Source organism: Zosterops lateralis (genome assembly GCF_965231275.1).
Source record: "Zosterops lateralis genome assembly, chromosome: 6".
Lineage (NCBI taxonomy): Eukaryota > Metazoa > Chordata > Aves > Passeriformes > Zosteropidae > Zosterops > Zosterops lateralis.
In genome coordinates this window covers 11,132,198-11,198,745 of record NC_139761.1, presented here as the reverse complement: position 1 = coordinate 11,198,745, position 66,548 = coordinate 11,132,198, and the positions used below count along the sequence as shown (strand labels likewise).

The 66,548-nt window shown below is 42.4% G+C and overlaps 1 long non-coding RNA gene across 1 annotated transcript; it reads left to right on the top strand.

Annotated features, from left to right (window-relative positions):
* Positions 1–16,240: 16,240 nt before the first annotated feature.
* On the top strand, positions 16,241–65,997 carry LOC310910802. The gene is made up of 5 exons (XR_014590401.1): positions 16,241–16,275; positions 25,454–25,539; positions 63,217–63,385; positions 63,886–64,009; positions 64,440–65,997. It is a non-coding gene; the product is annotated as an uncharacterized lncRNA (long non-coding RNA).
* The last annotated feature ends 551 nt before the right edge of the window (positions 65,998–66,548 follow it).

Below are 66,548 nucleotides of genomic sequence, written 5' to 3'. Positions count from 1 at the left end.
TGGACTTTTCCATAATCCCTACTACACATCTGGAGCTGGACAGAAACACAGGACATGTTTGTGAGTGGGCAAGTATGGATTTCTGCAGGTAAAAGGGTCAAGCATGTTCAGTTTCCCATATTTCTTGATCAGCTGATCCTAGAGAGAAGCTCTAAAGCCTGCAATTCTGGCTTCAAAACATTGCCAGTTTGCCCTCGCTGCCTGGCAAGAAACAGCAAAATTGTGTTAACAGTTTCTTTCAAGAATACATGTTAGTAAGTGCCAAATGACAGTTGTAATGACCCTGATGCATTTCTCTCCTTAGGGCTTTTTTGTTTAGAAGCTGGTTGCCGCCCACGAAGAAAAAGATCATTCTTTGTCATGAACTCTCCCATCACCCTGAGCTTTCCCCACTGCCACCAGCACTGTACCTAGTGAGAGTAAAGTAAGAAACCACCTCCTATTTAACAAAGAGCTTCTCCCACCCAGAATTATAAACACCAGAGCATGTATTATAGGCTGCTAAAATCCAAGGAGTCTTTCCATCAATTTTAACAGGCTCTTGGTCAGGTCTTGAGAGTCTATTTTTACGAAATCACTCATTTCTTCCCTTGTTTATGTAAAGAACATTTTTTTTTAATCCATGCAGAAAGACTCTACTTGGACTTGTATCAGGGCAATGTTTTAATCATAAGTTAAATTAAGAAGTGTCACTGTCTGCAGCCAAAAGAAAGAAGCTAAGTCTGACACAGCACCTGTGCACTGCTTCTCTGGCTCAGCATTGACCTTGGTTGACAGGAACATGTGCCTGAAAAATGTACCCAAGGGGAAACTCATCACAACATGAACAATCACAGTAGAATGATAAACACCCACACTGCACAAGAAAGCTGCCAAACCCTCACAGCAGCCAGGACTCCAAGTGCATCTGGAAGGAAGTGTACCAAAAGAACATGTGTGTATGCACAAGTATATACATATGTGTTTGCACAAGCTCTCTTGTCCCACTTTCTGCCTAGAGCACCAGGTTTCAATATGTAATAAAATGCATGTGTAAAAATACCTTTACGCTCCCTTATGACAGAAACAACTAAAATTAGCAGGTTCCCTACATGCAATCACAACAGAAGGTTATGATGTCTTGCAGTGATTTAATCATACTGATCCATTCACATGCATTTTTCTCCTTAACAAGATAGCTGATGTGTTTAGCTTTGAGCAGCTTAGCTTTCAATAATTTATGATTACATGCTCCCACAAGATCATCAAAGCTGTGAGAAGGCCATAAAAACACTTTCAGTAAGAAATTAGTCTGTGTTTCCTCTTAACTAATGGAAGAAACAATGAGTTTTAAATGTTGCATGGCTGATTTTCTTGCACATGTGGTCTTATGCAAGATTCCTGCTGTAAAACTCTAAGATTGGCAGACATCTTCAAGGACAAACTGAAGAGCCAAAACAGTCTTTATGGGCTCAAATCTGTTCACTCACACAGGTACTTGCACAAGCAGAACTCAATGCATCCATGCAAAGATCACTTAAACCATAGAAGATCATGTACATTCAGCATTCACATTGTCAGAATAAGCCTTTCTGAAAGTGAAATGCAGAAATGGCCTGCTGTGCCAATGAAGACTGAAAATAATGCTTGCTTTCTTCTATCATCATTCATCTAAAATATTTGCTGTCTCCTGCCACATCCAGCTATCCACAGACCAAGAGTAATGAAGGCAATAAAAGAAGTTGAAGGTGCCTGGTTCTTCAGTATGAGAAGTATATTTGTAGCAACGCAAGCAAGACTGCAAGAAATCCATTTTTTCTATACCTGTATGTCAATCACAGGAGATCTGTATCACTCTTGTAAGGAGGAGACTTGGAAAAGAGTTGCTTCTCTGGTGAAATGTATGGATATTCAGGGCTTAAGCATAGGTGTAATTGCAATCTGCCTGTAAGAATAAACTTCAATTTGGAACGCCAAATCTGACACCTTTTAGGTAGCTTTCACATTGCAAGTGCCAACTCTGCTTCAGATGTGTGAAATCCTTGATGTGACTAGAAAAAACTGTGGATCAGCTCAAGCAGCAGATCCTGCAGGGTGCTGAGCCACTAAATCCCCTCCACAATCACTGGTGGAGTGCGTTCTTCCTGCTCTTGCCCACATGTGTGCATTGCAGCATTTAGTCATGTAAATATGGGAAGAAATAGTGCATGGTTTTGTTTTTGTTTCAAAGACGGTCTGTGCCTGCAGCCTTGCCAGAGCCAGATGCTGTAACTCTGCACAGTGCTATTCTGCAAGATGGGCCAGAATCTTCCAGTCCCTGGGTGTGGTGGGTGCGAGGTCGCCTCATTAGCATTGTTTGAAGCTGCGTGGGTAGTTTCCATTGTGGTCTAGCAGCCATGCAGGACACACCCAAAGAAGCTGGGTAAACTGCATGCAGGAATTAGCCCACGCTAAATTCCACATTTCCACAGCTGGATTGCTACCCCTACTCCAGCAAATTGAAAGCCAGGTAACTACATCTCCAGAGAGAAGAGATGGGTGAAATATCCTAACAGGAGGCCCTTTCTTTCTGCATCCTACAGCACAGCACACCACCCTGGTGCTGAAGAACAAGGTGTGAAGTGGCTTACTCGAAATAAAGGTGAGTTTAGTAGTAAGTGGCAGATCTGCTCAAGAGAGTATCCCAAAGAGAGAAAGCACCAAGATTTCATGGTATCAGTCACTTAAACTGGAAGTTCTGGAAACTCTGAGCGTAAAAGGAGTAACTTCCTATTAAGGGTACAGAAAACATGGAAATCCCAGTATTTTCCAGACTTTCTGATTGCTGAACAGTAAGAACAGATTGCCAGCTGGGAGCTTGGAAGCCCTGCAACAGACTTCCAGTCAGCCCACAGAGCAGGGCTGCCAGAGCACCATTGATAGCGTGTAGCTCTGCAACTACTCCACAGAGCTGATAGTCAGAGTCACCTGTCAAATGCCATTTTAACTGAGAATCTGCAGGAACCAGAGAGCACATTTATTTCAGAAATAAAATGTTTGTTGTTTCCAGCAGGAAATTTTCCCAAAATTTCTGGTTGGCAGAAAAATTTCATTTCCCAGATCAGTTTTGACCAAAAACCTCTCCCCGCAACGCCCAAAATAAATTAAAGAAAACAAGATTTCCCATGAACCAGAATTTCTCTTCTTCTGCCAATTTAAATCATTAAGAAGTGAAAGGGAGAAAAGGAGGGAGGAGTACTGTTAACCAGTATAAAACTTCTCAAGACCTTTATATTGCCAGACTTGTTTTCCTATAGTCAGAGATGTTGATACCAGAATGAACAACAGCAATTTCTTATCTCCACCTTTACATGAGCTGAATTTACCAAGGCTTAACAAGCTACCACATGTCAGCTGAATCAAGCAGTCTTTGTACATCCTCAGCCCTTAGCTGTAGCACAAGACAATGTGGTTTAACATAACCATTTTTGTTACTGGCTAAACCAAGTTTCATTACCTTAAATATGCCTCAGTCTAAGAGTTGTTTAAACACTTCTATTTTACTTGTATTCTATTTTACCTGTAGAATGTCTCAAGCTGGAAGAGACAGACCTCTCATTAATCTGCAGTAATTTGAATACATATATATATAAAAAAGAAAAGAAGCATAATTGATTTGCAGCATCATTACTTTGCTGTGGTACTGCAGTGCCATTAGGAGCACCTCGTGAGACCAAGTCCCCGAACTCTGTCATTTAGGGTCTCTTCCCAGGCCATTCTGTGATTCTACAATTCCCTTACACAATAAGCAGGAGCAACAGCTGTTACTCTATCAATTACTGACTAACTCAGCTAATTAACTAATAATTAATTAATTACTGGTTCTATTTACCCAGCTGTTTCAGATCAAACTTATATCTGAGTCTTATAAGAAATCCAATTACAAAATGTGCTACAGATCACAATTTGAGCACATCAGTCTTTTTTATAGAAGGATATGCTGCTATGCCCAGTTTATAGATTCAAAGGGAAACCATATTAAGTAATCTAAAAGTCATGCAGGAAATCTGTGGCATAACAAAGCCTCAAATCCAACAGAATTCTACATCCCTTTTACACACTGATATCTTCTCAATGATCTCTCCCTTGAGACTACAGTCTGTCTCATTTCCCAGGTTAGTTGTCAGGAGTGCTGGCTTATGAGCATTAAAAGTAATGAGATTGCTCCTATTGCTATCAACTGGAGATTTGCAGAATTTTAAGAGGAACAGGTTCATTGAATTCAGAAATCTAAAAATACCACAATGCTTCCCTTATATTGCAAATAGAGCAGTAGATTAGTTAACAGTAGAGGGACTATGTATATATGTATGTATGTCATAATAGAAATATGTACATTTAGAATATGTATGCTGTTGTAACAACAACAGACTTAAGTTTTACTTCTGTAGCCAGAAAAAAACCTGCAGAGCCATGAAACATCCTGCATCTGACTTCTGCCTTGTTTACTTACTCAAGGTCTCTTTTAACTTATCTCTCTGTCCATAAGATTCCAAGACTGATAGAGATTTTGAACTGCTGCCATTTAAAGGTAACTGCAATGATTTAAAAGGAAAAAATAGCCTACATCTGTGGAAATTATTCTATTATTTTACCTTAAAATAGAGATGGGGGGAAAGGCATGTTTCAATACTGAGATCAATGTACAAGAACACTAGCTGACCCTCCAACAGGACTGTCAAATGTAAGGATCAAATATCCCATGGTTTGCTGTGATTAAGGACATACTCACTTCCCAGCATTTGCTACAGTTCTGGCAAGTCGTGAGACAGCAGACTTTAAATCTGTAACATGACTGATAGAAGTGTTGTTTTTAAAGGTTGAAAATGTTTTAGCACTAAATATTAAGTCACTCAGAGATTGGAATATGTATGGGATCAATTTTTCACCACATTTCTTCAGACTTTTCAGCTGTGAAAAACAGTGGGGTTACTCTGGCATAAAACCAATGCAATGGAATGGAGACTCATACCTGTGGTCACTAACGTGGCCCAGTTGTATATACAAAAGGATATGGGGGAAAAGTATTAAGAAAGGGTGTCAAAGTCCAAACATGCTCTAAAATGACTTTCCAGTGTGACACTAAGTAAAATCAACATTGTTTTTTGATAAATACTTTGGTAACGTTTGTTGGAGATAGTCTCACTTTTCACTCACCATTGGGACTGCAGAATTTATGTCCAGGTCAATTACAGAAAGTTGCACCATCCTGCCACCAAGATGCAGGTGAGCCTGCAGTAGGACAAACAACTGTGTGACACAGAAGTCACATGCCATGCAAAGTTACAGATGGAAGCAGATGCCAGTAAAAAGCCTGACATCATTCTAGCTATTGGGCTGTGCTGTCTCCATTTCAATTCTCTTTCAGACAGTTTGTTACTGAATCCAAGACTATCTTTTGAGTTTTGCCCTTGGTTTATGTTCTCATAATAATTACACTCATTTAATGTCAGAGAAGATTCATGAAGGCCACGAGAAGATAGGCCAAGCATTATGGAAGGAATTTCTGCGTTAGACAAAGCTATGAGACACAAATCATGGAAGATGGTAGTCTGGAGAAAAATGGCTTGGCAAGTTGAAATGAAGGCCATAAAGTCATAGAATTATAGAATCATTTGGGTTGGAAGGACCTTAAAGCTCACAGCCTTCAGTTAGAAAATTCATTTAAATCAACCAAAACTGAGAAGGTCCACATTGCTCTTTGCTCCCTTGGGTTTGTTTTCTTCAGTTTAGATCAGCTCTCCCTTTGAACTCTTTCTGCCAAACTCTTGACAAGTTTAATTTTGAAAACTGACAACAACAAGGAAGCTTTTAACTGTTTTTATATTAATCTACTTCAACTCATTTTTATCTAGCTAGAGGCAGGGTTTAATCAATTACAGGTTCTTTCTCTAAAGAAGGCCTCAGCTCAACTTAACCACAGTTTACAGTGTGGCCTACATTACTAAATTCCAATGGCATTTAACTTTTCAAGGTCTTTCTTTAGAGTGGTAACACTGAGTTTTACATGATACACAGACAAGGGTTTAGGAAATGCCAGATGGTTGCTCCTGAAAGGATTTACTGATGGACTACACCACCACTAATGGAAAACTGAAGAGCAGACTTAGCCAGAACATTGTCAGACATTAGGATTTCTCACTACTCATCACACACACACACAAACAAAAAAATACCTCTTTCAGGCTTACTGGGAAGCTCCTGGAAGAGCCCAATTCTGCATTCCCTGCAAACCCCCAAATTCCCTTGGATTTCACTAACAATTTTGAGTTGCACAAGCATAATTCCCTCTCCAAGTAGTAACTACTGCCAGAGCCACAAAAGGCATGACTCTCCTACAACTGTTAGCCAGAAGATTTAGCCTTTTTGAGCTCAAATTGTCAAGCTATTCTCTAGCTCTGGTAGTTCCAGGTTCAATTCCTGGTAATGATTAGGACAACAGTTACTTCACAGGGAACACAGAATCCATCTCTAAGTACTTCAAAAATTCTTAATATAGAGGAACACCTTTGGTTTTATTTTAGGAGGCATAAATGTATACCCACATGATCTCTCAATATATGACTGGGGGGAAAAAAGCATTGAAAACTGATTTGTAAGAGGAGATGCAGATTATTAATAAATGGTTATATAACACAAAATGGCACATAATATTAGGAATCATTAACTGCAATAAAAACCAGATGTCGCTGTGTCTGTAACAACCCCACAAAATTCTACTTGTCTGTTACCTCTAGGGTTTTTCTTTTACATATACACTTACATGTTAAAACTTGCAATTTCCACGGCAAAGACGAGTCAAGGAGCTTTTATATCTGAGCTTATAAGGTTTGATAATTTTCTAAATTTGCCTAGCATAAAACACATAACTTCAGGCAGATGACTCAAAAAATCACATAATATTATCTGTGTATGTATTTACAGCTTATGTTTAGGAGGAAAAACACATTCAGCTAGAGAATGACATCTTTTCAAGGATTTAAACACAGCACACTAAAAAAAATCAGAGTGGAATTAAGGCTTACAAGCAGGAAGATATACAGCAATAATTGCATAACAGCCTCCCTGATTTTTTGCACTGGCTCAAGGAAGCTCACTGTATGAGCACACACTCTTTGGTACACTGTAGCTAAACACAGAAACTGCTTAAAATCCCAACTCTGGAAAAGCTTCTGAAAAAACCTAATTTGAAATTCTGCTGCAGTCAGTGGGACATGCTTATCCATATTTATATGCTTGGCAGCTGAGGACCCAAAAGATCTACAGCAGGTTCCTCTTTCCCCTTGCACATTGAGGTCCTTTCAAATCCCACCAACCATTTAGAGAGCTCCAGCTCCCAGCTGAATAAAATGCTTACAATAATCTGGAGAGCACAGTCTAGACAACCCTCATCCTGAGAACATATTTGCTACCACAGGGCACCAAAAGTCTTCAAAAAATTGTAAAGAAGTAGAGAATTTCCTTCCCTTTGGAAAGAGTGAAGTCCGCTGCATGTGTTAACTTGGACTCACCCTAACAATTGCTTTTTCCTCCACAAAATGTATTAAGGGCCTAAATACTTCATTCCATAGTGATCAAATTCTACAGACACATAATTTATCAAATATCAGCATGTAAACTGTTACAATCCTTGTCGGGAGCAGTAAAAGTCTATATGTTTACATGTTTAATCAAGATGAAAATTATAACCTAAAGCAACAGGACAACTTGAGTTCTGTCTTCACAGAAAAGAAAGTGCAAGCTCTTTTTCTTTTTACAGAAAAAAATAACATATACTGATGATATACAAATGTTAAGAAAGAAATGTATGAACAAACAAAAGCTGTTTCATCAAATTCTCTAACAGAGACACAAAAAGGAAATGCCAAGATGCCTTACATTAATAAGATGCAGTTTATGACAGGTAGTTAACCCTTATAAAATCATAGAATCATAGAATGGATTAGGTTGAAAAGAACCCTAAAGGATATCCAGTCCCAAACCCCCTGCCATGGGCAGGGACAGCTACCACTAGACCAGGGTGCTCAGGATCCTATCCATCCTGGCCTTGAACATTTCCAGGGATGAGGGACCCACAACTTCCTTGAGCAACCAGTGTGTCGTTACCCTCATAGTGAAGAAATTGTTCCCAATACCTAATCTAAACCTGCCCTCTATCAGTTTAAAGCAATTACCCCTTGTCCATGCCCTTGTAAAAAGTCCCTCTCCAGCTCCCTTTTCAGTCCCTTTAGGTACTGAAGGTATCTCAAGGTCCCTCCAGATCCTTCTTTTTTCAGGTTATGAATGATGCTAAAAACCATGAGACTGACTTACCTCATTTCCCTGCACAGTACAATCTGTTTATTCTACAATGGGAAAATCCCCTGCTTTTATTTTTTTTTAGTCAACTTCAAAGTTTATTTTGGTGAAATATTCCCATGAGATACAGAGATGTGACCACCTGACCTAAGCTGGAGTGCGGTAATACACATCTATCCTGCCCTTCCTCCTGCAGCATCTTTTGCAATGCATGCTGCTCACACACCAAACACTCTTTCACTGATAAACACTTTATTGGGAAATTAGATAAACTGGCCAACTATGTGTACCAATTAAAGGTAAAACTGATAAAAACTGGCTAGAGGAACACACAGGGGTTTATAATAAGAGAGAGGAAAGAGCCTGCTGGAGAGGAAAGAGCAGAGGAAAAGATAAAAATTATCTCTGAAAATTAGATCAATTTAATTTGTGTCTGTATATGTCATGTATTTATATTTCACCATGATAATAACAGGATCCACCAACAATATCATTGTATGAGGAGAGGCCCCAACAGTTTTGTACAGGACTCTGCTGGGAAAACTTGTTCAGCAAAGGTCTTCCCCAAGACTCTACCAGAACCTGCAAGCAGTTTGTAACCTGCTCCCTGGCAGAGCTTAGACACTCACAAATTGAGATGACAGCTGGGCATGGTTTTATGGAGCCTAGCAAGGCCCACACAGCGCAGTTGGGTGCCTGCATCCCTTTGCAGACCTATCTGCTAGAATTTTACTCAAGTTTACACAGGCCATCTGTGTAGCAGCCCAAGTGACAATGCCGGAGCACCGCCACCCACCGCACCAGTGACTGAGCAGCAACGCCGTCTCGCTCTTTGCAACCACCTCCTGCCACAGATCTCCCCACTGTGAGCCCCTGCTTTGGGAACAAAATACCCATGCAAGGCCATTTCTCATGGAAAGCAGAGTGAAACACCCTGGGCACCAATCTGTAAGGCAGTGGGAGTCTGAGAGGCAGATGCCCTAGCAAGGACAGATCTGGTACTGGTTAGAGAGCCACAGCCTCGAGTACATTTTGAAAAGCTTATATATTGCACAGCTCCTTAGCTACTCCACACTGTGCTTCTGTACACTGCACTATAAAATCTCCCAGTGCAGTAGGTGGGCTGGCTATTTTTAAAGCGCTTTGGATGAGTTTAGGCTGATTATTATGCCTCTTTGATTCTCCTCCTTTTTGCAAAAGAGACTGAGTTCTGACTCAAAAATAAATACGTCTGGCAAAAGAAAACAAAGTCAGGCTTTATGTAAAATTTACATTGAACATAAACCTAAGTCTAAGTACAAGGCAAATCATTTTGATAAGTGATAAATAAGTTAATAAAGATACTATTCATCAACCCACTGGAGCTGAACATTATAGTGATTTATAATTCTCTGGAATGTTTTTTACTGGTGTATTTATAACTGCTTACACCACATGGTCCTCACATGGCTAACCAGCTCTGCAGGATCTGTTTGTTATTTAAGAAAAGCATATTAATGAAATCTTAACATAAAGTGAGTGACCAGAAAATACAGTGACAGATATTATATTTTATAATCCATACATGAACTAAAAAATTTACCAGACCGTTCTTTAAATAACTGTTAACATACTGAGCCAGCAGCAGTAATTCATACATATTAACTAAACAAGAAAGTAAAGGTTACAATGGAAAACTGCTCCACTGCTGTTAAGTGGAACCTAGTGAGCTCTAAAGCTCACAAGATGCTGCTGCTGAATCCATTCTCAGGTTAAAGAGTTTGAAGCTCAGCCTCATGAAGTGTTTTAATTCAAATTTAATTTAATAACAAAATGTCTTATTAATACTTCCTGGCAGGTTAGAGGAGGCTGTTGTATGCATTATCTGTGTCCTTTGTTGTGCAGCTGGCAGCAATGCTGGGCTTTCCTGGGGCTCTGCAGGAGTAGCTAAGGAAGATTTCACCACCTCTCACTACAGCAGGCACTCTGTTCAGACTGCACTCCCAGTCCTGCAACAGAAGGGTTATGAACTCTTGCACTTCCACAAACTCATTTCAAACAGACTTTCAGTGCCAGTAGTCTTGCACAAAAGCTTGTTTACAGACTTGGAAAACGAACAGAAAAATAATGCAGTTGCTCTCATGTCAAAATTTAACTGGACTCTAAGTATTTTAGGACCCAAGGTCCTACAATTCACATCCAAATATAGACGTAGACACATAAGGAATAAGGTAATTTTAATACAAAGATAATTCCTAGAACATTGTTTGAGCTTTATTGACTAGTTAGAAAGACAAACTAAACAGCCAGCTTAACCTGGAAAGTATGAGAACCTTTTCCACAAATGACTGTGATCTGTTTATTGGGACGCAAGACTGGACTCAGCTTATCTAAACTGCATGCACCCTCTGGGCCTGAACTTTGGTTACCTTCCTCCCTGTCTCTATTCTTTTGAGATCTAGGACTAGCTGTATTAACACTTTTCCCTAGTTTCATTTAGCTGGCCTAACTCTGAACTGGAACAGAGCAGAGGAGACTTGCTTGCACAGCAACCCCCAACTTTCAACCATACGGCAACAATTAACAGCAACTTCTGTCACCACGTCTCTGCACTGAATAGATATCTCTGAGCAAATAGACCCTTGCACAGTAGCCCCAGGAGCCTGAGAGGCTGCAGAATCATCAGTAAGAAAACCCACAGTCCAGAGTCTGACGTGAGCCATGTAGACTAACACAAAGTTACATCACAACCCCAAATGAAGTTTGAACAAAGTGCAGCTACAGGCAACCCCTCTATTCTGTTTCCAGATCAAATAATAAGTTGTTTGTGTGTTTGAACATTTCTGTTTGTTTGTTTGTTTGTTTGTTTTGCATCTCTGAGATCCTCTTTGTCTGACCTGAGTGTACTCCCAAGAGTTCTCTCTGGAAGAGTATATTTCTCACTGTAAGTGCTACATCAGCAGCTTAGCACACTGGAGATCTTCTCTCTAAATTCAAAATTGCCCTTGTACTTAGAGTGTGTATCATGTACTTGAGAGCATCACAGGCCTATCAGTTTTTCTCTCTGTGTAGCCAAGGATGATGTTGTAGGGTACCATCAAAATCATCCCACTTGCAATGTAAAACTCCAGCTCTACTTGGCCTCTATGCACATTGAGTACACCCCTAAGACATGCAGCCATTGCAAACCTTTCTGCTGGAAAAGATAAAATGTTGACCCACAGTCCTACAGCTATATGGGATCATGCCCAGTTAAAACCTGGTATTTCTGCAGCACAAATACACCTTGCGTGCTTATACCATGCTTGGAGCATTTGATATAGTTCTGCATCATTTTGCAAAGTTTTAAAGTCCTCCAGGACCACACAAAACCTCTGGAGAAATGGGGGGGAAAGGCAGGAATGGGAGGTAGAAAAAATAAGAAATTACTAGCAGTAGTCTGTGAACTACATGAACCTATTACAGAAACTCCAGATGCAAAATGCAGTATAGAGCTAAATTCCAGCACCCATTACTCACCCTACTTTTGCAACATGAGTAAGTCATGTGTGGAATAAGATACTGCTCTGCATGAGGCATCCATGGTTCAGTATAACCTGGACCACACTGCATGAGGGATTTTCTGTCCCAAAAGCAAAGACGCAAATTGAGCGGAAAAGAAAGTAAAAAAATTTGACAGTGTGGAAGTTCCAGGTAAACAATATCAGGACAAAATATGAGTTGCAGTTGCATTTATATACCCTGAACTCTGATTTCAGAGTAGATACACATATCATGTTGTTGTCAGGCATTTCCCATGGGGAAGATGATTTTGTTGGACCTTCTGGAGGGAGGAGGGAGAAGGAGTGGTCAGATATTTTTTTTTATCATCTTTAAAATTACTGGAATTTATTTCCAACTTCGTTCCAGCTGCAGCTTAGAGTTTTTTCCAAAATTCTAAGCATACCCTACCCGATGTGTGGGCTAGGCAGGCTTTAGAAATGAAAAAGAAACAAATTAGGAAATTGCATCTTGCTTTTTCATTCTGTCTTTACTTTCTCAATCTTTCACCATTTCACACAGATTCCAAGCTGTATCCCCACTGAGAAATGCAGGGCACATTAAGTAAGGAGTAGTTTGATCAAATAGCAAACTCTGAACATAGCTGTCTTCACAGTAAGTGGTCTGGTCTCCTTCTGTCTGTCCTGTCCCATCACCTGTCATTCCAATGTGAGCCTCACATTTCCTATCTCCTGTGCTCTCCAAACACCCTCTTCTTTGTCTTTTCCTCTTCCACTTGTTTCTTTTTCTCCTGTAGCCATGAGGGCCAACCTCCGCACTATCATACTCAATCTCTCAATTAAAAAGGTGACATTTTTTATCAAAAATAAAAAACTAAGCAATTGTGAGTAATCACGAAGGACATAAGTCTTCAAGAACAATGTACCAAGGAAGCAAAAAACTATACTGGGCTAGAGTAATGTCTCTGTTGTGGCCTAATGCCAAAAAAAAAAAAAGCCAAATTGAAAACCCTGTTTGGAACCTAACCTGTTAAGTTCTCAAAATTTCCATCAATTAGTGGTTTGGGGATTTCCTCTGTGGCAGCTGGCATCCAGACTACCATGCTTCATATCCATACATAAATTTCCTCAATTAATTTTTCATTGCCCTCTCATTTTGTATTTGTGAGAAACAGTAATTAATTGTTGTTTGAATCTTTTTACAGAACTAATACACAATGCCTCCATTAGTACCCTGTATGACTGCTGACATACCACATCCAATCCATACAGTCATAAAGTTTTGTTTCACATCCAGTCAGTAGACACAAGTTGGCATTATCTTCCACAATAAAGCCAAAACAACTGCCATTATATCACATCTATTTTCTAGCTTCAAGCAAGTGTACAAGGGCAGCTTTGGAAACTATTCTCAAAATACCTTTTCCAATTCATTACTCTGAAGTGCCAATGGTCATGTAGTGCAAATTATCTTGTATGTTTTTGGATGTAAGCCTGACAGTGAATGCCAACCACTGATTTTCCACAGCCCAGACTGCAGACACTCACAAATCGTTGTAATACGTATCATAAGGCTTTGTTAAATGGCAAGTCTTAAAAGAGGGTTAATGTTGCCTTAAGAAGATGGGATGAACAAGGTAGTCACTGTAGCAGTTTAGCCTACTATTCAAGAGTTACTGGACAGCATGTGATGTATCTATATGCAGAACAGTGCTTCTATTTGGAAACATGATTTTCATGAAATTTCAAGTTTTGTTGACAGTTTTTCAAGAATTTGTGTAGTTTCTGCAGCTGCATATCATAGGGTTTTCAAAATGGGTTGACTCAGACACACCCAAGTATTCTTGTAGGGCTCTGTTATTTACAAGCCACTTTGTTATAATGGCAGTTATGATTTGGCTATACTCATTACTTTGTTTTCATTGTCTTCACATACTTTCACATGTCTTTGTCTTGATACTACTAGGCTCCCTAGCAACATGGAGAAACTTAAGATTTGCTCCTTCAAAGAATTCATGGCCCCAACCATTCACTGACCACAGAGTGTTTTGGTTAAGGTTAAACAGGGAGAACAACCTCAAGAGCGCCAGCAAAATCTAAATCTGAATTAAAGGGATAATATCCTTGTCATTTTCCTTGTCCTGTCATTTATCCTTGTCATTTTCTGCAACAGCAAAGCCTTCACAGTGGCTGAAATTCTGACCTCACTAATAACACTGACTAACCCTCCCTGGAACATTTCACTAAGTGAAACATGCACCTTACAAGCTAATGCACTTCTGCTGCTATTTGTAATTTGAAAACCAGATGCCTAGAAAATTATCACAATGTTTACTCCTTAAAAATAAGTATTAAAGACAGAGATGAGGGATGGAGAATCCTGAATATATAAACTCAAAAGCTTAAGCAGTCAATTCCAATTTTTCATATATCTGACACAATTTTCTTAATGGTTGCATCATAATTTACTATCAGGGCATTTGTCTTCTTCATTTATTTTCTGTCCCTTTTTTCCCTTTAAATTCGCAGTTGCAAATCAATGCAAACTCATTTGGTGATTACCCAGGAGAAAACTACTTTGTGAAGCAAACATTGTGCTTTAGGGACCTCTCTGAAAACTTTTAGCAATGTTACACCCTTGGGCCTTTCTGCCTTCCAATTCCTAGCCTGAAAGCTTGCATTCTCACTAGCTGTCCCTTTTTAAGGATGCTTTTGTAAAACTGCACTGAAGTGAAAAATGTCCATGAAGAACTTTGGTTTATTATTTTAAATAGCAAAGGTAGCTCCCGATCCTCAATCCTGGCATCTTATGGATTTTATTTTAATTTATATTTTATATTTTGGCAAAAAAATATCAATAAAATAAAGTAATTCCCAGTTTCCTATCTTACAGCCAACAAAGTGATTACATTATTACTGGATAACATCACCTCTCTGGAATTAGGCTGCTAGCTGAGGTCTTATTGTAGTAGTGAATTCACACTGCCATGGTTAGCAATGTCAGCATTTCAATTTTAATAGTCTCTTCCTCCTCCTCCTCCTCCTCCTCCTCCTCCTCCTATCTTTTCTCGAAGGACTGAAATTTGGACTTAAAAATGAACTTAAGGTTAAAGGACTGACAGCATAATCCATATCACTAAATCCATGGCTTATCATTTTAGCATATTTCTGACAAGTAGCTTTAGAGTATTCTTAAGTACAGGCCCGACTTCATTCCTTCATCCTACATGCAAAACTTGAGTGTGTGTGCAGCGTATGCAGCACTCATTACCACTACCTTTGTGGCTTGAGCTTCTTAATAAATGAGCTTTTAATAATTTCTTCATCTCAGGGAGTCACTGCTTTTAAAACTGTGCATCCAGCTGACAGCTCGGACTGAAAGATGTGTGTTGGCTACAGCTTTGCTTCACATTTCTGTTTTGAAACAGGGATGTCATGCAGGAAGCATGTTTTTCAAAGCACTGCTGGTGCCGAGCTACGCAGTGATCTGAAAACAGCCCACCTGGGAGCTCTGAGAAAGTGGGAGACCCGCTGCCGGCTCGCCATGAAGACAGACACCCGCCATACGTTTGTGCTGGGACGTGCCAGGAGGGCTCCATGGAAACCGCGGGCAGCAAAACCCCGCTGTGTTTGCCGAGCGGGGCAAAGCACAGCGGTGATGACCCCGACGCTGCCCGACACTCGGACTCCGAGTGCCTGTCCCGGCCTGTGCCCCGCGTCCCCTCCCCGCCCGCCTCAGGGTCTGTGCTCGCCTCCGTCCGTGTGCGGCCGTGCCGCGGGCACACGCCGGGCGCGCCTCGGGGACAGGCGGGGCACCGGGCCGGGGGTCGCTCGGGACACAAGGCCGGGGGTCGGCCCGGCCCGGCCCCCCCGCCCGCTGCGGCCCCGGCGCCGGAGCGCAGCCCCCCGGGCGAGGGGCACGGCCACCCCCTCCCGGCCCCGACGGTCACTTACGTTGGGGGCCGGTGCCGCCGGGAGCGCCGCCGGCCGCGGGACGGACCCCGGCCCGCCTCCGACAGGGCTGCGGCCGGGAGGGGGGCGCCTCCCGCTCTGTGTCGGCGGGGTGAATATTTGCCGGGAACCCCGGCGTTTATTCCACCCGGCAGGACCGGAGGGGGTCGGGGAGGGGGCAGGGGTGCGACGGGCGGCAGGCGGTGCCGGGGAAGGGGGCGAGGAGCGGGCCCGGGATGCTCCCGCTCCGCCGTCGGATCCGCTACCCGGCGGCGGCCGCCGTGAGTCACCCCCGGCCGCGGCAGCGTCAGCCTCGCCGCGGCGTTGGCAGCCAGACGAGCCGCGCCGCGGAGCCGCCGCTGTCCTCGCGTGAACCCGGCGGGGCTGCCAGCGCCAGCCGAGTGCGCGCAAGGCGAGAGCCGAGGCTGTGCCGGCGCGGCGGCGTGCGACACCCCTGCGGCGGGGATGGCGGAGACGGGGCGGGGGGCGGGAGCGGGGGGGGCAGCCCCTCGGCGGCCGGGCCGGAAAGGTAAGCGTGGGACAGGGAAGGTGCGGTGGGGGCACGGTCACGCTGAGGGCACGGGGGGGCGGGGGGAGCCCCGAGCAGGCGGCCCGGGGCGCGGGGAGCAGGCGGAGGGGCCGTGAGGGGAGAAAGCCCCTCCGCTCCAGGCGCTGGGCAGATGGATGGCTCCCGACAGCGGGGATGCTCGTCGGTGCGAACGGCAAACACCACCCCAGCCCTGTCCTGTTAAAAAAAAAAAAAAAAGAAAAAGCATCCTCTGCCCCGCGGCGCAAAGATCCGGCTCCTCTTGGGCGAAAGGTGCCTCGTTGCCCACCAGCCCTATCTCCCCTCTCCCGGCCGCGGGCAGGAACTGGGGGCAGCTGCGGCAGTGCCGGCCGTGTCTCACAGCCCCGGGCAGGGTCACGGCCGCTGCCGCGCTCCCCCCGCCGCGTCCCCGAGGTGGCGTAACCCGGGGAGGGGGATCCATGGGCTTATCCACAGCCTCTTCCTTTGCTCCCACCTGTCATCTTCAGTTTTTCTTTATTTCTTTGCCGCCCGCCCACCCCATCCCCTCCAGCTGGAGCGAGCGGGTCCCTGAGGACAGGGCAGGCTGCCCAGGCGAAAGGCGGAGAGCCTGAACCCCGGGAGGACATTGTCTGCTCTCTGCCCTGAGCCGGGCTTCCCTCGGGGCTTCCCTCGAGCCCCGGGCACCGGGCTGGGGGCTCTGAGGAGCCGCGCTACCCCCGGGGAGCCGCTCTGGGGGGTGGGATGCGCCGGGAAAGAGCTCCACATCGGGGAGACGAGACCCGGGAAAAGGGCTTTTAAGGAAATTCACCCGAGGTGATGTGAGGTGCGGTGGGAGGGACGGAGCCCCTCTCTGCTCCGGGAAGGAGAGACCCATCCGCACAGGCAGATCAGGCCGTCGCAGTGCAGCAGGTGCCTCCGAACCCCTTCGCTCCTCTCCTGCCCCGTCTGTGAGAGCAGCGCCCGAGGGAGCCCGCAGACACCACCTTAATAGCCGTAATGATTAAAAACAACAACAACAAAAAACCCCTTCTGCCTGGCCTTAATGATCCTTTACACACATTCCCCAGCCGCTCCCTCCCCCGTCCCCCCAGTGAAGGGCACTGATTATTCGCACTCCTCTGTTTGCCGAAAGCGCAGCCTGATGAAAGGACTTTATCCTCGAGTGACTCCATCGCTTGCTCCTCCTCCTCTCCCCAGCCTCGCTTCGCTCTCAGCCCTAATTGGGCTCTTGCTAATATGATTAAAGCCCAGTTAAATGTTTCTTGATAAATCTTGTCAAGAGAGGATCCCCCTCCGTCCCCTCCTCTCTCTGTCGCTTGTCAGAGCCCGGTTATAGACGGGACATGCCCGGCTCCTGCTGTTCATACTCTGGTGGGAAGTTGGCATTTCACAATTGTTCCTTTAACAGGGTTGTTTTGGAGCCGGTCCTGGGGATTGTTCCTCTTCAGGCCGGGCTCGCTGATAAGAACCGCCCGTGGCTTTTATGTAACACGTTAGGATTTGGTCCCGCTCCCAAAATCGCACTGTTTCTTTAGCCTTTGATTTCATCCCCAGCCTCCCCCTGCTGCTCTGGGCGCTGTCAGTAGCCCGTTCCCGGAAAGCTCCTGCTCGGTACGAGCCGCCGGGCGCGCCCGCCCGTGTCAACCCCGCGGGTCCCGCGGAGCTGCGCGGGGGCGGAGGGGGCGCCCCGGGGGCTGGTCCCGCACGGCCGGGCCGCTCCCGCCTCCCGGGAAAAGCCCCTTTTCTTTTCCCCGGCTCCTCTCTCGGCTCTCGGAGTCCCCGGGAGAGGCTCTTTTACCGCCCGTGTCGCTGTGCGAGGCGCCCCGACCCCCGCGATTCTGCGGCGGCGGCGGCAGCGCGCTCTGCCCTCCACCTGCGCCCGCTGCCCTGTGGTTTCTCTGCGGTCGCCCTCGGCGGCTAAACCCCATCCCGGCCCCGTTATCCCTGGGGGAATGCGGTTGTATTCGTAGGAATTATGAGCCGGCAGCCGGCGTTGGAGGGTGGGGGCGATCCCCCGGCCCCCCGCGGCCAGCCCGGGGCTGTGGCAGCGCTGTCCCTGCGCGGGCGGCCGGACCGCTCGGCCCCGGCTCGGGGGGCTCCTTGGTGGGCTCCCACCTTGGTGTTCGGTTTTCTTTGGGGTTTTAGAAGTCCGGCAGGGTCTTTTCGAGGGTGTTCGGTGGTTGCTGCTTCAGCCGTACTGGGCTTGGAGGCTGCGGGCTCTGTGGTTGTCGAGGGGGGGATGGGGACGGGCTGTTTGCTCCACTGTGGGGCCGTAGCCATGGCCTGGAAGCTCTTGGATCCGGGCTGGGGGTATTTCCCGATGGCACAGCCGGCCCTGGCCCCAGCCCGTGCCCCCGTGCCGGCGGAATCTGCTCTCACACGGCGTTTCCACGGGGGGCACTCACTGCCCTCACCAGCGGGGGGCAGGGACAGGGGTCGCCGAGGGACACGAACCTGCCTCTGTCCCACAGCCCGGCCAAGGTTCCCGAACCCGCCCGCTCGCCCCGTTCCAGCCCCACAAGCTGCTCCTCTCGGTGGCCGAGGCTCTCCCGGGGCCGCCCTCGGGGCCGCGCTGCGGGGCCGGGCCTGCGGGGGGAGAAAGGTCACAACCAGAAAACGAAAAATCACCCCCAGCCCTGGGGAGCGCGGCTCCAACACAGGCGCTTGTTCACCGGGGCAGGGGAAAACCCGAGCCAAGGGACAGAACGGCGATGTCCCTCCCCGCCGGGCCCCGCTGCCTCCTCCGGGCGGCGCAGCCCGGGCCGGGGCTGACCCGGCGGGGCGGGCGGGGGGCGCGGGGCCGAGCCCGGGCCGGGACCTCAGTCCCGCCGGGGTTTCTCCGTCTTGGCTCGACCCAGCGGAGCGTCGGCCCTCCTCAGGCGAAGTTTCAGCCGCGGTTTGAGGATGGTTCCCTCTCCGTGCTCGTTCCTTCCCCTCTCCCCTGTGTGTTCCCCGCCGGGGGGGTCTGGGCTGGCGAGACCACAAGAGCTGCGGGCCCTTTGGCCCGGGACTGTCCATTTACCCGAGAAGAGCCCTAAATAAGCAGCTATTTGTGCTCTGGCTGGAACGCTGGAGGCTTTCTAAGAATGACGCTTTTCTTACACGAGGGTTGGGGGGTTTTTTTAATTTAATTTTATTTTTATTGGTACATCGAACCAGCCTACAGCATTGCTGGCGTCTTTCCACCAGGTGTCTGGGGCTCAGAGAAAAATTCAAATGAATTTAAATATTGTGAGACAGTTTCACTCCCCTTCTCCCAAATAAAATATGAGAAAGAATTGGAACAAACTGTCCAGGAAGGGATTCAAGATGGAAAAAGAAAAGCACCTTCACTCCACCAGAGTGGTGAGGACCCAGAAAGGCCTTCCGCAGTCAGGAAGGAATCAAAGCACCTGGAAGATGGAATTTGACTGGTTTGAGAACCAGCTTCTGAGATGTGGTTACCACCCACAGCAAGGAACTTGACTCCATGATCCGAAATATATCCCTTCTAATACTCTTCCTAAAAATAATAATTTGCCTTTCTCTACACACACACACACAAAAAAAAAAAAAAAAAAAAAAAAAAAAAAAAAAAAAATCAAGTACATTGCACACACTAAACTACTCTGCTCCATGGCACTCTTGTCGGTATGAGTCCCTGTTCCCATTCTACAGAGGATGAACTGGTTTGCTCGGGGGGTCATGCAGGAGCTGGGGGCACTTGCTCAGTCCTGAGACCCAGAGCTCCCACCACTACCCAGCACTGCCCTGCTCACCAAAGTCCCCTGTGACACTGATGCTGTTAGGAATTGAGAGAAGGCTATCTGCAAATACAAAGGGCTGCTTTGCAAGATCCTGGAAATACCAATTCTGGATGTTGTTTTAAATCAAGTATACGGTATGAGGAAACAGACATGCAACTGGGGGGGGGGGGGGGGTTGGTTTTAACCTCTCTGTGTTTGACTATTATAATTATTTTATTAAACACCACTTAGTCTTAATAAGTAGTCCTTGTTACTTTTAGAAGAACCCAGCTGAACTTACTGAAAGATTTTCTACTCACCTGACTTACAAAACAATCGTTTTCTGTCTGAATAAATAGAGAGGGCTGACTGATGCTTATGCTTTCGATGTAGACAGCAAAAGCTAGACTCAAATCTACTTGCTTTTCTTATGCAAATCTTCTCACAGGATTAGAAGGGAAAGTAAACAGCAGTCCAACCTTAAGATCTTTTTTTCTTTTTAGAGGCAGCCCGTTGTATAAATCTGAAATAGAAACTGTTTTCATTTGAAGATCAAATAGAAGTTATCTAGTGAAGCTGACAAACGGGGCAGTATAATCTGTTTGCATTTTTGAGGAAAAGATAGCTCTGGTTTTGTTTCAAGGCAAGGAACTTTTAAATAATATTTAACGAAATAATTGACCTTGATGTTTAAACTACAATTTCCTTCATGTCATTAAGCTCACTGTTTTTTTAAAAAAATGTTTAGTATCTGAACTCTGGCGTTCATTCTGCTAATCTCATAATAACATTTGTTTCTTGTGGAATTTTGTTTGATGAACTCATTGGTGAAAGAGGAGAGAAAGAGTTCAGAACAACATGAGCTTTACAGCTCATTTATATTTTTTTCTCCCTGAAAAAATAGCAAAAACACCCTTATGCAGCATGACTTTTCAGGAACAATTTTTCAGATAGATCAAGAAGAAACTTTTCACAGCTGAACCATAAGCCATGGGACAAACTGTTCTTTTAATATGTATTCTGACTTTTAAAAATATTGCAGTCCTTGACTACAAAAAAATGATTTTGTGCAGTTTGTCCTCATGATAACTGGGCTCTGAGTCTGCTTTTGAAATGTGAGAGAAATGGAACTAACTCCATAAAGTGTGTCTATCACATAAAGCTTTTAGGACAGCCTGATTCACACTATATCCTGCTCTTTGTTCAACTGACAGATTTCCAACTGCAGAAAGAGGCACATATCTAGGGACTGCTATTATCTAAGCTAAATATGTACATTTTGGATGAGTTCTGTTTTATTTGAATACTCACAATTTCTGTTTGGGGATCTTAAGCATGAAAGGATTGCTGTGATGTGCATTTTATTAAGTATCCATCATTCTTTGTACATGCACAAAGGTGCATAAACATACACATTTACTAGACTCTCTGCTCTGCAAGAGTTCAGAAAATTACATGCAAAATTATTTCAAATAAAAGCAAACGAGGAACCAAACATCATACACATTACCATACAAGAAAATAGGGAAACAAACAAGGCGGGGAGAAATAAAAGCAATAAATGAACAGAGTTTAACTTAATTTTTATTTGTTTGTAAATGAAAAATACCATGGCAGAAGTGGAATTTTTTTTTTCAGTCATGTGATCCTTGAATTGCAAAACACTGATATCTACCAAAACACTGTTTTGTACCCTGCACGTTGTGTACTCACTCATAGATGAAAGCTCTTCCTTTTTCCCTGCTGGCACACATTTTCTCTCTCCACTGAGTTTCTACTTTCAATACACAGACGTATGAGAAATCAGGTTGCCTTACTCCCAACAAAGAACACATAGTTAACATTTCCACTGATAAACAATATTTGAATTCCCACCACAGGGTACAAACAGTCAGCTCAATAATGTTTTTTAAAGACCTGGGATCTAGAGAGCATGGCGGTGTTACACAACTGGAGATGTGACGTTATCTGGCAATCTGAGCAGGGTCACACTGGTCATGGGACAATACAAACTCAGTGTCAGGCATTGCGTTGATGCAGGTTTTCCCAACTTCACACAAGTGCTCTTGCAGTACAAGCAAGATAAAATTGTCAGAGTCATCAGAGTCATCAGTATCCTCTATCTCTTCCTCCCCATGGCATAATCAGCACAGGACATCCCTCAGAGCATGCCTCAGAGCATGCCATTGCAGTCCCTCAGGCTTCTGTCCCCAAGTGACTAACTGGTGACAAGCTGTGTGTGACACAGGGCAGCACCTGTGTCACACCAATGATGTGTTTGCAGGAGGTACAGCCAAGGGACACTTTCTGTTATCCCCTTAATACAATCCCCCACTGTGACTCAACACCAGCAAGTGAAAGGAGGAGGTACCACTCCCATCCTGTGGGGTCATCATGCAGTTCTCCTTCATAGAGAATATCTCCTCGGTGCTTGCCAGGTTATATTTCTACCACTTATGCAGCTACTGCTCTTCACTTTTACATGGAATGACAACATGGCACCTGGGCATGGCAGTCCTTGACCTGAGATACTACAGATGCTGCAACAGAGTAGTAGTTGTTGTTCAGCTGTAGTTACTCACAGAAGCTACTGGCTCTACTCTTTTTTTGTTGTTGTTGTTGTTGTTTTGGTTTTTTTTAATATTAGGAGCTTCAAGGAAAATAATGCAGTAACTCTTACCAGTGGATTGGGTGCTGTGCCTGCTACAAGTCCCATCAGACCAATAGCCTGTGTGTTTTGGGGTGTGCAGTCGGCATCTGAGCTGATACATCTTTTCCCAACAACCAAACATAGCTTGCAACACACAGGCAGAGACAGAAGATGGCATTTCTGTCATACAGGGCATGCATGCTCATTCCATCTTCTGTTTCTCTGATGGTGATTTGTGAGGAACCAACCTGGCATATTGCCTCAGCCCAGGGAGTAAACTTCATCTCCTCAGCATGGGTGTTAAGTAAGCAGCTGTTCAAAACCAGACTTCTCTGTGAGACCGAATGCACTGTTCTTCTGTCTTCTCCTGAGGATGATGTACCTTGAGATTGTGCTAGACTGTGGGAATTCTCTCACCCCAATATTTATACCAACACCCCTCACTCTTGTTTAGGGAACCAGAAACAGTGACTGTGTCCTAAATTTCACCAGTCTCTGTTTATCTTTCTTTAGAATCTTCTATCCTAAAAATCTCTTCTTATCAGGCATGGTTATTCTTTGTATCCTCTGCTGAACTGTTATAGAGCATTTCTGCACACTGCAAAATAGGCAATTAATATTTCCCCCTGTGCTAAATTCAGTGGTTCTTATGGAAATCATGTCAGTCAAGTTGCAAAGAGCTCCAGGGTCTGTAGGTAACATGAGCTTAAACAATATCTGCCTGGATACATCTCCTTACCTTTTCCTCCAAACATACCTGTGGGTGTGTCAGAGAACCCTGGGGAAGCTGTAACCACGATGAAGGTGCTGAGGGTGTGAATCCAGAGAGGATTCAGGCTGCTATAGCCACTGCAACGTGTCCCTGCTGCCTGCGCCTTACTAAAGCACAAAAGTCTTGTGATTGGCATGTCCTCCACTTCACTGGGTTACATGACACATGCCAGAAAATGTGTCAACCCACTCCCCATCTCTTCAGCATTATTAGCCTGGGGAGGGAAACACAGCCAAAGAACACGCACACAACTTTGACAGGTTCTGCCTAATCCACCCACATAATGACATTTCTTATGCTAAGTGCCAGAGCAGTGTAGGGAGGCCACTGTCTGTACCAGCTGCTGGCAAGTCAAAGTTAGTTTCATGGTTATGTTTAAGATACAGCCTGATGTTACGTTAAGAAGTCTTTGTCTCCTGTGGTGCAGCACTCAGAGAATGACATCAAAAGCCTTCCTAATTCACCCCCCGGGTCATCTGATTATAGGCATGGCACAGAGCCATGCTGCCCCAGGAGACCGTGAGTCACGATGACATCCATGACTATCTTCTTATTCCGTGGAAGGAAGTAATGTGCCCTGAGCATGAAACAACCAGGAGCAGATTACATCCTTCCTCGTGTCAGCTTAGCCTACTGGCTATTGGAGCAGGCACTGGGGAGGCAAGAGCAGCCTCTGATTTCCCAGCCTTGCTCCTCCCCACCCTTACCTCAGGGGAGCTGTTTCTCTTCATGCTGGGACATGCCATGTGGGCAAGCCACACGAGAGGGTTTTGCTCAGCCAGGGAAGGAACAGGATGCTCTGGCTCTCTTCTCCAATGTGGTGCAGGGTTGCATCACATAGTGAAACATCCATCCCTCCTCCAACAGGCCAGGCATATCTGATCATGAGGATGCTGTGTGTTCTCCATCCCTTGGCATTTATCCTTGAAATTAGTCTATCTGTTTCTGATTTATTTATTTTCAGGCAGTCTTCTGCACCCTTACTGCCTCGTTTGGGCACATGGGGCAAACCACAGACTTGCCCTTAAACTACACAGAAAAATAAAATCAGAAACAGACTAACCACAAGAATCAATAGCAAGGGGCAGAAAGCACGATTGGATAGCAGAGCTTCCTTCAGAGATCCATCTGCCCCAAAATGTGATGTAACTAGGCTCACATACCACATCTGCAAAAGGGGGTAACAGCTTCGTCTTCGTAACCTGACTGGCAGGGTGAAACTATGCTGGTTCAGAGAAGCCAAGGCATGTTTAAAAATCACTTCTGAGGAAGAAAAAGAAGTCCATTCTGTGTCCACAGAGCTAAAGCAATCACTTTCAAGTCTGACGTGATTCCTGTTAGTGTTATTGTTGCTTCCTAGAATTTAGGCTTGAATTTGGCAGAAGTCAAGAAGCCAAGGCATACACAGAACCATTTGTGAGAATCAGTGTGTCTGTGTGCATGGGCCAATTCTTTTCTGAGTAAACACCAGTCGCTGGGCTCCTGGGTAAAGTGTCGATATTAGATGGCAATCAGACATGTAGGTTTATACCCATGAGGCAAGGCTATTTAGGGATGCAAGTTACCTTTTTTCTCTACAGATAAACACAACCAGATAATGAAGCACACCTCTCAATGCCATTAAAATATTTGTGTTACATTCCATTCTGTTCCTTGTTTGTGTCCCAAAAGTAGCATCATTTCCTGCCAGAGAGTATCAAGACGTTAATCAAGAATAGATGAGCAGTACAAAAAGTGAAGGGTAAGCAGAGGAGTATAAATATCTTCCTGCATATCCAGAATACAGAAGCTGTCTGAAAACCTTGTGATCAGAGTCAATACACTCAATCCAGTCACACAGACAGTATGCACTGCTGTCATTCCTGTACTGAACATCTCAGTGGATACCCTGTGATTCTGCAGCCTTTCATCAGGTGAACAACATGAAGTTGTTGTTCATGAGATAGATCAGACAGTACAGAAACCCTCCAGACAGAAAGCTCTGCTTGTTTCTGACTAGGAAGAATAAATCTTTTCTTTTGGGATCCGCAGAAATACAGATGCAAAAGCAGGACGTGGGTAAATGAGAGAAGATAAGGTATTGCTCCTGCAAGCAGAACATCCTGTCTTCAAAATGGGTGAGTACTTCCAAACTTTGCAAATATTTCGTTGCCCTTCAATTAGATCATAGATCTGCCCCTCTTTCCTTTCCAGACATACTCCAGCATTCTAAGCCATAACAGAGGCAGGCAGGAAGCAGAAGTTCATTTTGAATAAAGAGACAAAAAAAAAAAAAATTAAAAAGGGAAAAAAAGTATTCTGAGGATGCCCTGATTTCTGTAGCCAGCCTCCTGAACACTGCCACAGAATTTTATACATCTCCATGAAGATGTGGCTGATTCTGGTTGATCATTAGCAGAACTTGAGGCAGCTGTATAAACAGCAGATTTCTACACCTACAGGTCTCCATTCATTTCCTCCAGTGAGGTTTTTAATTTGACTGGCAGCTAGCCTATCTGTGCAGCTGATAAGAGAAGAAAAAAATCACCCTCCAGTCCCTGTATCGCCACTGCCTTTCCTCTGCTTCTCATCACAGAAGCGTACAAAAAATTAAAGAGCTCTCAATACATTTGTAGCCAAATATTTACCCTAAGTGAGGTAGATTATATTTGATTATTGTACCCATTGCCATGCTGGCATGTGTTCAAGACTGTCTAATTCCTTGGAGTGCTATTGAATAGTTTAAAAAACCCTTTGTTTATAATAAACTGTTTGGCAATGAGTGCACATTCAGTGTTGTCCAGGGTATAGTAGCTCCAGAGCTCACACGCCTGGTGTTTGGGCACTTGGCATTGTCTCACTTCACAAACAGAGCACTGGGGACAGTTCTGGGATGCAGCCAATTTACCTTAGTCCCTTGCAGAGTTATTAAGAGTATTTTGAAATTCTCTCAGGCGTTTCATGAAGATAACCATGTTCAGAGGAAACATTCTCCAAGGAAATACAACTTCATCTTAATCAGCTTGCCTTTTCGAGACCATACTCATTTTGACAACATTTTTAATGGAGACAAATTAAAATATTATTTACAGTAAATTATATTTAAATTATTGTTTTCCATAGAATAAAAACATATAAGTAGTTCCTTGTTTTGTTTAATCTTGTTTTGAACTTTATATAGCATTCATATGTTTAACATTTCTCCTACTAAATTGAATATTTTAATGTCATTATAACTTTTGGGCTTTCTAGTGTGAGAATGATTTGACACTTATGGAACACTTCCACCATGCCAAATATATTTTCTTGGAATTTTCAGTCCCTGAAAACTTCACCACCTTCTCTTTTTTCCCAAGTGATGGAATTTCCCATAGGTTGGAAATTCTATTTACTGACCAGCTCTGCTAAAATTTCTTTATTAAAAAAAAGGGGAGGAGGTTGTCACAAATACACAACTGTAAACTTGTCAGGATGCATTTCTTATTGTTGGCTCATATGTTGCCCTCTTTTGGTAGCTTTTGTATTGTACTGCACATAAAATATTTAACAACTGCTGCAGCAACTCAGTCTCCAAAGGGGATTGAGTGCTGAATGTTAAAACTAAGTAAATGCATGAAGAGAGCAGCAGGTTGAGATTTTGGCATGTAAAGATCTTATAGAGACATCCTATTGGGAGGGGCAAAGCACCAGGGTATTAATAAAGCAGAACAACATAAAACTGGACTGTAAAGGTTAGTGAGAAAGAAGAAAAAGGAGGAAGATCTGTACTCACTCGTGAATAATTTAACCCTATATCCTGACTTCAATCCTCTGATGAGAAACCTGACTTTGAAAAATTTGTTCAATCAAGATTTGTAAAGAGAAGCTCTGCCTTAATCATCATTCATTTGGTCTTTCCCTGTTACTTATTTCATAATCTATGCAAGAGTTTTATTAAATTCTTGTGGGTATTGACTAGTAAAGCCCAGAAAAGTGACTGCTAATTTTCCAGGACTAAATCCCTACCAAAGTCAACACTTTCTTCATTAATTTATTTCTGAATGATGAAATTAGATCTACAGTGATTTGCTAATTCTAGCTATAAAATCATGTGATAGTTACAGCATTATAAGACTAGAATAATTTAAGCAAAAACCCTGAAGTGTTAATTTTTTACAGAAGAGAGATTTTTTTCCCTACTACTTCTGACTAATTTTTTTAAAGACCCTTTTTAGTCTGCGTGAGTGATTAATGGTCTAAAGAGATGGGTATTCAACTCCCCTTTGACTTTCCAAAAGAACTGAGAGCTAACTCCCCCAAAATACCATTCTTAGAGAACAAACTGCTCTCTACTTCAGATAATTCTCAGTTATAAGCACAATAAATGGTTACACAGAAGAGATATTCCCACCTTATCTGTGATTCCAGTTCAGCATTCCACAGCCCTGTTCTTCAAAGATTAATTTTCTTTGTTTTGAAAACCAGCATCAGGAATTCAGCCTCACAGGGACTGTTTTATGAACAGTCACAGAGATGATTTCAGAGCTCAAAAGGTAACTGTTCCTCCCACCTTGAATTGTCAAGGTTCTGTGGTAACTATAGGAATTCTTGGGCTAGGGAAGAACTCTGAGCCTTCCAATGTAAAGGCATACACTCTCTGGTGCTTTATTCAAACCTATCCTATAACCCCCAGCAATATGAACTCCTCTGGAAAGACCATCTGACAACCTTCCAATTTTCACCTTAACAAAGATACACCCAAAAGGCAGGATTTCACTGCCATCCTCTCTCTGTTACATAATGTTGGCTGGTTTAAGGCTTCACAAACCTTTGTTCCATGCCTAAGAATGCAGAAGCCCAGCTTTATGATAATAGATGACTGCCTGGTGATTTGGATGCAGCCAGCATGCACCTTTTGGTGGCCAAGGACTCATAGACTTTGAACATGTTTCCTCACAGATCTAACCAAGCCCCTTCCTGCTCCAGGCTAATGAAGTGCTTTTACTTGTGCACTCTTTAACCTGATATGTAGTTCCTTTGTTAAAGCCACCTAGCAGGGCTGCAAAGGGAGCTGTAAATCTGCAGCACAGCTCATACACTTTAAGTTAAGTTTATCCTTAATGAGATGTTTGGTTTGAGCCTGAGTCTTTCCCCCAAGTTTTTTTTCCAGCCTTTGAATCGTTGTGGGATTTCTTCCAACTCCTTCCAGTCAGTCAGTGACTGACAATATTGAACACAGAGTCGAATGTAATAGCACAGATCTTTTACACAGGCACTCTTTCCTCCCTGCTTCATGGCACATATTTGTACGTGCACAGCTTTTATAACTGTGCAAATTCATAGCTCTCTCCCATCTGGTCTTCTCTCCACTATACCTTGAAACTCTATCAGAAATACTGATGGCCAGGACATGTACATTCCATTCCAATAAATCCTGGGGTTTGTTTTCCTTTTTTTTTTTTTTTTTGGTGGATTGTTTGGGCGATTTTGTGCTTAGCTTTCTAGTATCTCCCATTCCTTTGATATCATTATCTGCTTTCTTCTGTTTGCATTCTTTCCTGGTCTAGTATCATCACCACATTTCACTATTTTGCTGTTTAGCTCTACTTTGAGATTACCATACAGATACTAAATAGAACAATGTCTGTCAAAAGTCCCTGACGTGACCTACAAGATATTCCCACAAGCTACAACAATTGATCATGGCTCTTTGTTTACATTCTTTCTCCCATTTTAGTCTACACAGCAGTGTTCTCCGCCAAAACAATTGAAGTTCTTTCTCTCAACACGAATACCTGAAACAGTGTCAAATGACATATTCAGCACTCCATGTATGCACTCACCCACGTCCCCATCGTGCTGTGTATCTCTCAGTTCACTCACTGAGCTTACTGCCTGGCTTTGCAAAGCACCAACTTGGAGCATCCTGGCCACAGCCTATAGCCTCAGTCCCCAAATCTGTAATATACAGAATTTATATGTTGCATATTACCATGAAAGGCAGATTTAATATTTTTTACTTTTTACAAGATCATACAACTTGCTATTCCTTATGCTATTTGCCTCAGTGTTTCCTTGGGATTAGTTGGATGACTTAGCTGTAAGAAATAAAAAGAAGTTGGCCTAAAATATTAAAGACATTGTCCTTGATTTATGACCTTTGAGGTCAGAAACGACCATTAACTATCCTGTCTAACCTTCTCTGTCACAGACATTACCCCATTCCCTATATAGAGAGCCCAAATTTTCTGCTTGTCTGACATGTGTTTTCCAGAAAGGGATTCAATTTTGATATGTACACAGTTGCTTTCTTGGGCAGTTTGTTTCAGCAGTTCATCACACTTACTGCTACAAATCCAAGCCTCAATGCTTGCTTAAATTTACTTGGCTTATATTTCCACCCACTGATTCTTGTAATATATTCATCTGATGCAAGACACTTTTTTTCTTGTTGTGAAGGTAATTATACACTGTTATCCAGTCGTCTCATTTTGGTAAGGGAAACAAAACGTACTTTCCAATCTGCAAGCAGTTCTTGTGTTTTTTCTCCCACCCTTTTTCAGATTTCTAGCACCCACTGTGCTGCAACACACCCCAGCCACATAAGTCAATGCATATATCCCTGCTAACTTGTTTAAAGAGGGTGTTATTCCTCTTCCACACCGTCAGATTGAGTCCTGTGTCCAATTTCTTCCCCGCAATGATACCACAGACTCTTCAAGCAGCACCCTTGGGATATGATTTCTATTTCATCAATACAGACACCATTTGTGCATGATTTAAAATTCTTTTCTGCAGAGGTCCTGCTTACCGAATATGGGCTGCTTTGTCTTCACAATTTATTTATCATTCCACCAATTTTAATTTCCTCCCTAATTTACTAAGCATTGTTTAACTAGGGATGTACTTGTCTCTCGACCATTAAGGACAGTACTGGGGTCTGCCAAGCGTAACACCCATTTCTGCTAACGGACTCCAGAGCTTTCCTTCAGAGCTGACAGCTACTTTTTGACACCCATCAGTTAGTCAGCTCTTAATCCACTCAGCAGTCACTCAATACCTGTTGTACAGTACTCATTTGTATTAAATATTTAGACAGAGAAGGCAAAGAAGTGTATTTGAATGCTGAAAAAAATGGGCTTAGAACTTAAATCCTGGAAAGTGTTAAAAAGCCTAATCCCGACTGGTGCCTAAACACTTATAAGCACAGACTTACATGACTCATTGTAGGTCCACAGTTATGAAACCTCATGCTTTGTATATTTTTCTGTTGATATTAATTTCTCTTATCTGTGAAAGAAAAACTTAGACTGTTGGATAGACCACACGTTGTCTTGTAGTCACACACACAGAGCTTTCCTTTTGTTTCTCTGCATCTCCACAGGTAACTATTCTTTTTTCAAAAATAATTGGCAATGTCAGTGTAAATCTTTCAGATACTACTTGTCATATTATCAAGTTCGTATTATGCAGCTTTGGTGACTTTCATCCATATATTCAAGTATTCCCTCATCTGTTTCTATCAATAGGATTTATTTATTTGTGTCACAGTGTTTCTTTCTTGTTAATTGCTTCAAGTTATTTTATGTAATTAAAGACAGATGGTAAAGCAAAGTTCAGTATCTCATCCTTTTGTTAATCGGTGGCTTATGCAGCTCTATAAATGTAGCAGGGATGTTATGATTTTGGTGTTTTGTGTGCTGTGCTTTAAATTAAATACTGGGACCAATTCCGAGTTACACTGAAGCCAATGACAAAAGCTGCCATTGACCAGGATCTCACAGTGGGAGACCATGGATGAGGAAAGCTGTGAGCCAGCTCAGTGTGGTGTTTACACTTTACAGAGGCACACAGCTCACTCACTCCTACACCCAGGTCTCACCACGGACCTTTGCATCAACAGCTTCCACAACATGTCAGGTGCAAATGAGCAGCCAGGTCGGGGCATTGATGAGGAGGTTTATGGAAACTCATCCGCGGTTTCAGAATTCTTTTGGTTTATTCTATTTTTGGGGGAATTATTTTTTGATCATATGCAAGGGAGCAAAACATCTGTTTTCATTAAGGACATCTTGTTCTTCAGATTAGAGGAAATAACCAGAAAAGGAATAACAAACAAGAGTCTCCAGAGGGAAAAGAAGCCCGCCACGTGCTCCCTTGGTCAGCCATCTTGAACAGATCCAGAGCATTGGCAGCCTGGGAACAGCCCAGCCAGACCCCAGATCCCAGCACAGATCCCTCACTCCTGCACAGTCCATGCACCACTCACTTCACACCCAACCTGTCCATGGGCTTATTTTACCCCAGCTCTCTTTTACCTCCAGATCAATCTGGAAAGTACTCTCCTCACCTTGCAGGCTCTAGCCTACTGTGTTATTTTGATGCCCTCATCCTCCCTCTTTCATAAAGAAAAAGTTCATCCTGCTGGCATTCTTGCTGGCTTGTTGTCTGTCCCCCATGTTCCCCCACTGGGCAAGCGCCCTCTGCACAGGCACCCAGCAATGGCTTTCTTACCAACTTACTTGCTCCCATCTTTCAGTCCAACAAGCAATTTGGCTTTATCTGTTTTGACTCAGTACAAGCCTGCTCCTATTGTTTCTCACATTCTTGCATTTCCACCACAGTATGTGACTGACAGAAAAGCAATTCCTCAATTAGACTACAAGGGGTGTGCTGGGAATCACAAGTCAGCCTAAGGATTTATGTGCTAGACCAAATTATCGTAACTGACACAACACTTCCAGCAAGTGAATTTGGAAATACCAGAATCTCCCCCATCCCCTCACCCTCACCACCACCCACTCCCCCCACCTCCACTCCCCCTTTCTTCCTTGGGAAAGCCAAATTAGAGAGAATAAGGATTCCTCATTGCTACTGTGAGTCATGCTCACATTGAGCACATGGCTGGTGAGGTCAGTGACAAGGGTTACTGGGCCTCAGCTACAGAAAAATGGATTTTTCTAAAAGGCATCACAGTCAGAGCAACATGAAAAAAGAAGAGGAATGCAGAAGCCATCAAGGCCTCTAAAACACAGGTGAAAGGGAAGCACAGATGGGCTCAGGTTTCCTGAAAGAATGAGCAGAGACAGGTGGCTTAGGACACTGTGCCCTTTTATTCATCTAATTTTTTGGCCCTTAACATAAACTTCTATTTCCTCACCATGAATGTTCACCAAAACAACAAATTCACCTATTTTACTCAGCCTAGGATGGGATTTTTAAGAATGTTAGCACCACTTATTCTAGGGAACAAGCAGTGAGGCATATTTGAAAATAACTGAGTAATTTCTGCCAAGTAGGTGTCATGCCTAAACCCTACTTAAAATTCAGACATTGAACTTTAGTCACATGCTTAAGTCCTGATAAGAGACAATGCAATTTCAGTGAAGTGTAATTCAGCATGTGCTTGGCTGAGTGCTTGATTCAGGTCACAACCAGTGATGGATTACCAGCACCAGCAGTCCAGCCATGGATTGTAGGGTGGCACTTGAACTGCTGAATCTGCTATAGCAAATGGATTTTTTTTTTTCCTTTTACTCATTTTTATTCCTTTTTTTTTTTTCCTGTGTTCCTGTAAAACAAATTTCACCCTTCAGGAAACCATCTGTATTTGGCACCTGTTTGGCACATTTTTACCTATTGTAAAAGAATGACAGTTGAAAATTTCAAACTGCTTTAACTATAGAGGAAAAAATCTTCTAATGCTTATGCTGAAACAGAACTTAAAGTATTATAGGTTGATAGTTCTTTTTTAATTGTTAAATGCTAAAGCATCAAGCAAATACACTTTACAGTCTATTGCATCACGCTCTTTTTCAGTAGGTTGGATCCTGCCAACAGCAGGTTCAGAACTGCCAGTTCTAATTAAAAACTTTATTTTAAAGATATATTTCACAGTTTATTCATGGCATCCCGAGACATTTAAATTGCTGGATTGAGCAAATGGATACAGTTTCTTTTCTATTGATTCCCAAGTAATGGCTTTAATTAATAGTTTCAGCAATTCACAATTGATGTACTATGGCTGTTGAAATCAATTTCTTCTTTTAGACAAATCACCTAGAGTGGATTCCCCTAGTTGTGCCTATTTTTCTTTGCACAGGGTTTATCTACATTTTATTTTCAGTTTTAATTTTGCGTTGCATCAGTCTAAAAATGGCCAAAGATTATTCTAGCCTCAAGAATTTCAGTGACAAATCCTTTTAGTAGTGCCAGTTGTAATGAACAGACAATTGCCTTCAATAACTCTGTATAAGTAGTATTGTGAAATCTCTGATTTATAAGCATATAGCATAGTAAAAACTATTTCGATAACCCATGCCTTTCCCTGCTATGTCCAGTTTCTGGCTGCAGAAAAATATGACTGAAACAATTTTCTGCCTTCTAGATTTAGTGGGAAAATAGCGCCTTCAAGAGCTGAACGCCAGATCTGGAAACGCCACACCTATGGGGGCTAATTGTTACTGAGGCTTATTTCTCTGCCACCGAAGGCAGGGAGATAACTTGAGTAATATAGAATGGAGTTACAAAGGAGGAAAATACAGCCTAGGTTTTTGATTCATCATGTTTTTATAATTATTAATCAAATGCACATATTCTACCTCAATGACTGCCGCTTTTAATCTTGTATCCTTTATAAGCTTTTCAGATTAAATATATAGATTGTATGTTCTATTAGGTGATTAAATAATAGATAAAATCTTTATTTTATTATTTGGTGATCATTAGCTGCTTATAGAGCACATTACCAGCAGCAAGTCCTCCAAATAACTTGTACTGACAGTATCACATCAGAAACAATCATTACAATTCTCTAGCGCCCTGTCTGCATTCTCACAATGATATAAATACACCTCAGGTGCTAAGTGAAGTCAGGTGTTTGCATTTACCAACAGGTTTTAAGCAGGACATAGGATAGAGATTTCTTAACAGTTTCAGACTACAGGCAGTATCTTCCTAAGTTTTGTCATTGAGACACCCCTGCTTTCTGATCACACAGAAACCTTCTGGTTTTGGTGGCTGAATAACAGCCCTGAGGCAAGCACAACTGTTAACATTTGAAAGTGCTAGCTAGGAAATATTTAATGTGTTTTTAGCTACTTTTAGCACCATTAAACTGTTAGGGAAAAAACAAAACAAACAAACAACATCAAAAAATAATCCAGTCAATCCTATCTGATGAGGCAGCTCTTCTACAGACACTCCCCTGGTCTTTGGTGGTCTACAGACCACAGCTTCACATCCACTGCAGGGTTTGAAATCTCACTCAGAGCAGCTGAAAGTTCTTTGCACCTGAATGTTTCTTTTTACACTAAGAGCTGGATCTGGCTTCAAATGCAGGATAAAGAAAAACATATAATTTTTACTTAAGAGACATTTTACTAAACCACCAATATACTCTCTTAATTCAAAGCAGGAATAGGATGAACATCTCCAAATCCAAAGAATGCATTATATCATCAACTCCTTGTTTTTAAGTGGCTCCAAATCATCAAAAAGATTGTGTAAGAGCAGCTGATTCCCAATATAGATATCCTTTTCTTGGGCACCAAGTCATGCCAAGACCCTGGCTGAAATTTTACAAGTGTCTCAGATTGTACTTTAAATAATAGTTATTAGTCATAAGGATTGGCTACCTTTCTTTTCTTTGAAAAGAAGCTATAAATGTATCATCAGTTATTCATTTCTGAAATCATCATATTGTTCTCCAAAAGAGTTGGGTTAAATTTACAAAATTTAGAAACATATGTTGTGGGACGTGTTTAGGATGCTTCTACTCCTGAGCTCAAGTTTAAGAGTGTGTGTCCCATCCCAGTTGTGAATTCCATGAAAAGTATGTTCAGTCAGAAGTACAAACATTTCTGCAAATTTATGAAGGTGGGATTTCTTCCCTATTTATGTAAAACATTTTCTTCTTCAATAAAAACAATCTGATAATTACTTTTATTCTTGCATCGGTGTACCAGTTCCAAAGCCCAGCCATTAACTAGGACTCCAAGTTAATAAGTGCTGTATCAACAGGGAGAAAGCAAATTTTCCCTGTCCCAAAGGGTTTGTAATGTAAACTCCTAATTTAAAAATCATTAATTTTACACATCACCTTACATAACAATCACAATGCCATAAAGGAGTGAACACATGCTTGCAATTAAAGCCATGGCAGTCTCATCCCATTGTATGAAAAATAGCTCTATCATAATGGTCCTGAGTTTGTGCCAGAATAGCAGCTAATCATGGGAGAAAGATGATCTAACACTTACAGAACATGAAAACAGAAATGCAACGTTCTGGTTCCAGCCTATTTTCTCTAGACTTGCTGGGTGATCTTGTGCGTGCTACTTAAGCATTCCGCCCCTCAATTTACCCATGTGCAGAGCAGCAATAACAGTATTTATCTGACTCAGAAATGTTTTGTAAGAATAAATTCATCAATCATTAAGTCTCTTACGCACTTTCAGCATGCTTTCTACACAGTACCCATTACAGACACTCGAGAAAAGCCCATATAAACTACTGGTTTTAGCTCTATAATGCCTCTAAAAAGTAGAGTTCAGGGAATATGTGGCAGGAGCAAATAGATCTATCATGGTCAAAACCTTTCTATTCCTGTGTTATTTGCATTTCACCTCTAATATGCAATAAGGATAAAGTTAATCAAATTCATTTTGCCACTTCTTGATTTACAGCATTTTAGCAAATATATGTTCAGAAACCCAGACCAAGATTTTCTACGTAAAACTTGTGGAGAAACTCCTTTGATTCTTAATCTGTGTAATGTTTTCATAAGAGATATCAAATTCTTTAGAAATTGAAAAGGTCACAGTAATACCTTACAAGGAGAGAAATTCTGGTAAATGCTACTTTGGATGACTTTTCATTTTACAAGAATGCAGGGATATTGCTCAGTAGCCATAGCACCACTGTGCTTGTACCTAGCAGGATAATGCCAATACTAGATCATCAAGGTCAGTAGTCCCATTCATTGACAAAACCATTCATGATATGAGAATGAATGACATGTCTTGAAAGTTAGCAGTCTCTGATTCTCTGTGCAAATTTCACAGTTCAGGACAGTCTACCAGTGGCATACTTTCAGCATGTAATCATCTGTAAAGTCACGTCCCAATAGAGATAATGAGGTCCCATTCATTATTTGCCAAAGAAGTGCAGCAATTTAAGCCTGACTCTCTTCTGCTGGAAAATTAAGTGTTTGAAATTTGGACCTGATCCTGCCTTCACTGAAGTCAATGATAAGGCACCACCTGATTTCAAGGGAGCAGCAGCAGACTTTTTGTAATGCAGAGATCACATTAAATTCACTTACCCTCTCTCACAGAGTGAAAAGCAGGTCATGGGTCTGATGTTTGAAGCAATAATGAGGAGGCTTTAGAAACTAAATGGGATGTAGCTGATTATTTTAGCACAAATTGAACTGAAGTACTAATGACTTACCAGGCATTATTCTTATCTGTTGCACAACCAGCACATGATGATGTCCAGAAATAGTGTAACATCATACTTTGTTCAGCAAAAGGCTCAAGGGCTGATACTCTGTTCACTCTCACTGACATAAATCAGGAGGCAACCTCACTGAAGTAATTGAATCACATATGACTAAAATTAGTGAGAGGAGAGTGAGACCTGAAAAAGACCTCTCCAAGTGGTGAAAGGTAAAGTGTCACCTGTCCCCAGCACTGAGTCAAGGACCACCCCAGCCTGCTGTGCTTGTGGAGGGCCGAGATCCAGCAGGGACTGCGGCAGCCCTTCTGTCAGTTTGTGGTACTTTTTCTTGGGGAAAAAAGAGTTTGAGACCAGAGAAAAAGTGGCTTGATGGGGTCACCCCAAAAGAAGCCACAAGGAAGATACTTGGATTTTACTGTGACACCAACCTGTCTCAGTCAGATCCAGGCCAAAGAACAGAGCTGCTCTGAGCCAGTTTGCCTGGCCAAAGAGCTGGCACAGTTTGCAGTGAATATCCTGGCAATATGCTCTCTTTTTCACACTTGTCCTATCTCCCTGACAAACACACCTGCCCCCAGCAGAGAGGCATTTACTGCTTCTGACACTGGCTCCTAATTTCCCATATTCAGTGCAAGATATTCATTTAAGTTTTTCTCCAGTTTTAATGCAGTTTACTCACATATGTTATTCAACCCTCAGTGAAAATACAAAGTTCTTGGTCCAGTATTCAGTTCCACTCCTTCTTAGCCATGTCACATCCCCCACTACAACACAGTGATGTGCCCTGTGCACTGTCCTGCCATGTCCCCCTCACTGCTCACCAAGATCTTGCCTCCAGTTGCAGGGTGCTACCACAAGTCCCTGGATTGTCCAGTGGAGATCATAGCCCCTCATAAGTGGCAGGACACATAGTAAGGATCCAGATGATCATCCAAGATCCCATTTGATGGTAAGTCAGGGAGCTTTATTCTAACACCAAGAACAAAAAAACAACCTTTGAGCAGGACTCTGAGGCTGACAGAGCCATGCTCTTCCCTATTCAATAACTGTTTCTACATTCTGAAGTCAGAGGGACACTGGAAGTACCACCAAACAGCCCCTTACCTCTTTTTACACAAAGCCAGTATCATGTTCTAGCAAGGGAGCCACAGTATTTCCAAACCAGTAGCATGTTGATCGTGTTTGCTTTTGCACAGCAAACACTTGTACTTCTATAGCTGTGAGCATCCTCTTTTATGCACAAAAAGCTAAAATTAAGATTAATAGTTCCTGTGCAGAAAATTGACATTCATTATAAGGAACAACTCTGGCTTGTAAAGTTAAGGAGTCTTTTATATAATGAATAAACAGTTCACCAGCATTATATCTTTGAGAAGCATTTTAGCTATTTTATAACTATCTGCAAGTCAGCATCTTACATGGCTCAGAGAAATTAACTAAATTGAAGACTATCTAAATCAATGCTCAGCAGAACTGTAGCCTTATTTTAGGATGCCAAGCCACACTACAGAAAACTTTGTTAGAAAGCAAAGAGAATATTATTTTTCAACAGAACATGTGTGTGTGTGTGTAAAGGAAAACTTTATTCACAGCTAAACTTACCCATGAATGCAGAAGATTAGGAATTCTGAAAATCTTATATGTACTTTAGATTAGGAACAAAAAGCTTTGCATTTTTCTATAAAGCTTACACCTGAGAAGTTTTAATTAGATAACAATAATTAAGTCTGTCTGATAACATCACTGTGATATACGTCTTCATTTACAAATCGGTAAACTGAGACTGAAAGTGTTCCTTTGTGCCAATTTGTGCCTTACCCAATCAATCAAAGAACAAAATAGCACAGAACTTCTGATGTCCTGGCTTCACTTCACTGGTCAAACGTTTACCAGAACACATCTCATGCCAACAGGACCTCATGCTAACAACCTCTTTGTATTTGAGAGCAGGACCCAGAGTTTTCAACTCCATTATTCCAGTAACACTTCATCACTTGTATTCCTGTCTATTAGTTTAGCATATACAACTGTTTTTACAGCCAAACAAAACAAGTTTAGAAATTCACATATTTTTATTTTAATTATTAATTATATTGTTTTCCAAGAACCTCATTTAGAATACCATTGAAAGTCTTTTTCTCATTTGTCAAAAGCCCCAGTAAATTTATTCCCCTTTTATGTGGTACTGGATTATTTACTCTTCATTTTCTACATGAAACAAGCCCTGACTAGTTACTAGATGGCAGACATGTCATATCCAAATCCCAGAAACCTTCTTATTTTACTTCATAGGTCTTTTGAGGGTTTGGCTGTTTTCCTGATCTTGCACATGTGAGCTCCATCTTTCTGCAAATGCATCAGCCAGCCTGCCTGAGCTAGTCACAGGCAGGATTAGTAAAATCAGGCATCTGCAGACATTAGGCTACCAAAAATTAATACCAGTGCTGTATTTTAGGGGCTTTCATTTGGTGAAGGACTGTGGGGCTTGGCAGGGTGGAAGGAGCTGGGATACTCCTGCACAATATCTTATCTGCATGAAAAGGAGTGTCAGGGTTTATAGGATTTAGCAGCAGCATGGCTAATGAGGGCAGAGCACCCTGACCCGTGGCAGTGTTGAGCAACCACAACTCCCATTTACTTCAGCACTTTTGTAGATCAGATCCTCAAGGTTATTTGCTTTTTTGGAATAAGCCAGTTGTGGTCTGCATCAGCCTTTTCTCTTGGTAGTGGTGGCCCACGCCATTCCTTGTTGGCTTTGGCCAGCCATGACCAGCGTGGCTCCTGATCACAGACCATGTGACACAGTTATTAGCATATCAAATCCGCAGAGAGACCAATGCCTAGTTTTCAAAGTTATTGAAATGCCTGTTTTGTCCTGTCCAAAGCATTTCTGTCTCCAGGTCCAGCAAACTGCTGCTTTTGACAAACTGCAAGTCACCATCTTGCTATGAGTAGACTGTGCTTGGGAGAAAAGAACCAATTAGATAGTAAAAGTGTTAGAGGATTTGCTCATTCTATCACTTAGTTTATCCTTTTGGTGTTATTGTTTCGTCAAGAAACCAAAACATGAAGAACTACATCACAATTGCTCTTTGCTTTGATTCACACAAACCAACGAAGATGGGTCAGTGGTGGTTGTCACGAGCTCCACCCATTACCTGTCCTTTGGAAGGAACCTTTGTTCATTTTTCCTCACTTCTGGCTGCTCATCAGGAAGGGCCAATAAGGAATGAATCTTCCTTGGTGATCTTCTGCATTGTTTTCTCTTCTGTATTAGTAGGAAAGAAAAGAAACTAAGCAACACAATATAGAATTCTGACTTACAGAATGCTAAGAGGTTTTTTCCCACAGACTTTACTACCTCCCCACATCGTTGCCATTGATTTATCTGTTTCACTGTGTGAAAAGTTCATCCTCTACTAGGCTGAATAGCTGAGATATTGTGTACTGCATGATTTATACCCTCTCCCAAAGAGCTTAGTTGCAAGGTTTTCATAAGGAGAGAAAATAACCTAACACAGCTGTAAATGGATTGACTTTAAAAAAATTGAGTTTTCTTTAAAAAATTCCTGAAACTAATTGCAATGAGTTTAAGCTTTTCTACAACAAATGAGACACAAAGGGGTCTATGCAACCAAATTCAACTGCATTGCAAATTATCTACTTACCTGGAGAGAGATCCCTTCTTTGTCTGATTGAGAATATAGATACAGGCATGGGACTGCCACATGACTACTTTATTGCAGAGTTTATCTGCCTCTTTCCATCCCCCTTTCCCCATTTTCTGCCAATCTGTACTTCCCCCCTACTGTCCAATGCTTCCCTGGTCTACCTCTAAAAATGTAGCCCTTAAAATATCCTGACGAGCTCTAGGGACCTGTACAGCAACTAGGAAATTTGGCTATCAGAGGACTATTTGTCACACACACTGAACTTAGCTCAGAGCCTCATTAGCTCCACATATAGAGCTTCAAGGGTATTTGCTTGGGATGGGCTGTGAACTTAACCAAAGGTAACTCTCATTCACTGGCAGATGGAGGAGGTGGTGCCAGTAACATTGCTGGGTTCAGAAATACAACACCGCTTGTCATAACATGTTGCTCTGGCAACATCTGTTAACAGCCCACAGAGCTATGTAGCACTTAAGCCAGATATAGCCATAATGTAGTTTTTTTGCGTTGAGCTGCAGCTATTTGTACCTTTCCTAGAGAGCAACATGTATTATTTGCTCCTGGCCTCAGAATACCCCGCCATCTCTTTCAGGGTTTAGTTCCATTTTTCTGGCATTAGGCAACAATGCCATGTCAGGTACCTCTTAGTAACAGCCTTTTTGGAGATGTTAAACTCACAATTACACCAAATTTCTTCAGGCACTCCTGACAATTGCCTAGCCAGAAGCAGAGTTTGGTCAAGACATCATTGCTTCTCAAACAATGAAGCTAATTTCTTACAGGAACTCCTCCCATCTTCACCAGCATCACTCCAGATCCTTAACAACATAACCTCCAGTTTCATATACTCTATTCAGCAACGGGAAAGTTAGCCTGGCACCACCAGGAAAGACTATAGAAAAAACCATTTTTGCTTTTGAGTTTATATTTATGACTATTTTGATGTGTTACAGCTGCAAATGAATTTGCAAGGGCCAGTGTAGTCTCCTACTAGCCATGAGGTCATATCAATATGAATTCCTTAAGACAAATATAGTCTATAAAGAAGAGTGGGTGATAGGGAAGGAGACAAGGACTTCTTCTTTCTTGTGCACCATCGGGATTTTATGACAAATCACAATTTTTTAATACTTTTAGAATTTTGCATGTTCAATGTTTGAAAGGGGTGACAATTTCTAAAGTGATAATTTTGAGAATATTTCTGTTGTGATAAGGGAGCCCTTCAGGGTGTCTACAGAGACAAAAGTCAAAAGAGGTTAATGCATGCCACAGCTGTGCCATACCCTTCCTCTGAGTCTAGTAAGCCTGGTGGGTTTTTCCACTGAAACAGCAAGGGATTTTCCTATCAGAAGGCAGTTGGTATCAGCAGATCTCCCAGCTTATCTAGATGTCGCATCTCTTCCAATTTAAATGCTACATCAGTGGTTATTAAGCCTGTGTTGCAAAGAAATAAAACTAAGGAAAACCTTCTGGAAGGTGCTCTGGATTCCATTAAAGGATTGAATTTCTCACTATATTACACTTTTTCCATATGGCTGAAAGATGGAGCTAAGTACACTCGTATACTGCTAGTGGTATAATCCCAGATGGTGACAAATGACCTCATTTCAACAGCAATGTATAGATCTTTATGACACCAATGCTCAACCATGCTCTTGGGATATTCTCTCCAAACAATGAATGACTGGCAGATAACATAATGTTTAACTTCTGCCTTCACTTTTGTACACACTTTATGGCTGAAGCTTCAGAGCTACTCGTTCATTAAGTGCTCAGCCTTGTAACAAAGTTCAGATGACACGAGATATTCCCTGAGCTGCCAGCCAAGGATCTCCTTTGGCCCATGCAGGTCAACTGTGGAGCAGGCAGTGTGTCACTATGTGTGTGTAAAGATATGCTCTGGCAGGGTAGAAAGGAGCTGATAACGTCTTACCCCTGCTTGGGCCCTTCAGCTGCCTCTTGGGGAAGCGTGAAAGGCTGCCAAGCTCAAGATGTGCTGCATCCTGCAATTTGGCTTTCCAGAGAAGAACAACCCCTCCCCCTAAACTCACCCACGCAGTTCTTTACCCCAAGAAGAGGTCATCACACAAAAAAGTAGATAGGAGAGAAAAAGACTGCACACTTGACTGTAACTGCAAAAGAGAGAAGTCTGGAGTCCTCTTGAGATGTTGTGTAAATGGAAAGCAATCTGGGCTGTCTCCATTTTTTACAGAAAGACCTCTGTGCTTTTGTGGACTTCATGGCCTGCCAGATGGAGACGGCTCCAAGTAACACTGAGCTCTTATTGCTGCAGAAAACCAAGGAGAACTATAACCCCAAGTACTGCAGGTGTAGGAGGGAGTACTTGCTCAGATGATGATTCATGTCAGCATCTGAATAAATAAGGTCAGACAGCCAGAGATTATTCCAGTGAAGGGGAGTTGATTTGTTTGGGGGGCAAAAAGGAGAGGCTGTTTGTTTGTTTTGTATCATTATACTGTAAACCTGGCCTATTCTGACCTGTTTTTGGCTTTTTTTCCAAAGATTTAATACTCATTTATTTTAATTAAGACCTCAGTTCAGCAAAACATATAACTGGGTGTAGCCTACCTGAACTGGAATAGCTGTATCAAAAGCATAAATCCTAATGTTAGCATCCACTGTGTAATCAGCATAATGTAGCCTTTATAAACATATCTGCAATCTGTTTTAAGGATGTTGTCTCCACTACAGACCATTAAAAATAAAAAATCACTTGCCTCAAAGAGTGAAAAAGGATTAATTAGTTAGTGCTCGTGTAGCACTGTGAAGATACAAATCGTGGGACTGTGTTATTAGTAAGCAAAAGATGCCAACAGGAAACAGCATTGTTAAAGGCACGAGGACTAACAATGGTTTTGTTCTCGCATTTGTGAATGATTCGTTTGCTATTGAAAGGTGTTGGCCTTTCAGCCTAGGAGACTGAAATCCTCTTTCTTCACCCAAAAAGAGCCTTCATGAGCTGTGCATACTTTCTCACACTCCTTCACTAGTGTTCCTCACTCTTAGCTTATAGATGCTAGACAGTAGCCCATTCTCCATAGTCCTTTTATTGCTTGGCCTCTGCCTCAGCTGCCAAGAGGGGTGCCATTTAGGCTCATTGTTATGGTGGCTTTTATGATCTAGACATGGTGTCTAGGATCAGAGACTTCCTAGCAATTTTGCATATGCTGCTGCACTGCCGTCAGAAGAGAAGAACTCCTAGTAGCCAAAAATGTGGGCAGAATTCAAAGCAATGACCTCCAGATGAAAGGCACCCCATCTGGGCCAGTTAAGCCATCCAGCCCCTGAATGCCAGCTCTTCACTGAATGAAACTGTATTGTGATGTGATGCTCAGAAGGGAAAAAAAAAAGGAAAGAGAAGCAGTTTTAACATATCTGTGGATAACGGCTGTCTAGAGCTAGGGCTACAGACATTCAAACCTTGCTTACATAATATTTCTATCACGCACCATCCTCCCACCCAACTCTCCCCATCATGCCAAGGTGCTGGAGGGAGGTCTTGTTCTTATTTATGCGGCATGAATACAAAATCAGAGAGGGTGGCAGAAACTTTCCACAGAAAGGTATGGTGCCTTGGCATGCTGAGGAAAATAGTAGAGCAGGAACAGCTTGTAAATAAGGGGGGAAGAGAAGGATTAAAGAAATTGAAATAACGGTATTCAAGTATTTCCTCAAAAAACAGGATGACTGCAGTCCTTTAAACCCAAAAACTCAGGGAGAAAACTACAGAGGAAAGCATCTCTTCTCCCTATGTTTGTTATATTGCTCGCTTAGACAAGCAAAATCCTTTTTTACCCCGTTGTCCTCAGCTCCTTTTTCACCCCGTTGCCCTCAGCTCCTGACACACATATGACCTCTGTCCTCCTTCCTTGCAAGCAGAGGCCACATGAGGAAGGTGGTTTTGTCACCTGGAGTTAATTTATTCCAGTCTCCGCTGTGCTGTGCTGCTGTGCTGGGGTGGAACCTTTTCAGATGTCGGGATGACAGGAGAAAGAAAAACGAAGCAGCAGAGTATGTGTGGCGGGTGGCCGAGTCATCCTATCACCACGTATTTGTGTAGTTTCTTTTAGTGCCATCCAATCTTTCCTTCTGTCCCTAAATGGCCTGTGTTGAAAATGTCCCTGCTTACAGTTGCTCAACTGGAATGAGGACAAATTGTTTGCAGTGGCCCCCTTCCAAATGCTTGTGCTGTAACTTTTGTCTTGACTAGTCTCTGGAGATATCTCTAGAGTGAGTTTCCTATGACTCGTTTGTGCTACCCCTAAGTCATGTCAGATTTTCTTCCTCTAGTCTTTCAACTTTGTAGCAGAAATCTCATTTAAAACACCCCCTTCACAGAAAAAGAGCAGGCAGAGGCTTAATGCTGTTATGTCACAAGTTCCCCAGGAAATTAAAAGCGAGGGGGTTGGGTCTCGAGGGTGCCCGAGGTTACAGAGGGGTTCTAGCGGGCAAGGAGACCCACAGGCACAAAAGGGATGGCCACATCAAGCAGCTCTGGGTTATTAAGTCCCAGTGGTGTTAGGACTGCATTGCTTTCCATGCTAAGGTATCAGCCACTTCTGTAGGTAGAAATGCCTCGCCCCTCAGCCCTCCAGGCTGCTTAAGTTCAGCACTGAAGGCGTGGTGAAGGTACTCTTCCCCCTCACACTCACATGTGAATTAGTCCAGGATGACACAGCATCAAAAAAAAAGTGGGTTAGCAAAGCCTGAAGAACTAAGCCAAGAAAGAAAGGGTTTGTAGTTCCAAAAACTATTCGATGAAGTTTTGCACGTAGACTCATTAATAGATATTGCAGAAGAAAAGGTTCATTCCTCCCCTGTTAGATGTGTGACCTGTTATAAATGTATATATATCTATAATATTTTGCAAGGATAACTGAATTCAAAGGCCATTGTCTGCTTAAATATTAGTTTTTCTTCAAGTGTACAATCTGCTTTTAGAAAAGAAGTACAGAGTTAATTCTATGAAATGGTCTCCTTCAACAAAACTAGGGCAGAAAACAAGGCCTGAGTAAAGCATCTTCCCTGTCCCTTTACATACATTGCAGGAGATGATCAGAGCATGCTTAGACTGAGAGAGACTGAAGCCAGGAGATGAGGCCGCCATGGTTCCTCACAGAGCCCCTTGGTGTACAAGGGCCATGATGGGGAGCAAATTGCAGGACCATCACCCCTTCCTGCCTCTTGGCTGGAAGTTCCCAGCCATCACACAGAGCTGCTGCTGGTTCCCAGGGGAGCTTTTGCCTGCTTAGATTTCTCAGGGTTTCCATTTCACCAAGGAGACCTCCTATGCATCCCCCTCAAATCAGCTCAGCACCTTTGTGTCATAGGAAATGGGAGTGTGGAATTAAAAAAAGAACAATGGAGCTTAGTGAAGGCATCCCATGGTTCCAGTCACAGAGTTGTTCACTCTACACATTGGGTGGTGCATCACATTGCAATGACATCTCCTGCTCTGTGACCATTTTCTGGTCTCCTGACTCAGCAGAGGTTATATTTATTGCAGATATATCCCTGTATCTCTGAGATAGCATTACCAGCTAGAAATGGACAGAGAACAGCCAGCCAAGGCATTCCAGACACTAGGGGTTGCTCAGTGTTATGAGGCTTAGCAAATACAAGGATTTTGTATGACTTTGCCATTATTCTGGGGATCTGAAATCTTTTATTCATTATTTTTTCTTTTTCTTTCCATTTCTGTTTTTTTTCTTTTTTAACACAACCAGTGTCATACCATGCCTCTGCCTCCCAGTTAGCCAGCCAAATGATTGCTTGCATTGCACCAAGATCTCACAAAACACTAAGACTATTTTGTTTTTCATTAGCACTAGAGGGGAAAAATAAACAAGCTGGGCTCATGGTTTATAATTTCATATGTAATTACCATTTTAAGACCACTCTTTGCAATACAAATTAGCTCACTGCCCTTTGTATCATCTCTGCAGTGCCTCAGAGCAAACGTAAGCCATCTCTTCTTTTGTCCATCTTGCAGCCAGATTCCAGTCTTGGATGTGCTGAAAACAGTGTGATGTACCTCTAAAAATGATCTGCTCTGCTTGCAAACACAGTGACCAATATTTGGAGCCATGCCTTGACATATTCACTATGTAGTTGAAAGAAAAACCTGTCCAGGCCAGTCTTTGGGTCCAATCCAGCTGGCAAACATTTTATAGCACAGCAAATTTTTGTAGAGTTACTCCTGGTTTGCTTTGTTTTCAGCATCTCAACACATCCATGGGAAGAGATCAGCCGATATCACGAAGGCATGATTGGTTTCTCCCATATAAGTAATAGGGAAGATGAGGAGCATATTGTCAATAAAATACAGACTTTATTTACAATTCAACTTCTAAAAGCTGTCATAAAGTAATGAATAGCAAAGAATAAGTCCAAAGCCATTCTACTCTGTTTTGGTTACTACTTTATGCTCCCAGAGCTCATATGTTCAAAGGGACAAAGCAGAGATGCCCAGAGGAGAGGAAGTCTCATTCTAAGAAGCCATAAAAAGAAATGCATGGCCACAGATCAGGGGATAATTTTATGTCTTATATGCTTGCTGTCCCTATGAAAAGCAGCTTTAAATTGTTGGTCTCCGTCTTGATTTTAGTGGAGGCTGAAGCAGATACCATAGTTTACAAAATAGTGGGTGGGCATGAATCCTGAAAAAGTAGATCAGTAACAAAATCTTGGTCACTGAGGCCAGAAGGACCCCTTGCCTACCCTTCTGTCTGTGGCAAGATTGATCTAATTATTCTATAACTGTTCCTGCAGATGGGTGTCTGGCCTCAAATAACTCCAATACAGTGATTGTCCAACGGCTCTTGGCAGCTTCTCCAACTGCCAAACAGTTCTTCTACAGTTTTGCCTAATATTTAACCTAAAACTTCCCTTCTGCTTCAGCCAATTATTATTTGTCCCATCTTTGTTGACTAATGAGAATAATTGATCCTTGTCCTCTTTATAACATTCCTTTATGTCTCTCGTTATTATGTTCCCCACACTCTACTTTTGCCTTTAGGCTAAAGGTGCCAAGTTATCTTAACCTTTCCTCTTAGATCTGAATGCCAGACTTCTTACCATCTTTCTTCCACTCTAAATTCTTCAATTTGTCCACATTTTTTCATACAGAATTGAATGCAGTTACTCCAGTTATGATTTAACCAGTGCCAAGCAGAGCGCAATAATTACTTCAGTAACCTTACTGACCCCATCTAATAACAAAGGCAAAATGCAGCATGTAATTAAAATCTAAAAAAATAACTATTTTTAAAAGCTAATTGCCTTAACAATCAGAACATTCTACAGCTCAGAGAACACACACTAAAGAATTTAAAGGTTATTGTTCATTCAAAAAACATATTTTTCAATTATATTCCGAATATTATATTTTGAGCTAGGTTCAGTTTTACTCCTATTAGGAACGGTCTGCACTGCATCTCTCACACTCCCTCATCATCTTTCTGTTTCCTGCAGATTTAACTCCTAGAAGCTCCATGGGGTCCTGTCTATAGTAGGGATGTTCACTAAGGATTTCCCACTGTTTTGAGACCTTTTCCAGCTTCACCAGTATGGCACAGCAGAGAACTCCCACTCACGCTTTTGATCTTTTAGGCTATTACTATGTCTTCCAGCTTCACTAATGTCAGTGGAGCAGAGCCAACAGTGAGGCATTTTTAGAAAGCTTCCTTTACAAGGACAAAATATTCATCTCCTTTGCCAAGTCCATGGTGCCCTACCTTGAATCCCCTTCTCTCTGTGGTCTGGCTGGTTTTCTTTTAAAGGGCCTTCTGTCTTCTTCACATCATCATCATCATACATTCCTATCACAGTCTGTAACTGCACATACTCCTGCCTTTTAGTGGATATCTCTTCAGGAATAGAAATCCTTGTTACAACCAGCACAAATGATTCAACACTACTGTCAGTCTGCTGACAACAGCCATTCTTGGAAAATGGTTACATGAATTTCTGGTATCCCTAAAAATAAACAAAATTGGCTCCATTAACAGGAATGGCAAATTCAGACTGCAAACTCTCTTGACTGAGCCAATGCATTTAATTAAATTGGTTTTCTATTATGCTGATAAGCAGATATATGACCACTGTTAGTAGATGTAATAGTTTCTATTCTTGTTGCCTCATAGCACCTTAATTAAATCACAATTGTTCTGTTGAAAAACATGTCTGTGAACACCTCCAGATAGACAACACAGGAAAATTCCTAGCAATCTAAAAATCAGGAGTGTGATACTGCATGGTAGACAGGACAAAAAGGAATAAGACTAAAATTGCAGTAGGGAAGATTCAGATTTGACTTAGGAAAAACACAACTGTGAATCATTGGAATATATCATCTGGGCACTGGAATAGATCATCTTGATTTTCCTGTACTGTGTTATCTTCTAGTACCAGTTAAATGAACAGCTGACAGGAATGACCCAGGCATAGTTGGTCCTACTTTGTTACACACAGATCATTGAGGTTCTTTTGAGGACCCTTTCACCTCTGTTTTTCTATGGTTGTATTTCACTTTAAATTTCAAAAAAATGAAGTAAACTCCTGATCTCATTTACACACATCCAAGCCTCTCGTATTCTATAAAATCTGTGCATTTACAAATGAGGTCAGAATTTGGCTTCCAATAATAACACACTGTAACACGCCAGCAATTCCTCCATAACATGGAAAAGAGCAAAGTACCTTGTTGTATAGATCTCGTCCCTTAACCAGCACATACAAGGCAAAATAATCACTGCTTTTTATAGCTAGACCTCATCCAAGCACTTATGTAAGACCCTCTCATACAGCTAAGTCAAGTAACATCTCCACACATTTCCACCTGGAGAAGAGACAGCTTTGGAGGTCTGGATGAAATCAAACAGAAATATCATATGCAAATGTATAGTGTACAACCAGGCATTGGTTGGAGTCCTGGCAAACAGGAATTTTAAAGACCTTGTATGTTTGCATGGCTTTTGGTATTTAGGTATTTTCTTCCTTCTTTGTTTATTACAGTGTTCTGGATAGGGATTAAATTTTATAGCTCAGTATTTGGGTTTTTTCCATTTACCTTGAAATAAGATTTGCACTCATTTTTGTAGCAAGATTAAAAAGTGCCAAGTGGTCTTTTAAACAATCCTCAGTGCTTTCAAAGGAGTTGTTCATGGCCTCTTACACACAAGTATGTCCCTGGATCCACATCAGGAACTGATCCTGTCCCATACAAATAAAGATTTACCCTCTTTGTCCAGAAGCAAAAAAGCACTCCTGCTTAAAACATGCCAGTACACAAAATCCCCATTGTATTTCACCAGTAAATTCTACAATAAGACTCAATTTAAAGCCTGTTTCGGTTGGTTAAAGGTTTGCCATCGACTCAGTGAGGTCCAGGACAGGCCCTTAAAGGCCCTTTCCATAAGGACAGGAAAGCCTCCATACACACTACAGCTCTTAGGGAAATCACTGAGGTCAGCAGAGGCTGACTGACTTCAGCAGATCACTGAGGTCAGCAGATGCTCAGTGGGAAAAGAATTTTGTGCTGATCCAAAGCTATCAGAGAAATAGCAAGGTGGGAAGACTGAAGAGAGTGAGTCCTCCCCACATGTCATTCACCTGCAGGCTGCTGGGTCTGCAGCAGCTGGAAAAGCCAACCAGAAATGTTCTTTGGAAGTGACTGAAGAGGTCAGCACTCCCACATTGTGTAGGAATGACTCCATGATGTGGTTTTTTTAGTTTTAAAATAAATTTAAGATTCCATCCCCTAATTCACACAAAAGCTAAGAAAATAAGGCAGTTTTTTAATTATGTACAAATCATTATAAAAATAAGTAAATATTTTCCTTGGCAAGAAAATATCAAATACCTCATCCTTGTAACGTGCTAGTTTTGTATTTACACAGCATAAAGTGTCCCACATTACCATAATATGGTAGTAGCATGAAAATTTTTTATCTGCCATGTCTTAAACAAAGCTTGAGTTACTGTCTGCAGTGCCCTTAAGCTAAATGTCATAGTCTTCACAAGATTGAAACAAAACACAGAGAGCAGCGAGCAGTAACCACATTAAGGTTTAATGCTTATAAACACAGCAGGTTTAACACTTGGCAAGCCAAAATTCCCCTCTGACCTGAAGACATGCAGATCATGACCTGAGAATTAAGCGCTCCGTTAAGCAGTCAAGCTGTCTCCCTAAGGAAAAGACAAAAATAGCCAAAGACTAGATGAGCCATTGGGTTGGCATATGTCAGGTGAGACCAGGCCCAAATCAGAAACGACCTGTAGCCATGTGGGGCCAAGCCTGACCCAGCCCAGCCTTTCTAGGCAGGGCTTCCTAAGAAGAAGGATTTTCAGAGGTTCTCAACAGCCATTGTCCCCACTGACCCGCAGAGAAGAGGAGCACTTAAGCTATCATGCAACACCAGTCTCAACAAAAGGCTTCCGGTATTAGCTGCAGGGAGGGAGACAAAGTGAAATTACTTTCCCCTGTGTTTTCCTAACCATGAAGGTGCCCCCTTGCTTGCCCTGTCACTTTTCAAGGACTTCTCCTAAAAAAAAGTGCCACAGTCTTGAAAAGCTTGGGGAAAGAAGAGGAAAGGGAAGGAAGTAGGGAAAGTAAAACACAAAATAAAGGTTTTGAACTAAATGCTTAAAGATACATAGGTCAACTTTTGTTTGAAAAAATAAAAAGGAAAAAAAGGTCTGCAAGGCAGAGAAGTTGATTTGGAAAGATGAAGGTCAGCAGAGAAACAGCTCCAAACATCAGAGATGAAGAGGAGGAATGCACAACAAGAGGGGAGTGTTAAACAGCTGCCTGGGGGAGCTTAAAAGGGATGTTCAGCATGCTCAAAACACTAATTTTGCCATAGTAGATCTGCTTGTGCCAAATTCCCACACAGAAAAATCTCAGGGACATAAGGCTGACCCCGGTATCATGGTTTTACTTCTCTTGCTTTCTTCACTGCAAGCTGTGTTTAGCTTGTAAATACACAATTGTTCTATTCTCAAGTATTTATTGCATTCCTTACAAGATATTTTTGAGAGTTGATCAATATTAAGCTTATCCATGAAGTTACTATACAATTCCTACAGGATTAAAATTTGACATTTTTCCATTTGTTGGTAAATTGCCAAATGCTGTTACAAGTAACACTCAATTGTAATAAACTTTTATTTAGGGTCCTAAGGTGCTCATTACAGAGAGATGTGTATATATATGTATGTGTGTGTGTATGTTAAATTAGGCAATAAAAGAATCCCATGATGCATAAGACCTAATCAAAAGGCAGAATTTCCAATGTGAAGGGAATGTTGTTATTTCAACTTTCATTTCCACCCAAAAACAGGCCAAGAACTCAAAATATCAATGAAATTAATTGGTGGAGCACAAATAGCAGAATAGTTTAGGTTTAAAAATGTCTATAGACAAAATGCTGCCTCTTCCAATTGAAAATATAATTGTCCCAAGCTGAAAAGTCTTGGAATATGATCCTCTTCTCACCTGGCTAGAAATCAAGACTATTCTGCTAGAAATCCATGAAGTTACATTGGTGGAAACCTTCACATGGGCAATAAAAAATACACAGAATTACAAGCATTTGATAAAGCCAAGTGCTTTGGAAAGCTTTACGCTTTCAAGCTTCAGGGCATAAAGTAACCCAGGAATCAGAAGGAAATTTCATGGCTTATCCCCATGGCTGTGATAGTGGAGGCCAGGCACTCACACGGCCTCACAAGGACTGTGGGGAGCATGTCTGCTCAGCAGAAATACAGCAACACCCATATTCTCTTCTGTTTAGCAAATGCTGGGATTATGGCACACACTGGACACGGGCTAGTGAATGCGACCTGTGAATGGCAGGGTCCAAACTGTCTGCTGGGCTTCACAGGCAGCTGAGAGACAACAGGAGGAGGCAGCAGCCGGCCCTGCAGTGGGAAACACTGGCTGTCAGAAGCAGCCAGGCAAGATCTGGCAATGCACTCCTGAATAAAGTGGAGACAAGCTGTCTGCCCAGCTCTCTGAATGCAGAAGTTTTGGACCCGTGAGCAAAGACTCTCTTCAGACATTTGACTCCTCTCCAGAGTTCAGGAAATTAGAATTTAGATATATTCATTGTGAGGGATACAAGGTGTCACGCCATTCTGCTACCAAGTGCTCCTTTTACTGAAGACAGCTCAAAACTACTCTTCCTATCTGGGCCTTTCCTGCTTGTTTTTTCTAATAAGATTCTCTCAAAAGGCCACAGCCCTCAGGCCACAAGGTAATCTTTATCCATCTGCTTAATTTTTCTGAGAAACCTGGTACCAACCCTTGTTGAAAAGTGTGAGTTTGTTGAAAAAAATACATGGACATTCTCACACAAAGCTCGTTCTGCAGGGGACCTTGGGAAAGATATCTTATCTGTATCACCAGAAAGTCAATACCAGCAAAATTGCCAGCTGACTTCTGATGTAAAAAGCAGAAATTGAAGATGAATGCTACTGCCATGTCTTTTAAGAGTGAGGACAAGTGTGTAACATTTGCACCACCAGCTCTGAAGGTGGCCCCTGTGTCTGGAGCAGCAAAGTTACAGTGATGGGAAGCTGTGGCTTCAAGGTTAGCATGCAATAAATACTTTAAACATCAGAAAGTTCAGAGCTGAGCATCCAAATTCAGGATGTTCATTTGTCCCAAATCTAGTCACTTGACCCTCTGAACATGACTACAGCTGCTGCTTGTAGAGGATTGTTAGAATAAGAGAGAAGAGCCTTTAAAGCACCTCATCTGCAGGCACTCATTGGTTGTTCATAATTTTTAAAAGTTGAAATCACCATTTGGTTGTGTGCAACGTGGTAGTGCTCTAAGACTACACCACAAGGTAAAAGAAAAGACTTGAGGAAATTAATGTCCCAACTTTAAATTTGAGACTTTTAGATGTATTCAAAGAAGCTAAAAACCCAATTGTAAAAGAAGAAAAATCAGCTTTTCCAGAGAAACTATTATCACAGTCCAAAAAAGAATGCAGAATACCCTGAACCAAGAGTTTTATAGATAACTTCAGAACTAAGCTGAAAAAACAGGTTGATTTGTCTGCAGCCATTTATATTTAGCTGGGGGTAAATCGCTCCAAAGACAAATTCAGTCACCACTTGAGTGAGAGAATGCAAAGGAAGGGTCAGTCAAAAAGCTTCCTGTAGAGAGACCTGCATTGTTCATTCCTGACTCAAACCTCCCAAATCAACTCCATTCTACAGTCTTCTCTAGCCTCCACAGTGATTTCGTAAAGTCAAGCACAATGGAAGTGCAACAAAACCAAGCTTCAAGTCATTGAACTCTCACATAAAAATAGGGACAGATTTTTCCACATGATTTTATCAAAATTTTTTCAAGTCTTGGGCTAGGGCGTTGGCCATCAGATCGTTTCTCCTGCCCACATTAGTAAACAGCATCCATTTCAGAATTATTGAGAATGCTGGAAAATCTGATATTAATGCAGTAGCTTGTGATCAGGGCAAAAAGAAAAAAATATATATATAACTTCAGAAATCAGCTGGATGGATCCAAAATTCAAGGTGAAATTCAAGACAACTGTATTTACTGGAGAAAAAAGGAAAGCCTGACCTAATCTCTCACCCAAAATCCAACCACAGTGCCTGGGCTCAACAGAGTCAGGTTCTTTTCCCATAATATCAAAACCACAACTAGAAATAGTCAAAAGAAGCAACTGTCAAAAAAAGCCACTCATTTAATTAAGTTTCCAGTACGGCTCTGATCAAAGTGACAGTTACACTTCAACAAAGTCTTTTGATCTTGTTGATGCTCAGCTGAATGGAATCATCACATCTTCAGAGCTGTGCCCAAAGAGAACATAAATTCTGACTGCTTGTTGCTGAAAAGATTGTTTGCTATTTTTATTCTGGTTGGTTTTTAGTTTAAGAAAAAAGTTGAATTCTCTCTGTCAAAATCAACAGAAGAATTGCTTAAAGGTATGGCAAAATACACATTCACTTAATGGAATACATACAAGAGTCTTTACAATAACTTGATGAATTCCAGAAGTGGACTCAATACTACACAGAAAAGTCAATCATGCTGGTAGATATATTAAGCTAAAAATGCAGAACTGATTCAGAGGAAGATTTCAAGAAATAAAAAAAAACTCACCAAAAACACAAAAGAAGAGCAAATATGAGCAAAATGTGCATGGAGAAAATGGTGATAACATTAGAGAAGGAATGCAACACAAACCCGCAATGGGTTAGGAAAAATCACAATTAGTCTTGCAGTTTTGCATGCTGAAGTGTCTCAGCCTGCAGGTCCTGAGCCATGATGTACAAACCACCACTGGCCAGCACATCTTTGATGGCAGCCTGCTGTCAACTGTCTGAGCATTATCTTTCTTGTCCCAGGTGTTACATCATACTGAAGATGCTGTTAATGGATGTCAGACTAAACCAAGTCATAGCTATAGAGGCACTTACAGAACTGCACATGAGAAATTAATCAGATCAAAGGGAAGAGAGTAAACATTTATCTCACTCTCTCTCCATATGGAGATGCAGAGTATTCAATGTAAAAAAATAGATTCTTCTGTCTGTTAAAAAATTTGAACCAGATAAACTGTAGACCAAACGATGGCTGATACATCAGTCAATATAGCATTAAAAAGGGTTCACAAAGGAAAAAAAGTAGTTTTGATTCCTGACTTAAAGAAATTCCTGGCAAGGGAAGTAACTATGCTCAACCCCCAAATAACCAAACACCCATCCACTGCATGTGGAAATTATTCTGCCATCATTTTACTACTCCAGCAGAGGTGGTGCATGGCCTTTCGGAGATTTGGCTCTTTTTGAAGGCTGTTATTTTAAACATTTAATACTGAGAGCTGCATGGAGATGGCAATTATGGAATTAGAGTGCAGTGTGGAGAATGTCACTTTGAAATCGTTTAGCTCAGTTCATTTCCTTTTCAAGAGCAATAGAAAGCAGATGGAGCAGGGAGGGCCAACATGCCACAGAACTCCCCAGGCCTTGGCCAGCACTCTCTTCCTCAGGTCTTACAGAGGGGTCACCAAATCCTCATGGAGTTATTATTCTTTAGGAGCACCACATGCTAGAACTCTGCCAGGATCCTGGTCTTTGGAGTAAGTTGCCTCAATCCTAGGTTTGTGTTCAGTATCAAATATTAGACCTAAATTGCTAACAAGATGAACAGGGACACAAGGCTCACACCAGAAGAGCAGTGCAGGGGAGCCAGAGAGAGGCCAGTGGAACACAGCAGGAAAATGAAGTGCTATGGAAAAGAGAGGCCTCCAAATAGAGGGAAAGAGGCCTCCAAAGAGTTGTCCAATATGAAGGAAAGGCTGTTACCAAAAGAAAGCATTGCCATATGCAGCAAGAGTTGGACAAGAAATTGTAATCTTGACTTGCAGCAAAGACACACTGAGGTCAGGACAACGAAAATAAATGAAGTGCAAGGTGCAAGGGGAGTGAAGCTTTGAAGCCTCAGTGTGTAGTTCATACTGCATCACTGGAGGTGGCGGGGAGGAGTTACAGGATTTTCTCTCAGGGAGCATCTAGTTAAGTGTGATCTTTACTCGGAGCAAGGGGATGACTTCCAGGGATACTGTCCTGCACAACATCTCTTGGATAACTTAATAAAGTCTGTTATAGCTTATTCTTTGTGTTTCTTATACAGAGAAAGAGGGATTCCCCAGAGGAGAATAATGTACAATAAGAGAAACAGATTCAAGTGCTAGAGTTGCAGTAGAATCTAACAGAGACTTAGGAAGTCCAAATCCATTCCCTGTTAATGTAACAGGACAGATCTTCCTCTCTCAGTGTCAGTAATGCAGAGAGCCCATGTCTGGCCAGGGTTACTTCCACCAAGCAGGAACTGGAGTGAGCCCCAGGCTCTGAACCACCTCATGCACAGCTCCAGCTAGACCCACTCATCCCATGTGTGTTCCACAGCACAGCAAGCACACTTAAGGTGGGCTGTGCTCCAAGCTTTCTGGTATCCATTGTCCAATGTGCAGGCAGCAGCAGCAGCAGCATCACTCCCCCTTGCTTCACCTCTACTGAACAAGCTGCTTGTGCTCATCCATACAGCCCTTGCTACTATTTCCCGTCTATAAGAGGATCTGCATTGTTAAAAACAGTCCATTGTGTCAGGTGGACAGACTTGTTCAGGTGGACCTCAAGGCATAGACAGGACATGCCAAAGATGAGGGCAGCAATCCCAGACGGATGGCAGACATGGGACACAGTGTTATCCTCTCTTCATGTCAGTCTCTTCATGCTCACAGGAGGTGTCCATTTTCCCTGGAAGAGTTTGTGCTGTGCATCTAGGATTACCCTTGATGGAGGCAACACTTCTGTATTCATCAGACCAACTTCAGGGCTTCCTGCAGCTCCCCTTCTAGAAACTTGCAGTGAAAGAGAAATCTGCAGTTGCCTTAGAGAGTTTTGCCATTCAAAGTTCTAACCAATATTAGAAGTCATGGGAGCAATTGTGATAGTGGTCTCTGAGATTAGCTAGTTGGTCTGCTCGTGCAATGTGTCCACTGAAAATACATTGAAGGCTGGTACAGGTTCTTTCCCTATGTGCACTCTCCAGATACCCAAACAAACTAATAAAATTCCTTAGTATCCTCCAAAAATACCCCAGCAAAGAGATTTTCTCTCTTCCCCTTTCTAAGCCCTAAACAGGAGTCTCAGAGATAACTGGCAACTACACTAGACACCTGCAAAAGAGCAGCTATTTGAAACACTGTTCTGTGCCGTGGGAGCTAAGGTTTTCATCCTACCTCAGATATTGGCAACAGAACACTTTTCAGCACCTGGGCAAAGTCTACTGACAATCTCCTACAGAGATTCAGGCACTGTATCAATACAAGTATGGGTCTGGCTGCCTGCAAGCTCCCAGCAGAGCATGTGATCAGCTACTTGACCTCACCATGACAAATCTGGGGCGACAGGCTGGACAGGTCATTGCAGCCTCTTGCATAACCCATTCCAGGCCACCAGTAAGCCACCCATAAGCCAGGTCACCAAGAAATCATTCTGGCAGTGTCTGTCTTTTGCTCCTCTGTCTTTCCTCCCCACATGCCCTTCAGAGACAGTGTCTCTTTCCAGCTCCACTGCCAATCACACAGAATGTACAGAGGTTTCTTTCCATTTCTGTTCCAACCACCAGGAGCTTCAGTCTCTGTCCAGACCAGAGAGGTAGCCCTAAGGCTACCAAATATACTTGTATGTCTCCTAAGCCAACACCATGGCTATTGCTCCCTCATTCCTTTTCTGCCTACTCATCTTCTTCTTTGAAGTGTGTCTCCATGTTCTCCCTCTCTTTTTTTAACTGTCACTATAAAGAGACCTGATGGCCCACCACCCTGCAGAGAGGTCCAACTCACAACTCGCTGTGGGTATCTCTACAGCTTGATGCTGTTGCACACCAGCTACAGTGACAAAATCATAGAATCATAGAACTGCTTAGGTTGGAAAAGAATTTTTAGATCATCAAGTCCCACTATTAATGCAGCACTGCAAAGTCCACCATGGTCTCACCAGTGCTGAGTACAGGGAGGTGATCACTGCTCTGGTCCTGCTGGTCACTTAATTCCTGATAGAAGCCAGGATGCCACTGACCCTCTTGGCCACTTGGGCACACTCTGGCTCAAGTTCAGATATCAATCAGCACCATCAGGTCCTTTTTCACTGGGCGACTTGCTGGAGTGGTAGGGACACTGATAACACCATGGCAGTATCACCACAGTGTCAGTGAGAGCTGGCAGCCTCCTTTCTAGGAACACACTTCCAGGGCTGCATCTTCTCCCCCACCTGATATTAAGGGGTCTCCACCTGGATGTCTCCATGCATCAGGCCTGAATCTTTACTGGCCTCAGATATTTTTCCTACAGGCAAAAATCCTGGTGTGAATCTTCTTACTTTTGAGCACACACCTGTTTACTTTAGGTCTGTCATTGGTGAAGGTTTCAGTATGGCCAGGGCAGCAACCCTTCCCCAGAGGAAAGGTGCCACCTCATTGCTCTGGGACTGCACAGTGCTTACCACAGCCCCAAGATCCCAGAGGTGCTCCATGCAATGCCAGAGCACACAGCTCTGCAGAAACCCTGACTGTGGAGCAAGAAGGCTCTCAGGGTGTGACTGGATGGGAATGGCTGGCAGAGGGAGAGAGGGGAAGGTGTCTCCCAGTAAGCTGGGGCTGGAAAAGTGCGAGCTGAGAGACAGGACTGCTGGACAGGGAGTAGATGCATTGGGCTAAAATCATCTCAGTCAAATAAACTCCCTCTCTGCCTGTGGTGGTAGCTTATTCCCACCTGTCCTGCCTCTCCAGGGGCTGGAACACATGGGAGATCATGTACTGTCTCACACATCATTTTCAGCAGCCACTGAGAATAACCTATGTTGGGTGCAAGAAGCCAAACTAGGCATTTCCTTCCTCATTGTGCTTCTGAAGAGGTTTCAAGAGACAATGCTCCTTTTGCATTTTGTTTTAAGGGAATCAGTTCATTCAAAGGGGAGTCCAAAAGCAATTTGACTAAAGAACATATGGCATAAGCTGTCAGTGTAGTTTCACCCTCCCTTCACTGCCTCATCAAAATTAACATAACCTTCTGGATGAGGAGGAATGGTTAAATCTTTAAAAAGAGGCAGGACGGTGTTTGAACTCTAAGCAAAATATTAAAAATCTTTATTCAAATACATTAATATTTATTAAGAGGCGCAGACAATAATTACATGGTATTTACACTGAGTTATTTAAACAGGAACAGAGTGCTTGGCAAATTAACATATAGAACAATAGTGCTCTCGTAGTTCAAACGATAATAACACCTAATAGGATTTCCCTATCCCTAATTCTGCTGAATCCAAGTAAGACTGATTTAAAAGTTGTCAACGTGCAGGAGGTGGCTTCTGAGACAACAAAAGACATTTCTGCGCTCTGAAAAACAACCTTTGAGGACGTGACAACACATGAAAAATTCCTTCAGCTGCGCCTCTGCTCAGCACGGTCTGGGCGAGCTGAGGCTGCCCTAGCGGCAGGTTTGTCACATCTTGCTTCATTTCCATATGCAGTGCGCTCCCGTGGCTCTCTTGGCGGCTTCCTCTCAGCAGGCGCTGCACCCCACTGCAGCAGCACACGCGGGGCGAGCTCCTGGGCTGGAGAACTGGCGGAGAACAGGAGGCGCTGTCAGGAGGAGGCACCGGGAGAAGTGCCCTGCCCGGGGCGGCTCCCGGAGACCTCCAGGACACACTGCGGGGTTTGGGGCGTGCGGGGAGGACAGAGAGCTACGGGCAAGAGAAAAGTAAGGGAGAAGTGAGGAAACAACTCAGCCAGCAGAGACACAGCTCAGCCATGTCTCCTGAAAATTCCTCAGAAAATTAGAAAACCAGGAAGATAAGCACATACTCTGGCAGGGACATGCATGTGTGAGGGGCATGTACATATGTATCCTCACATGTAGCACATGTACCCTCACATGTAGCACATGTACCCTCCCCACAGGTACATACAAAGATGGGGGAGGGCTAAAGTGTGTGAGCGCTTGTCTGAACAGCGATAACCTCCTGCTTCCATTCTACTGCCACATCAAAAATAAAAGTGGTGCTGGAATATATGGGTCTGGGACCAGCATAACAGGGAATCTGCACAGGCAACAGCAACTCTTTATGTTTAAAGAAGATGGAGAGGGATGAAAGTCTAGAAACACAGCAGAAAACAGCACTGAGCAGTTTTCAGTGAAATCCACACTCATGTAAAATTCCAGCATCTTGGGCTAAACACCTTTGTTAGAAGTGATTGAATCCCTAACAGCTGTGGCAAAATGCCTTCATTTGCAAGTGTTACTGGTGAATATGCAAAATTATGTTGCTATTATTGCTATTTTTAGCAGCACTCATAGCACTAGCTGCTTTCCAAACAGATTACTCTCCAGTGAGCTTGCTACAACTGTTGTGTGCACGTGGATGTTAAATTATTTTCTTCTGTAGTACAAGTTGCTCACTGTAGGCTTCAAAGTTCAAAGAGCTCCATGGTGGGTGAAACTGGAGTTAAACAACCCAAAGACTATAATTTCATGAGGGATATAAGAGCAATTTTCTCCCTGCAAGCATTTATCCTCTGGACAATAAGATTTTTAATGTTGAAAAGCATGTTTGATTTTAAATTCATACCTAAATTCATAAGAAAACACTGTGGTACTCTATGTTTGAACTAACAATTTTATTTTCTTTTATCACTGCTACAATTTTTGTGGACAATATAATCATCAAATACTTCTGTGAATAAAAAATAATAAGTGAAAGCTTAGAGATTTAGAGAATAATATTTCAGGAATTTTGCCTCAAATAACCAGGGTTTCTTTTTTTTCTTTTTTTTTTTTTTCCTTTTTTTGTGCACTTGTATGCATGAGGAAAAACAGTGGTGTTCTGTCAAATAAAAAGAAACATCTTTCTCATTAGGACTGTGTTTATCACGCTTTCAAATGTTCTGCAAACCAATGCCCCTATTTGTCACTATAATTCAATATAATAAAAGCTGTCAAAACTGCTCACTTTGCTCACTAGAGACAAATTTGCTGAAGTTTTGCAGCATGAGCCAAATAACACAGCACCAGATCCTCCAGCTTTTATTTCACTTTGCTCTAGGCACTATTCTTACTGGTTTCTATGCAATTTTTGCTCAAGTAAGGGCTGAAAGTTTCAGGGTTTGAACATGAGACTTTTTTAGAAATAAACAGCACAGAAATCCCATTTACAAAGAACACTGGGTGACTGGAATGGTGCTGCTTCTGAGCTTTATCTCTGAAATGTCAAGCCTATTTCCTTCAGATTATTGCAAAATACAGACTAACTACACCCTTGAAATTCTCTCAAGGTCCATGAGGTCACTCTCAGGATTAAACTGCCTGACCTTTTTTTATACAAAGTCCAGAGTACTGCATTTTGGTGCCTACTACCCTTTCAGAGATGATAGTCTGTTCCACTAAAAACAAAGGTTATAGATCTCTTCCCTCATGGGAAGAGGTTTGATGAAGCAACTCCCAGTTATCACCTTGTCCTGAGACTCCAGGACCACACTGTGTCCTTCTGGCAATAGACAAAACAGACAAAGTTATCACTCAAGGACAGCCTTGAGTAGTGGCTACATTTTCCATGGCTTTAAAAAACATGTTTTGATGCATTAAATAAAGAAAACACGTTAAGATCTATGTGTTGGGAATAGGTAGAGTGGCAAGTCACTAGAAAAGCAGCCAGGACAGTGGTTAGGACAGAAGATTAGATCCAGCTGCTCTTTTTAGACTTCACCACACTATTGACTTATCCTGAGATTTGGAGAAGACTTTTATGGTAAAATCTATAAACTGGAGTCCTTCACCTCACTCTTTTGAACTGTCTTTCTGCATCTGTGCCGACCACAGCTGTTTAACATGTCAAAACACTTTCACAGGCTCAGATAAAAGCTGCGAAATATTAACAGCTGTAGTGGCCAGCCAGCGCATTTTTATCTCTTTTTGAACATGTGCCCAAAGACCATTTGATGAAGATGTGTTCTACACCTGTAAAGAAATAGATTTCTACCTAGACACGGGGGGCCTAGTAAGACCAGAGAACATGAAAAACAGGATGATATCTACTGATGACTACAGCTCCTCTACCTGAATCCTTTATTGCAGCTGCACGGACAGACCCCTCCCTGAGTTTTTACTCCAGCCATTATTCCTAACTTGGCATCCAGAAGTCAGCCTTGGCTTCCAACCTGAATAAAAAAAAAAAAAAAAAAAAAAAGGGAGATAGTTAAGCTAACACACACTAGCCTCCCTTAAGCATTCAGGGTATTGTGCATGTGATAAAGGATTGGATAAAACAGTGGCAAAAGTCTGCTATCTTACAAGGCTCAGGAAAATAATCCACAAAGACAATTCAACAAAGTCCTCTTTGTTCCTGAATAGAACCAACAAAATGAAAGGAATCTGGTGGAAGAGAGAATGCAAGAAAGAGGTCTGCTGCAGGGAGCAAGTACAGACAGAATCGCTCTCTGCCGGCTCCTCTGACAGAGCAAGTGCATGATTATCACATGAGCCTCACAAAGACTGGAATTAAAGGGGCTGACTCGGCTGTCACATCGCTTAAGCTGCACTGAGGTCAAAGGAGTTCGGACTAACCAAGGTCAGCAACACACAGCCTGGGAAGTAGGGGTCTCTTTTTCAAAGCAACAATTGTTTAGATTGATAAAAATAGATACCTAGAGCCCATGATGTCTTATAAAGCCGTCCCTTTACACCAGGTTCCCACAAAGTGCTGAATATAATCAATAGCACTCTGAAAAGAACAGAACCACAATGAAGGCAGTCAGGTGGTCACTAGGAACAAGTGTAAAGGGCAGCACACACAAGGGAAGTCACCATCTGTGCTAACCCCTAAAAGACCAAGGGAAAAAATAAGTCTGAAACACTGGCACACAAGTATGATAGAATCCAAATGCAAACAGGTGTCAATAGCATGACCATAGGGGAGTCTGCTATTTGCAGGTAGCCACATGTCTTCTGTATATTATTTCATGAATCATGTCCCCAACAGAGACTTCTCTTTGCTGATTTCCAGTGATGCCAGGGCTACTGATAAATGTCTCTGTGCTAAAAATAGTACCTATTCTCTCTCATGCCCTCTGTCCCCTTTCAGCCTCCACTTCATATGAATCAGCTCCAAGAGAGGGGCACTGACCTCATCTCACCAGGAATATCAAACATCTCCACAGCTTTGATGAACCTTTTGATGAGAGTGGAAAAAAGGAGAAATGTACACATCAGCTGTGTAATCAAGTGCTGGATGGGTCTGGATGCATCCTAAGGTTTAAAAGCAAAACCGATACACATCTCCTTTGGTATGCAAGCACAGAAAAGCACTCTTTGTTTTTCTGTGGTTTTGTGGGGAGGGGTTTCTGGAGGCTTCAGTAGTATTTGGATGGGATCCACAGAAAAATCTGTTAATTTTGTCATAGACATAAAACTGTATCATCTTTGTCATTATCATCACTTTCCAGATAAAACCAAGATCAGGATATTAGTGGGTTTGTTGCTCCACAACGTGGATTGAATAATTGTTTCTGCCCAACAAACTCATACTGAAATTTGAATCCAAATTTTTGAATCAGGATTTTCTATCTTGACATTATTTGTGGTAACATACCAGATTTTTAATATATTTTTTACAAATAAAATCTATGTCCCCCTCATTCCTCTAGCCGTAGCATTGGGGCATCCTGGTAAAAAAATAGATCTATTGTGACACTGATAGAGTGAACAGAGCCAGGTTTTCAAGCATCATTCTGCCACATCTCTTTGTGGACAGGGAACTTGTAAAAAAAATCCTGAGAGCAAGACAAAGCAAAGAGGGCAACCTGCGACCCCCAGGTGATCTTCACAGATGTGCTCAAGCTGATAGTGCAGATGAACCTGAGAAAACAAGTCCTTGGGTAAGCTCCTTTACAACCTGACTGTTAATGGCCATGTGTCTACTTGTCCTTGAGGAAAGAGCCTCTGTTGTGGTTTATCAAACACAGAAGAATTCCCAGTGTCCTCAGGAAGGTCTGGGGCAAAAGCTAAACTGATAACTCCAAATACACTATTTGTGCTTCATCATTTGATGGACTTTAAACTGGAAATGCTGTTCTATGTCCAGTGCTGTAACAGCAGAAAACTGCAGGTCTTTTTAATTTCTGTTGTTTTAATCCAATTCTACTGCATATTTTCTGTTCTGTTGCAAAGCTTTAGGCACTGCTGGTGCTCTGCCCCCTCGGTCAGAATCACCTTGCAGAAGGAGATGCCAATGCCAGTTGTTAAGTTGTTTGTGTACGTGTTGAGGCCAGGTGGAGGACAACTGTCTCCACTGATGCTACCTTACAGGATCCTGGAGGAAGCAACACAAAGTGATTCCACAGAGGGAAATCTGGCACCTACAATGCTTGTGAAGGGAGAGAGTAAATCCTCAGATCATGGAATTTGGGCTTTTTGATACAGATGGAATCCAGATTGATGAGATGATGAGAAGCAAGCACTCCAATCATGTACAGCCTGGGCAAGGTGAGGGGCTTGTTCTTAGGGACCTGGAAGTATTTACTCCTGATCTGCTGGACACTGAGGAGTCTGCAATCCACCAAACAGTAGCATTCTCTGTTGAGCATTCTCCACTGAAAACGGTTTTCTCTGTAAGGAAGTTTATTCTTATATCTCCAAAGTGATGGGAAGTAATGCCAATTTCTCTTTCTGCATGTTGTCACCAGCTCCTCAACTCAGCATGTCTTGCTGGTAACTTATCCTTCCATTGCAATAAAGCAGCCTTGGTCTTTCACACCATGTTAAAGAAAATAGCCAGCAGAGTACTTAAACCAGGCTTGGCTTGACTGAAGATTTCAGTTGAGTTCAGCAGTAAAAGGAAACCTTATTAGTACTACTTCCCCACAGCTAGCTTTGCTCAATGCCTAGTGTTAAGATAAATTATGTTCTTCAGTGTGTAGGATGAAATAAGAGTTGCTATCACAGCAGGATGAGTTTCTCAAATATTACTTACATTAGACAGCAATCCTTGTTCCTACAGAAGGAAAAAATTTGAAAATAGATAACCAAGCTTGTCTTGGAGATCTATCACTTGGGGCTGTAATCCATGATCTGTGTAGACTCAGTGCAAAGTATATCATTTTGTCTAACAGCCTTTAACAGGGACTTTGACAGAACTATTATTATCTTCTGAATGATATATAAACAAATTCAGTTCTTCAACTTCATCTCCAGTAATCTCTGTTCATTGTTCTTTTATTGCAAATATTCCTTGGCATGGTTTAAGAACTACTGAAGTATTTAATAGCTGTTTAAAAGTAACAGCTATTACTACTTAGACTAGACATAAACAGAGGAAAACTAAACAGGTCATTACCCTTGCAAGTAAGGTGTGTATGAAGAAGGATTTAAGAGAAATTAAATTATAAATCCAGTTACTTCATTATTCTCTGTGTTTTAAGTGAGAAAGCAGAATGGGTTTGCAACAGTAAGTACAGGGTAAGACTGTTCTAATACAAATATGAAGGTAATGTTAGAGAGAATTTGCCAGTTGCTTAGCCCTTGCAGAACCACTTTTGGGACTGCTTAGGTTGAGATTCTTGGCTCTACATCTCAAATGCAATCAACATTTTGCTTGTAATTCTTGGTCACTAAAGGGTATATGCCAGTTGTGAACAAGAATGTATTTTCCATTCAGGTGGAGAAAGTAGGGGGAAAGGTATAAGATGGAGTGTCTCATTTCCCTTGAGATCTATCCAAGACCTTAAAAAATCCATGGAAATCTTTCTGTTGAGTTCACCATGCTCTGGATCATATCCTTACAAAACTCATTTTATTGTCAAGTCCATTCCTTCTTCCCCATTCTGTTGCTCAATTTGCTCTCTACTGTTGGGAACTTTTTTGCAAATATTAATAAATCTGTATAATCTTTGGCCTTTAGCTGAGTCTCAATTCCATGGCACACTCTTGCACTGTATGCGTGACTGCATGGTTGAGGGTTGCTCTGGAAATTACTCATAAAAATTAATTGCCTGGTAATACCACAATTGTCAATATGTGTAGGTTGCAGCATTCCCCCTGTGGGCTGTTGTAGCAGATCATAAAACTTCATTTCCAGGAAAGTTTCAAAACTTTTATTTTCTGGGGAGCATTAATTGTCGGAGTCCAGATGACCTGTCCCATTTCTCCATTAACTTCATCTTTTTTTTCTCTCATCAGACATGGTAATTTGAAGGCAACTGGCAAGAGATCACATGTCAAGCTCCTCATTTTATGCCCTGGTTTCATATCAGTGTCAGCTGAAGTGTCTAAAAGCAGCCAGACTCATAAGTCTAATCCCCAAACAAATGTTTGTGTGTGACCATTTCCCCATTGTTAAACATTTGTACCAAAGCTGATTTACAAGTCTGACACTTACACAGACATATGCTCTGGCATTCTGCAGGCTTCCTGAGGCTC